At 37.4% G+C, this 72,089-nt stretch overlaps 2 protein-coding genes across 3 annotated transcripts; both read right to left on the reverse strand.

Annotated features, from left to right (window-relative positions):
- Window positions 1-1,813: 1,813 nt before the first annotated feature.
- On the reverse strand, window positions 1,814-3,111 carry LOC131029411 (uncharacterized). Its single transcript, XM_057959886.2, has 4 exons — window positions 2,972-3,111; window positions 2,680-2,797; window positions 2,399-2,551; window positions 1,814-2,239 (listed from the first exon to the last, which is right to left on the reverse strand). Exons 1-4 carry the CDS (start codon window positions 2,977-2,979, stop codon window positions 2,042-2,044), a joined length of 477 nt encoding a protein of 158 aa, XP_057815869.2. The 5' UTR covers window positions 2,980-3,111; the 3' UTR covers window positions 1,814-2,041.
- LOC131077529 (hydroxymethylglutaryl-CoA synthase) lies at window positions 3,008-39,302 on the reverse strand. 2 transcript variants are annotated; one of them, XM_059207084.1, is made up of 12 exons: window positions 38,920-39,302; window positions 35,889-35,995; window positions 34,957-35,089; window positions 34,195-34,338; window positions 33,462-33,620; window positions 31,985-32,058; window positions 31,794-31,869; window positions 31,603-31,658; window positions 24,225-24,312; window positions 23,939-24,079; window positions 23,678-23,827; window positions 3,008-3,130 (listed from the first exon to the last, which is right to left on the reverse strand). In XM_059207084.1, the coding sequence occupies exons 1-12, from the start codon at window positions 38,989-38,991 to the stop codon at window positions 3,089-3,091; spliced, it is 1,242 nt and encodes a 413-aa protein (XP_059063067.1). In that variant the 5' UTR covers window positions 38,992-39,302; the 3' UTR covers window positions 3,008-3,088. The 2 variants fall into 2 exon arrangements, with proteins under 2 accessions (XP_059063067.1, XP_057871021.2); XM_058015038.2 differs by lacking the exon at window positions 3,008-3,130 and adding an exon at window positions 21,587-22,274.
- Window positions 39,303-72,089: the final 32,787 nt, after the last annotated feature.

The following is a 72,089-nucleotide window of genomic DNA, read 5'->3' on the forward strand; positions in this document are numbered from 1 at the left end:
ATCCCATCCTAGTTTTTTGTTAAAATTTAGGACATTTCAAGGATGTCAAAAGAATTGCAAGGTATGTTAGGTGATCACAATTTAAGTTACTTCAAAAATTTACTAAAAAAAACAACTGTGCCATGAAGATCTACGTGGTTTTGAAGGTGTTAATTTGGGAAGGGGGAAGGGTGGTGAGGGATTACCCCTCGAACTCGCCCTATATCACATAGAAAATGTCAAGGATGTTGCCCCTAAACCCCATCAGGGTTATTGCCCCTAAACTCCATAGACGGTGTTACCCACAAACCCCTATAAGTCTACCAAAATTATAGACTCATGATGAATCATGATCACAAAATATACAAAATATACATCCCCTATCACAAATCTCCATGTCTTCAAAATATACAATGTTGGCATGCTATAATTATTATACCGTTGAATACGAGTTAAGTCATCTTTAGTAGGAAATGTCATTTTCAAAATGTAAAAATATATTAATCATGCCTCCATAGATAACTCATAGGGCAATCCTATCTATTAGTATCCCAACTAATGTCAAAATGAAACATAACCAAATATCTTTTTACTTAACCATTCCAATTTGTTAATGAGTTTGACTACAAAACATGTAGTCTTAAAGGCTTCGAGAAAAATTATAAATAAATCCCTCACTACAATGTACACACTAGTCAAGCATGTCTTTATTAACTCATGTTCATATGTATAATGAACATCATAATTCCTATTCAATTACCCATGCTCACAAAAGTTCTATAATGTCTATGATCGATGCTTCTTCAATGTTATAATGGGTATATCCTCTAAAAAGATGGCCAACAAATCCCCATACCATAAACATGTCCCCTATCATCCCCATCTCAAAAGCTTGGGGGAGCATAGGAAGAAACAAAGTTAGCAATAGACACAATGGTCTTTGAGACGTGTCTTTTTTTTTTTCCGGGGTGGGGGGGCATCTCTGGGTTACTATTGCTAGTATTCAACATTTTAGGAAATCTTTTGTTAGATTTAACACGAGACAAGTGCCTCATGAATGATAAATGACCGCTCATGACAATTTCTTTCCCAGATAATTCAATATGGCATATTTCAAAACCCCTAGAGACTTCGTGAATTCAAATGCTATGACATTCACCAATATCATCCCTGATCCTTATATGAGAATACTATTGCTAGTATTCACTTGGAAGAAGAGGAAGTCTCACCCAAACTACGACCATGTTAGGGGAGTCTTTTGTTGGACTTATAGAGAATTGGACCTTGGAATGGATTATCAGCTGGAGATAACAGTCATTCTCCTTTTTCAAAGGGAATAATAGTCCTTCGACAATGATGATGAATTAAACAATGTAATTCAACCTTGGAGATGTGACTGGTTTCAGGGGTGATTTTCATTCCCAAGTTTGGATTCTCTAGGAGAAAGAATGATGGCATGAGGTGGCAACTATGGACCACTCAGCCAAGGAATATATGGTAACAGTCTAAAATTTATCAGCTGGAGATAGCAGTCATTCTCCTTTTTCAAAGGTTTTCAAAGGGAAAAAAATCCTTTGAAAATGATGATAAATAAAACATATCCGATTGGTGCCATGGGCGACCTTCATTCCTAAGTTTGGATTCTAGGAAAGAGGATGATGGTAAGAGGTGGCAGCTATGAACCACTGAGCCAAGGCATATATGTATAACAGTCTAAAGTTTAAAATGTAACATGATGAAGAGGAAATTATTGGTGTAGGATGGTGCATCAACGGGGAGGAAAGAGAAGAAAGATCTTAATTTGGAACTATCTCAGCAGAATGCATATGCTTAGTGCTTGAAAAGGCTTGCATCTCTACCACTTCATTAATAAATTGCATTGAATGGTATCATTCAAAGAACATCTTCACTTATGAGATGTCTCTTGACCCCATTTTATATTAACTAGCCTTCTTTTTGAAGTACATTATATTACACCACCTTTTCTGATGTAAAAGATTATAATATTATCATATTACAAATTACAATATGCAATCACTTGATGGTTGACAACATAGGCACTTTATTCCACTTCTTCCTCGGCATCCATTTCTCCATCATTTTCCTCATCTGCTTCATCATTTTCCTCATCTGCTTCATCATTTTCCTCTTCATCTTCTACCTGAGGTTTCATTGGCGGGGGTGGTAAAGTACTCTTGACCATTTCAAGGAATTCATCAACAGTTGAACTTGACATTCTCTCCTCACAGTCTTCTATTATCTGTTTGCCCATGATGCAGAATAAAATCATAGATAAGAAAATCCTAGTTTACTCATAAAGTAGCCAAAAGTTCAAAAGCATAGTACAGTGGCTCTGAAATATCCAAAGCTAGTTATAAAATGAAAATAATAAATATAGACCAACGAATAGGAGATCTACCATATGGACTTCAACTGCTGTGGAAGGCCTAAGATTTAGAACTTGAAGTCGTTCTGCTTTTGTAAGTGAAAACTTTTCTGCCTTCAACAAGAACTCCCGTACAATCTCCCGAGTCAGGGTTCCCGCTGGAGACTGCACCAAGTAATCAAAAACCTGTTTGAAAGAAAAAGTCACTGCTGCCTATTAGATGCCATAGTATGCCCTTACAAACAAATAAATTCATAGTCCTTACCATGGACATTTATGCTACTAATGAGAACCAAGGTTGCAAAAACATTTACCTGGCATTCAGATCGAGTTGCAGAGCCAGATGAACCCAAAGGATCTTGAGTGGCTCCTCTGGATCGCAACAGATCCATCACTTCAAAGTTGGAGAGTAGACCAGCATTAGCATCCAGTCTACATAAATAAAGCATGTTAGGCACAACTTGCATGCAATCGGAATCCAGGACAACAGCTCATGTTATTACTTTGGAGTTATAAAACAGTTTTTAAAAAAAAATAGAAAAAATCTTTAGCATCTTTCAATCTTCAAAACGATTTCATAAGAGAATTCAATCCAAAAAATCTTACACTTTCATGATGAATGGAAATGGAATCCCATGCAATATCAATTCTGACCAGACCTTGAAAACCTCGTAATATGAATAAATTTATAATATTTTCAAAGACAAGATGTTTGAGGCATCCTCAATACCAATGAAACATCCATCTGCTACACATGTTCTCTACCTGAATGAGCAAAACAGCATTACAAAATCATAAATGGTATTGTTGAAATTCATAATCCTTAAAAGAAAGGTATGTCAAATTCATTGAATATAACTTTAAAGGTTGCAATCATACATATAAACCTCAATACCTTGCATGATTATGATTATATGCCTACTGATAATTTGCATACCATACTTTGTTTGTCTGCGAATTGATCACAGATAATTTTTATAATTGAACAGATACTAGTAATACACATGTTTGTCTAATCTGCTCATCAAATCTTTGTGGGTCACTTCCAAGGAAAGAGCGTCCAATTTAAATTATATATAATAAGTAAATCATCTATTATTCTTCAACATCTTTTGAACAGATATGGATTGGGATACAGCTGGATACACATTTTATATAAAAACATGTGCATGTTGTGTACCTGTGTGCATACATGTGTGTGTATTTGTGTGCATGGATATGTGTGGTCGTGCACATAAGCATGTACATGCAAGTATATTTCATTATAGAAATGAGAAAGTATTGACTGAAATCCATCTGACTAAATGAAGGGTCGAGTTTGCAGAGGTATGAAGAGTTACCACAGTGAAAAAATGTTTATTAAAGGTCAAATCCCCGCTAAATAGTGAATGAAGTCTTTGATAGGCCATAGGACAGTTAGGGGTTCTGTTACTGACCATTGTATTTTTGTCTAATCAGCTGCTCTGTAGCATCAGATAGTGGATAGGACTGTCTTGATAGATGTCACTCCTAGCAAGGGTTTGGGTAGTTGATCCTTTCTATATGAACACCAGAAACTATAAACAGTGAAGAAGACCTCATCGCTTTCAAACCCTAAAGCCATAAAAAAACCTGTGCCATCAACAAGTCAAGCAAGCCATTGTTGCCTTGAGGGTTTACAGTCATGCTTCGTAAACAGAATAATTATGATTATTGAAGTCTGTGTGCAATGAGTAGTGTGTGAGCTGTTTCCTTAAATTGGTCCTTGTTATATAATGATGTGAGGTTAAGGCTTGACAGGTGTTATTATCTCTGTCAAGGGATGCATAAGATGTTCTCCCAAACCATATATAGTAGTAAAGGCCTTCACAGGCATGAATGCAAAGGAGCAGGAAAACAGTAGAAGAATGCAGCACAAGGCCAAAGTATGGGAGTTGACAGGTTGAATATAAAAGTTTCAAGCACCACAGTTTTGCAGAGCTATCAAAGGTTTATGGCATAGTGAGAGGAGATCACACAGTTCTAAAACACAGTTTGAAACAACAGTTGTATGCAGAGTCAATGGAACAGTTTAAGGACCCAATTTTGAAGTCTATAAAAAGGTGTGTAAGACCCTAAATTGCTTTTGAAAATCATGCTCCAAGCCATTCAGATGGATAGTAGTATGGGATAGTCTAAGAGCGGTATGATGCTACTTAAGACAATCATCAAGGTCTACAAGAACATTGTAGAGTTGGAAGTATCCTTGAAGGGAGTCTAAGGCTGTCAAACAAGCATGGAGCCAGCTAGTATGCAAGGATGTTGAAGAGCTGTGAATACCATACTCTTTGATACATTATCCAAGAACTGCATAGTGGGTTAGATGACAAGGTGTGTGCCAGTGAAGATAGCATCTCTAAAGGGGAGTTTTAAAGGGCAAGTGGAGGTTCCATAGAGAGGTCCAGACTACTATCAAGCACAGAACAGCATGCAGAAGATGAAACTTATGCAATGACACACTAATGATCACCTAAGGGACAGAGATTAAATCAGAATAATAATGAACACTAATGATCACTTAAGGGACATGTTGTGACCTAATCACACATCACCCCATTCACAATGGGGACCCCCTACTTTTTAGGTCTTCTCAGTCTTTTGGTTTTCGTTTTTGGGGTCTTTTGCGGCAGTCTCGTTGGTCTCTCTGAGTTTGCAAGCAGGGTCAATTTGATCAGGCCTGCAGCTCATTCGAGCAAGTTTGGTTAAGTCTAGGGCTGGTTTTGTCAGTTTAGGGTTTCAAATTCAGTCCTAGATTTTAGGGGTTTCCTTTTAGGGTTTTCGAAAACTGAAAGTTGCAATAAAGTCGGGACCCTCTAACGACCCAACACGTGCAATTTGAACGAATTCTGAGCAACTTTCTATTTTTAGAAAGTTCCTATTTTTTAAGGATTTCACTGCCTCCCAGAATGTCTTCATTTCGCCGAAAATCAAACTATTTTTAGTAAGTTTCTATTTATAGTAAGCCACCTTGCGTCCTATTTTGGCCCTAACATTGACATTTTGGAAACACTTTCTATCTTTGAAAAGTTCATTTGTGGCAGGTCCTCGCAAGCAAACACTGAAGATTGAGCATTCACGATCATTTCTAAATCCAAGGAATTTAAAAAGCAGGTAGAGTGATCAAAATTCACATCAGTCTAGGAATGGAAAGCTCAAAAAATCATCTTGTCTGGAAATTCACATCAATTCTTAAAATGGCATTCTAATCTGGAAGCATCCAATTTGACTAAGTCTGGAAAGTGAAGAAGTCAAAATCCTTCATCCAGTGAAATCCACTACCAAATGGGGCACTAAATTGGAGGTATCATGGAAAATCCAAAAATTGCAAAATTCCATCACCAATGGAAATTAGCGCCCAAGAAGTGGATAGGACACCAAATTGACTTGAGCATGGAAAATGAAAAAATGCCAAATTCCATCACCAATGGAAATTAGTGCTCAAGGTGGAGATAGGGCACCAAATAGAGCCAAGCAAGGAAAAATGAAAACAATGAGAATCCTTGACCAAGTAGAAAATGCGCTCTAGTTAGAGTCAGGGTGCCAAAACTAAGGTGTCTTGGAAAGTGAAGCAAACCATGAAATTCCACCACCAGGGCAAATTATCGCCCAAGGAGGTTAATAAGCGCTAAACCCTCCAAGTCATGGAAAAACAAGAAGTTGCAAAATTCCTCCATTAAATGAATTTGGCGCCCAAGGAAGGTGAAGGGTGCCAAAACCGGGGTGGCATGGAAAACTCCAAATGCACAAAATTCCATAGCGTAGGTAAAGCAGCACCCATGTCAAGAGAGGGGGCTAATGACTAAGGCAAGAAAAATGAGAATTCTTTCATCAGCTCGATTCCACGCCCAAGTCAAGGAAGGTGAATATTTTCCAAGGCAAAAAGCAAATTGAGGGTCAGGAATAGAAAGAAAAAGTAGGAAATCCCCTCGGGAAATTTTTAGAAAAATCCATTTTTAGACACAATCTTATCAGAATTTCAATTATAGATTTGGACTCGTGAGAGAATTCTCTCTCCTGGACCTGATTCCTAAATTTTACGAAAGTTCCTAAAAATAGGAGATGGTCGAAAAGTGTTGAAAATCCCCTCCAAAGCCGAAAAAGCTAAAAAAACTTCAAGAAAGGTCTTCCCAAGTCGAAAATTCTCTTTCCTAAGATTTTTGCACCAAGTGGATGGATGAATAAGATCAAGTCAAACTTTCAAAAAATCCCTCCAAAATTCGAAGAATGGAAGTTGGTGAGTTGGCGAGGGAATATTCTAAATCATGACACAACTCAATGCAATAAAAAAAGTTTCCAATTTTGAACTCAACTGCGGAGGTGGAGCCCATTTGCATGGTGTCTTGGAGAGGAAAGTATGATGCACAATTAAAACAATTGCCAAATTTGATTCCTCTCAATGTAGCAACACGTCAGAGAAACTCTATATAAGCATGCAAGTACAATTCATTTCTCACATGCAAATTTGGAGAAAGAAGAGTTGGAGAGAAAGTGAGTAAATTCAGACTTAGAGAATTTTTTCATCCTTTCCAAGAAATTTTCTTCGCAGGAAGTGCTGATTTATTTCTGAAATGGCTAAATCAAGCAAGGTGGTAATTGTTACCCAACAGACGCAGATAAAGGTAAAGATGAAGGGCTTTCTTCCGGATTCCAAGATTGTTTCTAGGTGGAAGGAGATCAATGATACAAATTTAGGAACGTTCAACATGGCTGCCTTCAAAATCATGATGTTTGGAGCAGCAGGACATAACCCATCTCCTACCGCTGCCAAGATAGTCAGAAGTGGAATTGTTGCAACAGCCAGGTTTCCCCCTTCTATTCAATGTCCAAACTTGATATTGGAATGTGCAAAACATTACAATCCGAAAAGGAGAACAATGTCAACATCAGGTGGCAAGTTGTTGGCCACCTCGACTTCGAAAGCTATCTGGGAAGCCTTCGGAAATCCTTCACATCATTCCATGACCTACAAGACCATGAATGGAGCAAAGGCAGTATACGAGGCAGGTCTTGACAAATATCATTAACAAGACTTGGTTGCAAAAGCCTAGACCGCACATCTCTAAAATGCCTAAGACACTCACCATTTTCAAATTCAAGCAGGAGTGTGGACCTGATAATGATGTTGAGCAAGATAATGGGGTGTTCACATAACCGTAAATTTTGAGCCATGGATGTTTTTCTACATTGGTGAAATCATGAATGCCAATGAATTAATGGACTAGGCCAAGTTAATCAGCCACTACGTGCATGAGCAGCTGAAAGATTTGAAAGAAAAGAGGTCCCAATCCTTCTACATGAACTCCTATGTAATTTATATGCTTGCAAGGATGGGTGGTTTTAATGGTCTGTTGAGAAAAGGAGTCATGGGTTGCGGACCAGCACGGCTTAAAGTTCACGAATGTTATCCTCAACTACATCTCTACAATACTAATTCTTTCAAGTTGGCAAATGACACTTTCACCATGTACCTGACTAGGCTCATGCAGAATGAGCTCCATAAAAGGGTGTCCCCATAGGCCAGGGCTTTAGAGCAAAAATTTGGGGCCACATTCTTGTAGTTTCCAAAGTTTACTTATATCAGGACGCAAGGATTCATGTACTAGCCATATAAATTGCCTAGGTATCCATCTGACAACTTGGTGCTGCTAGAACTCATGAGACAACTGATAGCATACGATCAAATTCAGAAGAAGTTGTCTATTGAATTTCCCATTGTCCTAGATGACTATGAGGAGGTGTGCCTAAATTTGGCAATGGTTGAGAAAGCGACAGAGGAGATGGCAATCTACCGCTTTGCATTTTACAAATCCAGAGCTCATTACAATATGTTGTGACGTCTTCAAACATCGCCCTATTGCAAATGGGGACCCCCACTTTTCGCTTTTTAGAGTAGAAGTTTTGCCTAGTTTCCTAGTGTTTGCCTTTGCCAATGAGAAGGTTTTTGAATTTTGAATAGGATCATGTGTTTAAAATGTCAAAATGTTAGAGTGATCCTGAGTTTTGCCTAAGTCTAGGGGTTGCCTTAGGGTTTTGAATTTATTCTTGCTAAGTGTTGACCTTCTTGAGCGTTAACGTGTTTCTAAACACGCGCATCAGTGATTTTAAAGTGCCAAGGTATTCCCACACTTTTTGGAGTTGTTTTCTCGCTCCTAACGTATTATTTAAGTTGATTTCGCACTTAATCTCGACAAATTTCCTAGTGTTTCGCTCAATTTTTTGGAAAATTTGCCTAAGTCCAGCCTAATTTTGAAGTTTCTAAGCGATTTTGAGTGGTTAAAATGCGAAATTCCTAAGGGAAATCCATATTTCAAGGGTTAGAAGGTCAAATTCCATGCTAGAGGTGCTTTTCCCCTCATATTCCAGACTACCCACCCTTTTCCCCCACTCAAAATCCACACTACACATGGGTTTCCCCTGAAATCCATACTAGCTATGGTTTTCCACCACTATTTATCCATGCCTGAGTCGTTTTTCCCCTGGAAGCATTAAAATTTGGCTAAGTGTCAGGATTTTTCCAGACTGCCTTCGTTTTTCCACCGAGAGTGCGAACTATAGTGCGGATGAAGTTGAGGATGATTCCATGCCTGGGTCGATTTTCCACCAAGTTGTTTTGTGACAAGTTAGTGCGCATTTTTGTGCAGACTCTCAGTCCATGCCCAAGTTGATTTTCCACCAAGCTGTTTTGTGACAAGTTAGTGCGCATTTTTGTGCAGACTCTCAATCCATGCCCAAGTCGATTTTCCATTGAGAATGCATTTCATGATTTTGAGTCCAGATAACTGTCCAGACAGGGGTCGATTTTCCCCTAGAGGCAAATTTGTGCAAGTTTGATGAAATTTTGTCGAGATTTTTATCCCAACATGGGGCGATTTTCCCCCATGGGTTAATTTTGATCTAAATTTTGGAATATTTTAAATAAATTGACCCCAAATTTAATTGTTTTTACAAGTGTTGACGATCATTTAAAAATTAAAAACAATTATTTAATGACTTGCAATGTTTTAAAAAAATAAAAAAATATTATTTCCCAAGCAAGTTGATTTTTCCAACACAAGTGTAAAAGTGCAAATGTTTTATCCCACATTGCTTGTGTGATGAAAACTCAAGGTGAGAACATGTTTAAAGAGAGGTGACTGGCATTAAAATATCATTATATTTGCTGAGTGTGATTGCTAAGTTGTTGATTTGGGTGATTTTCTCCAGCTGTGCGATTTTGGTGAAGTGTCTACTTGACACATTTGGAGCTGAAAGTTAGTTTTGTTGTTCATTTTCTGCCTATTCGCAGCTGGGCAATATTTCTTGGCAGCCATTGGAGCAAGTTTTTTAGAGTAATTTTCAGATTTGGGAGGTGGCGCCATGGCTGAAGTTGGGCGATTTTATTTGGGAGGCTGATTCCTCCATATCTTGATGAATTTTGGTGATATTTTTTAGTGTTAAGGGGCTGCCATTATTTTCAGACCTTGTTGGGTGCCATTGCTAGGAGTGATTTGACCTCCATTGTTGGTTGGGAACACATTTTCAGAATTATTCTTCATTGCCCAACTCATCCATACTAAGGCGATTTTGGTTAAGGGTTGTTTGGAGGAGTTTTCAGTGCATTTTCAAGGGCTGCCATTGTTGTTACAGTCTGAAACTCCATAGTTGCAGGTTGTCTTCAGACTGATTTTCATTTCCAGCCACTTGCCAACTTGAAAAATTTTACTTGGACGTCATTTCTTATGAGTTTTTTGGACATATGGTGGAGCTTCCATTGCTGATCTAAGTCTGAAACTTCACTTTCAGATTTGTCTTCAGACTTTGATATTTTTTACCAGCCCTTTGTTTGTGCCCAGATTTGACAAACTTCACTTTGGGAAGGTGAAATTCATCAAATACAGGTGTTTCCTATGACTGCGACAAGTTTAAATGACTGATTTATTGAAGTTACAGGTTGTCTTCAGACACTGGGCAGTCATTGTTGGACCTTGGAAGGGTGACTTCAAACTTTAAGAACTAAAAATCAGACTTTTCCACTGTTGGCATTTTGATGATGTTTTGATTGTCATTGATGGACACACACTTTCTTTATGATGGACACACACTTTCTTGATGTATGAGTTATGCTCAACCGGTAATTGTTCCATCCAGTATTATGTATTATAGTCTTTAGACTATCGGTGTTTTGCAGAAGATGTTTACCGGTCACAAATTGACTTAAGACCCAAGCGGTATGAAGACCTCAAGCGGTATGGAGAACTCAAGCGGTTCGAGGATCTCAAGCGGTACGAAGGAAGAAATCGGTAGTTAACATTTTCTAGTCTTCATTTTTGACAACCGGTAATCGGTATATTGTATGAACCGGTATTACTCTGTGATGAGTTACCAACCGGTATTTTTGTGATGAGTTATCATCCACTGACACTTTGGCAGTGATTTTGTGTCGTGTTACCAGATGTGTCTAGATGCACTGAACCTAGGAACTTGTAGTTTAATCCTATTGGACTGACATGAAATTAGTTTCCTTTATAAGGACATCATGTCTAAGGTTTGCATGTAAGAGAGATGTATGATGTATGAGAAGGTTATGTGCGATCTTTGCATAGAAGATTAGGTCTATGTGAAGAGTTAGAGTGTGGAGATATTGAAGACTGAAGTAATGCTGAAATGCATTCACAATGAGCTATCAAAGATCTAACCAAGCATACTGTGCTAGTATCTAGATCACTCACTTGTTGATTACTCACATCTTCGACAAGTCTGAAACTCTTAACGAGGTAGGCCCAGCAAAGCCTTTGTAAATCCTCTAACAAGGTGGTTCACAACTGTGGATCTGAAATCCTTTAACAAGGTAGTCTTTAACAGGACTTATCTCCTAACAGAGATCTAGATTCCTAACAAGATCTGTTCTGGTGAAGAACATTGTATGACCTTAACCGGTTTGGTTTCTATTATGCAGATAGTTACTTGTGAGTTTCTGCTCACTGTGGTTTTTCCCATTTGGGTTTCCATGTCAAATATCTTGTGTTATGGTGATTGTGCTTTTGTAGGTGAATGCTTTGTTAGCTATTTGGTTTGCATTTGTCTTAACCAGTTTATTAGTAAATCTGTTGTACCGGTTATCTGCTAAATTGTTTAAGAGTTTGTTTACAGTATTTTTTGGTATCTAAGTCTGAAACTTCACTTTCAGATTTGTCTTCAGACTTTGATATTTTTTACCAGCCCTTTGTTTGTGCCCAGATTTGACAAACTTCACTTTGGGAAGGTGAAATTCATCAAATACAGGTGTTTCCTATGACTGCGACAAGTTTAAATGACTGATTTATTGAAGTTACAGGTTGTCTTCAGACACTGGGCAGTCATTGTTGGACCTTGGAAGGGTGACTTCAAACTTTAAGAACTAAAAATCAGACTTTTCCACTGTTGGCATTTTGATGATGTTTTGATTGTCATTGATGGACACACACTTTCTTTATGATGGACACACACTTTCTTGATGTATGAGTTATGCTCAACCGGTAATTGTTCCATCCAGTATTATGTATTATAGTCTTTAGACTATCGGTGTTTTGCAGAAGATGTTTACCGGTCACAAATTGACTTAAGACCCAAGCGGTATGAAGACCTCAAGCGGTATGGAGAACTCAAGCGGTTCGAGGATCTCAAGCGGTACGAAGGAAGAAATCGGTAGTTAACATTTTCTAGTCTTCATTTTTGACAACCGGTAATCGGTATATTGTATGAACCGGTATTACTCTGTGATGAGTTACCAACCGGTATTTTTGTGATGAGTTATCATCCACTGACACTTTGGCAGTGATTTTGTGTCGTGTTACCAGATGTGTCTAGATGCACTGAACCTAGGAACTTGTAGTTTAATCCTATTGGACCGACATGAAATTAGTTTCCTTTATAAGGACATCATGTCTAAGGTTTGCATGTAAGAGAGATGTATGATGTATGAGAAGGTTATGTGCGATCTTTGCATAGAAGATTAGGTCTATGTGAAGAGTTAGAGTGTGGAGATATTGAAGACTGAAGTAATGCTGAAATGCATTCACAATGAGCTATCAAAGATCTAACCAAGCATACTGTGCTAGTATCTAGATCACTCACTTGTTGATTACTCACATCTTCGACAAGTCTGAAACTCTTAACGAGGTAGGCCCAGCAAAGCCTTTGTAAATCCTCTAACAAGGTGGTTCACAACTGTGGATCTGAAATCCTTTAACAAGGTAGTCTTTAACAGGACTTATCTCCTAACAGAAATCTAGATTCCTAACAAGATCTGTTCTGGTGAAGAACATTGTATGACCTTAACCGGTTTGGTTTCTATTATGCAGATAGTTACTTGTGAGTTTCTGCTCACTATGGTTTTTCCCATTTGGGTTTCCATGTCAAATATCTTGTGTTATGGTGATTGTGCTTTTGTAGGTGAATGCTTTGTTAGCTATTTGGTTTGCATTTGTCTTAACCAGTTTATTAGTAAATCTGTTGTACCGGTTATCTGCTAAATTGTTTAAGAGTTTGTTTACAGTATTTTTTGGTATACTAATTCATCATCCACACCCTTTTCCAAGCATTTTCAGAATTGTGGTATACTTATTGGCACTAATTGTGATATTTTTCTGAGTATACCAGGTTGTCTTCAGACTGAAACTTCATTTCCAGCCACATAGTTGTGCCCAGATGTGACCATTTCTGAGTTTTGAAGGTCAAAATAATTCAAATGCAAGCATGTGACATGGCTGTGACCACTTCCAGCCATTGATATTCATCATTTTCAGAGTGTCTTTAGACTTTTTGGAGCCATTTTCAGACTTTCAGAGGGTGTATCCAGATTTGAGAATCAGAAAATCAGACTTCAATACACCATTTTGAGTATTTTCAGGCATTGGAGGGCGTATTCAGACTTTGTCCTCAGAAAATCAGACTTCTATCACAACTTTGATATAAAAAACCAGTCACTTTCTGGGTGTTTTCAAACCTCCAAGTGATATTTTCAGACCTGGACATTCATTTTTGGGCTCCAAGTACTCAATTTTCTGAGTTTACATGGGTGTCTTCAGACTTAGCAATTGTGATCAGACTTATCCCAAGTCTGAAAATCAGGTTTTCTTGAGGAGAATTTTCCAGATTTCAATCCGGACCTTCATATTTTCCAAAGTTGGTGTTACAATTTTCTAAGACTACCTATCACATGTTGGGACAATTGTCAGGAACAAAGTCCTGATGGTGTCCGGATTTCCACTCCATGGAATGGTGATCCAGTCAACACAAGATTTTCAAGGACAATGAGTCTGGATGAGAGTCGGATTTCCACTGCAAGGCGGAATTACAAAGGAAGGAAGTTGTCCAAATAGGCATCAAATTTCCACCAAGGGAAGAATGGACAAGGATAAAGTGGATGGTTTTGAGGAATGATCAATCCATATGTGGATGGATTTCCCACCAAGGTTGAAATCAAGTTTATCACATGGGTGTTTGATTCAATGCTTGTCTGTTTTGCAAGACTGTTATGAGGAAAGGAAGCACAATGATCAAGGCTTGAGGTGAAGGAGGATGCACGCAATGCGGATAAGGAAGATGAATACTTCAAAGATTGGATGAGGAGTTTAGGATAGAGATTCCATAAGGTGAAGATGAGGACTAGATCAATCATGAAGAAGACTTCACTTTGATGGTGAACAAATGAAGGAAAGCAAGTTTAAGAAATGAACACAAAGGATTTTACATCAAGAAAACCAGAACTAGATCAAGGAATTTCAATATCAAAGAGCGCCAAGGAAGGAAATATTTCAGGATTCCAAGATTGGGAAATTTTCCAAAACATAAGGAGGGAATAGTTCATGGAATTCCTTCACATAAGGATGGAATGTAAAGTATCATAAGGGATTCCAAACATTGTGAAGATGAAGAGTGTACAAGGCAAGATGAGGTGGCATCCTAGTCACCATTCGTTCAATCAAAGGGTGCCAAGTCAACATTCATTCAAGGAGGGAATAGGTGACACATGGTGCTACATCAAATATTATTTATCTTACCTACCCTCGTTTCTTATTGGCCGATATAATGGTGGTTGTACAAACCCTAATTAGGGTTTTATCTTGTAATCTTGGCCGTTGATCTTGAATCAATCTGAGCCATTCATTTCTTTTGAGGCTCTATATAAACCTCATTGTCTCTCATTTGTAAGAGAGTTTTTGTAGAATTGTTGGTATATGTTGCAGCTATTTGAATCATAATCATTGTTCAATTGTTGGTGATTTTGCTCTTCAAGTGTTGAGTTTGCATTCATGGTTCTCAATTCCTCCAAGTTAGATTAGAATTTTAGATTACAATTTATTTTCATGTATGTTAGATTGAGTGAAAGATTTGTTGAATATATTTGTGTGGAATCCTTAATCCATACCACTAGCCTCTTGCCGCTGGTAAGTGCGCCTTGTGTGGTCAACTGGAAATTTGAGTAAGCTTAACTTCAACTATTACGTGTCCCTTGACAAGCATCAACTTGGATGGTGTCAACGTATGATGGTGATAGTCTGAAAATCCTTAAGTATACCTTAGACGATTGCACTAAGCTTGTGTCAATACCTGTTTGTGAGACCTCGCCTAGTTTGATTCCACTAGATCTGTTCATCATTTCCTACATTCCTAAGCTTAAAATAGATTTCCTGAACCCAATTCCTTTTGCCCATTTTTTAGTAAGAATTAAGTCCGGAGCTTCATTGCCAACTCCTAAGTTATTGGCATACCTATCCTGATCCATGATAAGATTGAGCATTCATATACAATGTAAGTCCCCTTGTCATTCGAGCATTATCACATCAAACCACTGAACTTATCCACAAGTCAAGACCTGACATTTTGTAACCTTGGAGTTGTCTCATTTGATCGCGAAGCATAGCATATGAGAGACTTTTTTCAAGAGAGGATAAGATACCTTGGTATTTTATTCTGTGTTCGCATGTGCATAAAAACACATCAACACGATCCTTATCGTAAAATCAGGAAAGTTGCCAGATTAAAATTTGTACATAAGTTCCACCTAGAAGACTACTGGGCATGTGCCAAGGATGACCTTGAGGTCAGGAAGAAGATATATTCCAAGTTGCCCCTTGACACCATCAGAATAGGTGAAATAATCCAAGTATCGGATCAAGTGAAGGAGGATTCGGAGTTAACCCAGCCGAAATTTGAAAAGGTGAAAGATCAACCCATTTAGCTCCCAGACTGGTTGGAACTTGAAATTGACGATCTGGACATTTTGGCCAGACCTATTTTGAAATTCACCAAACATTGGGTTGATCGACATATCAAAAAATTCAAGGAAGTGTTCGCTTGAGCTACCAGTTAATGGGAAACTTGGATTCCCATAGTGAAGCTACCAAAGGATCTTCACAGGCTCAGGCTAAAGAAGGAGAAGTTCGACAGAAAGGAGTTGAGCTTGATAAAGGAAAGAGTGCTCCGAAGAGGCCAAGGACAACAAGGAAGAAGGAAGCCCAACCTGAGATTCAACAAGAAGCCCAGCATGAGATCCAACAGGAAGTTTAACAGGAGGAACCACCACAGAAAAGAGAAAGGGTGGAAAGAATGCAATCGCCAGCTAGCTCTTCCAGCGTGCAAGAGGTTGAAATGTTTGCACAAGAAATTCTAGCCAATCCACCTCAATGTAATGTTCCTGGCAGTGCCCCAGCGCAAGATGTTGGCCTAATCAACCAAGAGTTCAAAGTCACAACTTCCTCTCCATCCAGAAGAGCCACGCCAAGATAGCTTCGTAGAGGCCATCCTAGGGGAGATGGAAGAAGTTTCACAGGAGCACAAGCAGATGGAGATTTATAATCATCCATTCCCGCTCCTGATTGGCTAAAGGATGTGTTAAGGAAGGAGCCAGAAAAAGAAATTGATCCAGCACGAGAATTAGAAGAGCTTTTGAAAAGAATGGATCAGCCAGTAGAGAAGAAGGCTCCCTGAAAATTGTCCAAGGTGATAACAGATGAATCTGGATCTCGAACTTTACAAATAGCTAAGCCTCCAGCAAACAAAGATAGGAATGAGATCATGTCGAAAGAGTACCAAATCAAACAAATTGATCTAGGGCATGCTTCCACAAGGCAGGTGATAGAAGACTTTGAAGGATATTCCCTGGTTATGAAAGAAAAGATGCAGAAAACAAAGGCAAAGTGTAAAAGGTTGAAATAAGAAAACAAGGCCTTGTACGAATATATCACGAGGCTCAAGCAACCGCTTAGAGAAGCAGATCCATCCTTTGTTCCTCCTTCCTCACTCTCTAAGGAAGTCGTTGATGACACGAAGACAATCAATGCAATGGCCCAATGTTCCAGGGAATGGGTGGAAGACGTCTTTGCTACAGCTGGAAAGTTCATTGAAAACTTGGCTCGTCTTCATTCCAGATTTGTTGCCCTTCTGAATAGATTAGAGGTAGCAGAAGGTCTATGGGAGGATGTTCACATCTATCAAGACTTAACCATTATGCGGCTCAGAGCTCTAATGAAAATTCCGAAGCAAGCGCTAATTGATGGGAAATTGATTCAGGAGAATGCGATCTATGATTTCCCTCGATGGTTTTGCGTTGTTTGCATCGGAAAGAATACCTTTGAAAAGTTTAACATGAAGTCTTTGACTTTAAAAGACTCAATTAGAAGGGTGCAAGAAGAGATTATCAGTGTGATCGAAGCATTGTTCGCAAAGAAGTTGAACGAGGATGGAGTAACAGTCAACTTCCTGAGAACTCAGCTGCACGAGTTCTTCTTCGTAGGTTCATTCTCCAAGGAACATTTTGAGAATGTTTCTTCATTTTCTAGCATAATGAAGAAGACACAGGAAACAATGGTGGAATGAGAGAACTTCTCCAAGAGCGAAGAAGAAATCATCTTGATGGAGTTCGACATTGAAAGTGTGCCAAGTGTCTCCGTAGGAGAACTAGAAGCTATCATCGCCAAATTCATCACTTATGCAATTAATGAGCGAGACAATGGTCGTCCATTCTTGGACGAGAATCTTTTGACTAAGTAGTGGTGGCACACTTATTGCTGGAATATCTTGACTAAGCGGCAGCCCAGTCAATGCATGTTGAATTCATGAAGAATCTTTTGCATGCAACCGCCATATTTATGATTTTACGACAAATTCCTTCCGCATGTCGTCATTGCATGGAGTGATGGGCAGTTATGTCTACATGAACATTTCTGCATGGGGAATGTTCATGGTGTGTTGGGCGAACTTGATGTAAATGGTGCATTTAATGTACAAGTGGATGCCATTTTGGGCATGTTTGAATTAATTGTATATGGGTTTCATGGGCGTTCGTACTGTACGGACTGCTGATTGTGCAGTATGAATGATGACGTGGCACTGTGCGGACGGACTGCGTGGCGCGTTGGCTGTGCTGCCGTATGATCAACGTGGCGTACGGAGGGTTGTTTGAGAGCCACGTAACGGGGTTGGTATGCTGACTGGGTGTCAATGTGGCGATCGCCGGAGGTGACTAGACGGTCGCTGGAGGCGGTGGCTAGTCTGGTGCCGTCGGCGGCCGGAGGTGTCTGGGCGGTCGCCGGAGGTCTCTGGCCGGCGGCGGCGCTGGGTAGACGGGCGCGGCGGGCGGGGGCGTTCTGCGGTGGCGACGCGGCGTTCGAAGCGGCCGGCGGGAGGGAGCACGGCGGCGGTGGCGGGACCTGCAAAAAGGGTACGAGCGACGCCTACAACACCTGCACAACATGCAGGTACAGTGTACGGGGGGGTCTGCAAACCCCCAAACAAAAAAACTTTTCTTTTTTGATTTTTCGAATTTTTTTTTTGAAAAATAAATTTTTTTTTTTTTTTTTAAATTTCGAAATCCGTACAATAATAGCCAAAATGGAGAAAAAAAAATTTCTCACCAAAATAGGTCGACTTTATGGTCGAAATTTATGGAAACGGCCTTCCGAATTCAACGGTGATGTCCAAATCGCTGTATGACGCCCCCAAAAAATGAAAATCCCCAAATCCGAAAGTAGAAGCCTTCCACGATGTCTCCAAAAACTGATCAATGAAGCCCCAATAGCTCTGATACCATGTAGGATTTTGCCAAGATCAAGGGCACAATGAAAAGCATAAAAGGGACAATAGAATGACAAGAACAAACTGTATTCTCATCAATATGCAAAATGATCAACTGGATTAACCAATACAATGAATAGAGGCCTGCTTATATAGGCAAGGCCATATGGATGTATGAGCACACAAATATGACATGTGGCTCAATGAGAAACAAAGGTAGGTAAGAAATACTAAGGGTAGGTAGGAGAAATAATATAATATTCCACAAGAGGTGGATGACCCACCGAATGTGGAGTGTAACAGCAAAATAAGACCACAAAAGGTGGAATTTCTCCTACAAGCTCTATCCCTAAGTGCACACTTCCCTAAGTGTCTCAAATCCAAACTACGAAGAGATGCATTATCCTAAGTTAACTTAAGTAAGTGTAATAATATCCAAAATGAATATTTATTTACACCAACAGGGTCCAAGTAAATCTACTTCTTGTTTCTCCATGACACAAGATGCTAATAGTATGCTAAACAGAGTATGTTGGTAATGTTGTCTTCTTTCATTCACACAAGTCTGGCTTCAGGGTGATGTTACTCCAAGCATTGCACAGTCGGCTGATACTGTTCATTGAGTCCCATTAAATTGCAGTCATGTGTTATGGGATTATAGGATCTTCACCTAAGAACATACCCTAGTCAATCCATATATAAATTTAGTTCTTCATTGTTATGATTAAACACCCATTTAAAAAACAATTTACTTACTATAATCGATTGAATAAAATTAGCTAATAAAATTTTAGGCAGCTTCCTCAACAACATTACTTCTGAGCTTGCATTTAAAGAGTTTGAGAAAAACAAAAAACAAAAAAGAAATGCAAATAAATGTGTAGATGCTTTGTTTTGGGTTTTGAAATCAACAACAGATTTGAATTATGTGACTTAAGAAGACTAAAATAGAAGAAAAATTGATCACAAATAACTTGATAAATGCTTTGCTATGTGTGGTCTATTGAATGCAACTGACAAAATCTTCAGAGCGAAAAATAGTTATTCAAAATATCAGACCTTTTCAATAAAAGGTCTCTCCTACCATGGCAACAAATTCCATGAGAGAGAAAATTACAATACAGAAATTTGGTCATTCTGAATTCCATGTGATAGACAAAATCAAAAGATACAAAAAATTACAGTATAGAAAGTTGGTCGAGAGTTGGAAGGATGGTCAAGAAATCACCAAAAGTCAAGTTGAACACAATTAATTAGTCATTATAGTATCTCATTACCCTTGAATGAAGTTCTTTTTTTCACTTTCTTGTGTGCTCACCTTATAATACTCAAGAGGATAATCATTATTCATCTTGAATACAGTTCCTTATTCTTGTGTCTCTTATAAATTAGTTTCGTACTGTAGAAATTGTGTAGGAAGATTGTTACCACTAATAGAGAGTGTAACGGAAGGTTGATTCTAGAGAGGATGCTGACATTGAATGGGGCTTTTAAGGACAGAATGTTTTCATCCTTCAGTTGGCACCTAAAGGCTTGGGGACAAGCACAAAAACTCATCAGCACACTGAAAAAATTACTACATAATTTGGCATGGAAGACACAAACAATTCTGTAAACACGAAGCATATTGAAATTAACAGAGAAACTAAACCACATTCCAAACTCTAACCCCCACCCATTAATGGGTTACATTTGAAAATGGGTTTAAATCAAAGGATGTGGCCCTAACGCCACTCAAATTTTTTAAAGATTAAACACAGAGCATATGATAAAAAGTTTTCAAACCTTCTTTTAGATAGCTGTATCAAATGTCAAAACCCATACAAAAAAATGCAAAACTCGATCACAGCATTTGTGTTTACCATTAGAACCCTTTGCCGCTTAATCAACAAAATTTTAAAACCCACAACCCGCCACATTCAAACATATTTTAAAATCCAACTAAATTTTTACACCCACAAGTTTTCGGGGAAGAACTGCTTACTTGCAGAACAAACCGACGCATATAAGCAACGAACGATTCACCACAAACGCTTTCAACACCCTTTGCTTAACCGACGCATGCGAGCAACGAAACCCTCAAACATTACAAATGTTATCCCTGTCGAACCCCAAGAATGTTTAACGAGAACCAAGAAAAAAAAACCGTGTCCAGAAACATTAATGAACAAGCGAAACGAATTAATTTCGTTCAGTACTCGTCCCACCTCATGCTGCATACCCACGGCCACAAGCAAAACAAATAAACTTCGTTCATGCTACATACCCACGGCCACAAAACAATAACTTTTTAATAATTTAATTAATAAAAAAATACATCCCTGACAGTTAAAATCTCGGCGTCCAAAAACATGACCGGAATTTCCTTTTCTAGGAGGGCTGACAATTTTCCGGGCATAAATGCCCACACTGAAGCCTATCGGCTTAATTATCATACATACTTTATATTAATTATATCAATGACTATACCGATATTACAAAATAGCTTAAAATAAGTTTTTAAGGCTTGTCAAATAATATCGCCAACTATAACCATGTTTTTTTGGCTAAACAAGAAAAAAAATATTTGAGAATGGGTTATATATTCCCAGTGGACAAGACATAAAGTCTCATCTTCTCGCTTTCAAAGTCTAAGTGATAGAAAATGAGATGAAAATATAGATATCTGAAATTGAACCTATACGTTGAATGCGGAAGCAACAACAAATTACAAACCATTAATATGAAGTAAACATGATTTACATTATCTTCATTCAGTAACAGGTGAAAGATTTTACATCAGATTTTTTCTTAATTACAATTTAATATTGATGTCAGCTGAACCCACATCACATAACAACTTCTAATTTATCATACATCCTCTAAGTTTATATTAATTATATCAATGACTATATCCATATTACAAAATACTTTAAAATAAATTTTAAGGCTTGTCAAAAAATATTGCCAAAAATTTTATGGGCTTCAAAATTTATAGAGAAATAAAACTCTAGAGCCAAACTGAAAAGTACGTTTTTGTTCATTACAGCTGCCAACTGTAACCACTTTTTTGGCTAAACGATATAAGATATATTTGAGATTGGGTTATATATTCATCATGTTTCATTTATTTTTAACATATTAAAATTTAATGGGCAACATGCCACTATCTTTAAGAACAGGCAAAAGTTAACCAGGGCAATGGCCAAGCCTTTTTTATATTGAATTAAAGTAGAATTACAAAGAACGACAGCTACAACAGATAGCTGAAAGAAAAATACCAGGGCAATGGTCAAGCCTTTTTTATATTGAATTGAAGTAGAAAACAGATAGCCGAAAGAAAAATACATTGAACTAGATCAACCGAGTACCCATACAAACCTACAATGGACTACTCACTGTTGTAATTTGGCAATGGCCAAGCTTGATACAGCATTTTCTCTTAATGCTCCTTCCATTCTTAAAATTTAAAACCAGGAAGGTGAATATTATTCAAAAATATTTTTTCTAACAGCATTGCCATGTTTATTTTTCAAATAAATAATAGACAGAGGGAAAGGCTCAGGAACGATGCTTTACAATGGAAAACGTTGGCCAGCATCTCTTCTATATTTTATGTAAGCCCAACAAGACTACCTCAGCCTTAAATGTATTACAATTAACCGTGGAAAGTACCATTCGCAATCTTTTCCTTCTCACAGTTGTCGTTGGTGTTAATTAACTTTTGAGCATAGAATCTCCGGTACATTAAATCCACTTTGGTTAAATAAAAGGTCCCGGGCCTTAAAAATTTATGTTGAGAATGAGAAACGAAGTCCTTCGCTCCGTATCGAGTCTCCATCAGCTTCAGGTTGTCCACAAAATCTTCGGGGGAAAACTAGATAAACCATCCAAGGAACACACACATTTAGTAAACACTACATACCTAACTAATCTCATCCAGATTAAATTAATTAATAAAAATTATATATTCAATCCAAAAAAATATATATATATATTAAAAACTAATCTCATGAAAACTATATTAATAAAAACAATATACTAAATACAAAAACTAACAATAAAAACTGCTTGCCTCGAATGCTAAAGAAATTTTAGTGCATAAAGATAAGCGCTCAAACCATGTAGTAGTAACTGTTCCATCTTCCACAACGATATGCATGTGACTAGATGAATATTAAAAATAGAGGAATATTGATTATTGTATAAGAGGTAGATGAAAATAGAGGAATATTTCTTGTACAAAACATTTGTATTAATAATAATATTGTAAGTGTTCTGAATCTTTCCTTCGTGTCTTTTCTGAATGTTTTTCTATAAAACCAGATTGCGGTATTTGGTATGAACTACAGCATTTCTATCATCTATGGCCTATCCTGTCAGAGTTCAAACTTCAAACTGTATTCTTAATTTTCAAAGGGAATATAGTGTCTCTATATTATCACTCATCCTAGATAATTATTAGCATAATCCGGTCCATTATTATTTTGTTTGACTCAATTTTCTTTCTTTCCACATCTTTCTATGTCTGAAACTGTATCATATTTCTAAATTTTTCATGTATATTTTAAAAATTAAAGGATACTTCAGTGCCTAGAAGCAGGGTTATATAGTTGACATTACTTCAAGATATCACTTTCATCTTTTGTGTTTACATGTATTTCCGAATTGGAGAATTCTCTATACCGTGCTTCTCTGAAAACAGTTTGCTGTACTTTAGTATGACCTACAACACTTCTATCAATTCAAATTTTCCAACTAAATTCCTAATTTTTAAAGGGCTTTGCCAGGAAATATAGTGTCTATATTATCACTCATCCTAGATAATTATTAGCATAATCTGGTCCATTGTTATTTCATTTATAGTATTTGACTCCAATTTTCTTTTTGTCGTGTCTTTCTTTGTCTGAAACTGTATCATAATTTTAAAATTATCTATGCATATTATAATTATTCATGTGATTTCTTGTGACATTACCATTGATGGCCCAGAAAGACATGAAACAACAATCCATCGTGATGTTTCATTTTTCTATTTCCTTATATGAAATAGCTGTAACATTAAAATGGTTTTCCTTGTAGGTTCTTAAGTATGCAGTTGCCAGATATGAGAAAGGTAAATACCACCAAATAATAGAAGTTCAATGAATCTGTAAGTGAACTTATTAATTTTATTGATATATAATGGCCTAAAAGCATCCCTATCTTCAATGGCTTCCAGTTAGGCTAATTAACATTATAGTCATTTGAAAGATGTCTAGGAAAGATGAAAAAACATACCTCATGTCGGGAATCAAGCTTGCTTTGGAGATCCATAACTTTTGCAATGTTTGCAATAGTAAAAGGGTGCTGACCTTCCCGAATTTTAAGAGAGAACATTGTTGAAGCAAGACCACTTCCATAAGAGAACATTAACACCCTTTGACCTTCCTGCAACAGTAAAAAACTGTCATTATGCTTCAGAGGATACAAAGGTAAGATCCTTTTGATTATTAACAAGTGTGATTTGATAGGAAATTTTTTTAAAATGAATCAGATTACCAGTGACTTATGCTTGTTATGTATAATGGAGGCAAATGCTGCATAAAGAGATGCCGTATACATGTTGCCCACCAGCTTTGGTAAGAAGGTTGATGGTTGGACTTTTGCATCATACAGTGGCTTTGCAACCTGCTGAGAAACCTGAAAATACTCCAGAAGATCAAGCCAACTGAAGAGAGCAGGAAACTTGCAGAAGATTTCAAAGATAAATTCTTAAAAATTAGAAAAAACCATATAATTCTTCCACATAGAAAACAACCATAGAGAAAATGTGCCAGAAACAAACCTTTTCAAGTTCACGGCTATTGTAGCTCTCTTCTTCAGACAAGCTAGCATAGGGTTCTAGTTTCTCTTGTACATCCCTCCCAACAGAACTGAAAATAGATAAAACAAATTAATTTAGTTTGTTGGTTTCCACAAAATAGAGATCATAAACCCTCACCAAACATCTTTGTTACAACCCAACCGATAGATACCACACTAGACAACTTTGTTCTATTGGATATTGTCCCCAATTTACTGCAATCCAGAAAGACAACCGAGATGGAAATGTACAATGGATGTATCATGTTGATATAAAACAAACCTTGTTGCTCAAATAAAGAGGAGCAGTTTTTCATATCTCAAAATAGACCCATTAGAGCTACAGCATATACTCTGCAAAAAAAATCCAAGCGTACAGGATTGTGCTGGAGACAGCCCAGAAGAAAGATTTAACAATAAAACACCCTAAATTGTTTCACCGTGCTTTCTTACTTTCCTAAGTTGTTGATATGGAACTGCTTATAGCTACAAGCCTACAAGCACGTTGGTTGCATCTCTCAATTGATGGAACAGACCACGAAAATCAGCCCAGTAAAATAATTCATGGGATGATGATTAGCTTTTAACGCACAAGTTTGATTTAAGGTGTCTACATCCATGACACGTGCAGAAAGCACAAAATGAACTTCCGAGCAACTATTAATAAATATTGAATGAAGTGATCACCTTACAACACCTGTTTGGAGTGTATAAACTCGCTTATTGCTTAGACGCCTGCTCTTTTAAGGTAAATTTTCAAAAAACTAGAAACAGGGAGCCACAAAATGACACTCGGACTTATGCATGTTGATCCAGTAATTGACCAGATACTCGGACCTTATGATCCTTTCATGCCAGAGCACTTATGCATGTCTGTGTCCGTATGCATGCCTACGTACCATGGATGTGTAAGGTTAGGCTATAATGTATGCCTATACGTACACATGTGCAACTGCACATCCATACACATTACATTTCACCCAACTTTTGGTATATTCATATTTTGCTACTTTTCCATATTCATATTTTGCTACTTTTCCATCTTTATTTGTTTTATACTTTGTTTCAGAATTGTTATACCCTAATTCCAAAAATGGGCCTAGAAAACAAGGGAACCTTTGGAATTTCCTTGATTCAGTTTTGCACTCAAAATGTGGAAGAACACCGAAGAAAAAGAAACCATAGAACTTCAGAAGCCACACAATCAAAGCGAAAGCAGAAAAACGGATTTATAGCAACACTTTCTTAAATTGGTTCAAGCAACACAAAAAATGTATGGAAAAGTATAGCACAATAAATCCATTGTTCCATGGGGACGTGGTCCCCCCCCCCAAAAAAAAATCCCCACATTTTCAAGATGGGAGTGTCTCTGGGACGTGGGGACTTGGAGAAGACATCCCCCCACCATCCCACCACCATTGCTCAAGGAGCAGACATTTTTAGGACACCTCCTAGTTTGGGGACGGCTTGGGGACTCCAAGACATCAAAGGGACTCCAAGGAGTCTCCCATCTGTCCTAGGGATTTCCAAGCACACCCCATGGCAATAAAATAAAAATTCAATATTTTTTTAAAATTAAAAAGTGTTTTCGATTTAAATATCGTAAACCCTAACCCTAATGGTCTATGGACTCCACCCAAACCTGAAGCGCTCACAATATACTTATAAATAGGCATCTAACTTCTAAGACTCATTTTAAATCGCTCATTAGTGTTAGAAATTTAGAATAGTAAGGACATGGTGTTGCAAAAAATAAGTGATAGAATTGTGAAAATGACATCCACCATGAAGGCTTGTGAGGTTTAGAAGGCCTTAAATTGTGCTTGGTGGTGGGAGCTTTCCCCCTCAACCCTGCAAGGGGTGCTGCCCCTCAACCCCTCTAGGGTCTTTGCCCCCAAACCCTTGTGAGGGGTACTACTTACTAGGGGATTTGCTCCCAAACCTCTCTGCCCACCACTATTAATGTTTAATGTAATTATTGTTAACTTTTACTTAGTATGCCAAAGTTTCATTTGTAATTCTTTTACTTATCCCTTACAAATCTTTTTATAACTAAATTTTCAAGTTCTATGTGTGTTTGCACCACCAGCCTACCACTCTGGTGCTGCCATCCTGTTGTGACATATTTACACATCGCCCCATTGCAAATGGGGACCCCTACTTTTTGCTTTTTGGGGTTTGTTTTCTAGGTCTTTTAGGGTTTTGTCTGTTAGCCTTTAACTTTTGAGTGTCGCCAAGGGGATCACCTGGATAGCAGGTTCTGCTTGAGCTAGGTCAAGTTGGTGAGTACTGATGTCTGGAATGTCTTGATCCTGAAATTTGACTAAGTCTGGAATGTCCTGATCCTGAAATTTGACTAAGTCTGGAAAACTGAAAATCCTCCAAAAACTAGATTTTGCAATATAGCTCCCAGAGGTCTGAAACCACTCTCAAACATCCTGAAAGTATATATGGAATATAACTTAAAGTATAAGAAATTCTTTCTTATACTTAAATGTTATATTCCATAAAATAGTCCTGACGGAGAGTTTAAAATTGTCAAATTTTGCTCCTGACCCTTCCAGAGGGTCCAAAGCGAATTTCGCTCCTAACCCTTCCAAAGGGTCCAAAGCGAAAATCTCCATAAGACATTCTAGTTTGGCCCAAACTTAGAACCAACTCGTTCCCAGGCATCTTTGAGGGAAAAACACTTGTTTGGATGAAAAATGAGTAAATGAGGAATTTTGGCCAAGATTAGGAATTTCACTCCTGACCCTTCTAGAGGGTCCAGAGCGAAATTCATCATAAACTTCATTTGCCATCTTGTTTGAGCTTGAAACTTTGTTCCTGGCCTTGAAAATGATCTAACCTTGCCCTGTGAAATGGTTTGAAACTAAAAAATTGAGCAATTTGGCCTAGAATGAAGATTTCGCTCCTGACCCTTCCAGAGGGTCCAGAGCGAAAATCTTATTTGAGCTTATTTTTCACTGACTTTGGCTAAATTGTGATATGCAGGGTCTCTTGGAGTGAAGATTGGACATCATTCAAAGACTTGGAAGCATACAAGATGATGAATTTTGGACAAAGAAGGCAAATTCGCTCCTGACCCTTCCAGAGGGTCCAGGGCGAAAATCTCTATAGGGGACATTTCTTGCTCAGTTTGGGCGAATTGGAGTATCAAAGGCGTGATGAAAGGTAAAATGAACATGAGGAAGCCCCTAAGCCTGTTTGGAGATGAAAGAATGAAGGAGTTTTGTCCAGGAAAGGCAATTTCACTCCTGACCCTTCTAGAGGGTCCAAAGCGAAATTCCTTCTAACCACATTTTTGGCCTTCCTTGGACATGAGACTTTATTCCTAGCATGATGAAAGATGAAAACCCACCTTGCAAAGAAGTTTCAAGTTGGAAAAATGATGATTTTTGGTCAAGAATGAAAATTTCGCTCCTGACCCTTCCAAAGGGTCCAGAGCGAATTTTCTCAAAATCACTCTTTGCTATCAAGTTTTGCTAAGGCAAGTATGGGACAAGGTGAAAATAGGAGGAATTGAGCCCAAATGAGAAAATTCGCTCCTAACCCTTCCAGAGGGTCCAGGGCGAAAATTCTTCAAACACCTATTTTCCCTAGCGAAATCAAGTGAAACTTGGGTTGAACATGCAAGGAGAAGTGTGTTTTTAGCCTTGAAGGTGAATTGAAGTTGAAAGGATAGAGGAACATGCTCAAAACTTGAAAATCGCTCCTGACCCTTCCAAAGGGTCCAGGGCGAAAATCCTAAAACCTATCTTTTCCTCCAAAGTTTGAGCAAGGCCAAGCTTAGACATGGGTGTAAAATGACATTTGAATTGCCTTGAAGTTGGGTTGGATTGCTAAAGATGCAAATTTTGATGCCCAAAGGGAAATTCGCTCCTGACCCTTCTAGAGGGTCCAGGGCGAAATTTCCAAATCCTCCTATTTTCCTTGCATTTCAAGATGAGATTTTGGTTTTTATGACTTGAAGGGGAGTAAGGCAAGATGTTTTATGCCATGGAAGTGATTTGAGGATGAAAGGATTGGAAAATTAGCCTAAAACCTAAAAATCGCTCCTGACCCTTCCAGAGGGTCCAAGGCGAAAATTTGAAAATCCCCTATTTTGCCTTGCAGGAACGAACCAAGCTTGGATTGGGTGAATGAAGAGGACTATTTCCTAGGTTTGTAAAGTTGATTGGAGTTAAAATGATGAAAGAGTACGCCTAAGGAGGAAAAATCGCTCCTGACCCTTCCAGAGGGTCGAGGGCGAAAAGTCCTAAATCCACCTTTTTCTCCAAGTTTTGAATGAGACTAAGCCTGGACTACAGTTGAAAAGCCTATTTGGGATGCCTTGAAGGGGGTGTGAACTTTGAAAAATGAGAATTTTGAGCTCAGGAGAGAATTTCGCCCCTGACCCTTCCAAAAGGTCCAGAGCGAAATTCCCAAAAATGCAATGTTTCCTTCAAATTTTTGATGAGCTAACCCAGTGATGGAGGTGAATGAACCCTGGAGATCGCCTTGAAGGAGTTTAATGATCAAACTAAGGTGAAATTTTGGCCTAAAATTGAAAATCGCTCCTGGCCCTTCCAGAGGGTCCAGGGCGAAATCTTGAAGAAACTTCACTAAGCCTCAAACAAACCTTGATATTCCCAAATTTTGCCAAATTTGCCAAATTCAAGACATTTGGGAGGTTGAATTAAATGCGCATTAATTGAGGCATTGGAAATTTAATAAATTAATTTTTAGGCCTTGAAATAATTAAAAAATCCACCTTTGGGCCTTGTAATTAATTTTGAAATTTTAAAAAAATAAAAGGTGAGCGCTCAAGAGCATTTATTTGCTTTTACAAGCAAGTCGGCCTCCTTTTAGGTGGGATTTTATCTTATTTTATTATTAAAAAACTAGGTCAGCCTCATGGTTGAATAGGGTGAGCGCTCTATATAATGGGGGAGTATTGCTTCAAGTTTCAAATCATTCATTCATCCTTCTAAGTGCGAAATTGAAGAGCAATTTGAGGAGTGAAATCCAGCAGAGTGGAGGCGAAATTTTGCTAAGTGTTGGAGGCTAAAGAAGGAGAAGCTCTTTTGGAGGCTAATGGAGGCGTAATTCATCCAAAGGGAAGACCACAATTCAACCCTTGTCCAGCAAAATCCGGTCTTCTTTCATCATTTTCCAAGGTTGTATAGTTAGGCTTTCAAAGGAGGAGGTATGAAGAATTTTTTGAAGTTCTTATTCAAGACTTATTGTGATTTCATAGCAATTTTGTAAAGTCTAAGTCTTGAAAATCCAATTTCCATTCATAATTAGTTTGAAAATGTATAATTCTTGATTTATCATAACTTTTTCAAATTAATATCTTAGGTTATACCCTTGAAAGGTCTTAAATTTCATGCTTTAAGGTTTGATGCTCAAAGACTAACTTTAAATCTTTTGTGTAGGCATCAAATGGCAGCCCCGAAGTCGGAAGATCAACTACTTGGAGGACCCTCATCAAAGAAGATCAAGTCAGGACAAGGGCGACTTCCTCCAGTCTAACATCGACAAGGACGGCCTTCTTCGGTCAAGCATCATCAGAAATAACCTCTTCCGATCCATCATTCCAAGGCGAGGTACATTATCATCCTGCACATCAAAGACAAAAGATGTCAGAGCAAGGGTTCGTTGAAGAAGCAGATAGTTTCAAATGAATTAATTAAAGCTAGCTTCTCAGCATCATCGAATTGGATATCTACCAAGTTGCAAGTGTTAGACAAGGTGGCATCCCAGTCATCACTCCTCCAGTCAGATTGGTCCACCTCAGCATGTCCAAATTCAATGAACCTGACTCATTAGAGTGGCACAAACTTCGATGTACCTACCCCCTCCATTCATTGGTCGAATATTCCAGAGAAGACATGTGTCCAATTAATACAATTATTTCATTGGTCAAAATTGAGTTTGTTGTAACAAACCCTAATTAGGGTTTTCATTGTAGAATCTTGGCCATTGATCTCAAATTGATCTTAGCCATTGAATTGTATTAAGGGCACTATATAAGCCCCGGCTCTTCATTTGTAAAGGAGAATAGAAAATAGTTAGTCAATAGTTAGAAGGTGAGTAGTCAGTTGATAGAATAGCAATTAGAGTAGAATAGGAGGGCAAGGCACGAAATTGTTGCCATTGATTGTAAATAAACTCCATTTTCGTTGAAGTAATGGTGAAGTGTGTCGTTTCTTGCAATATGCATGGTTTCTTGTTGAATCTTCAATTCTAGATGGTAGATGATTAGATCGAATGAAGGAAATTGTTGAATGCACCTGTGTGGAATCCGTCTAATCCAAACCACTAGCCTCTTGCTGATGGTAAGTGCGCCTTGCGTGGTCAACTGGAATAAAATGAGCTTAATCTTAAGTCGTTACACGTCTATTGTTTCATGCATTATCTTGAATGGTGATCAGTGTCATATGGTGTACGATTTGAACATATTGGAAGCATCCCTTAGAAGATCGCACTGAGTTGGTGTTGAATTGTTCAGCCTGATAGTGAGACCCAGCCCAGTAGGACTCCACCTAGTCATTCATCCATCTTCTCGCATTCTAGGTAGTAGAGTAGACTTCCTTAACCTTGCATCTTTTGCCATTTGTTTGTCTTCCAGTTAGTAAATAGGACTCATGATTCCAGCAAATCAGACGTTCAGTTATCAAGTGTAAGTCCCCTTGTGATTCCAGCAAATCACATCATACCACTGGTGCTTATCCACACGTAGAGATCCTACAGCAAAGAACCTTGAAGTCATCCCGATTGATCCTTTTCGCAACATCTTTAGCATTCGGAGACTTTAATCAAGAGAGGATAAGGTACCTTTAGGTATTTTATTCTGTGTTTGGTCGTGTACAAAATACACATCAACACATCCCCCTGCTGTCCTCAAACTTAGACCGTTGGTCTCCCCGTCCCATTGTCAGGAGACTCTATGGAAATAAGAATAACTCACAACGATGTTTGTCACTTTGCCAAGAAAACTAGTGAAATTCTGCCCTAAATTTTCAAACAAACTTTAGCACTATTTGCTGTATTCAACCTCTTCAAATTTCAGTTTGACATAATTAAGATAAAGCTGACATGGGAACAAATGTTAATGACGATATTCTGCACATTAAAATTTTCTATAAATGCTTTGAAATTTCACATAAAATGTGGATAATTATAGGACCATAAATCACAACTCTAGCAAAAAATGAAACTGCAAGAGTATGTCAAGAGATCAAAGATTCGCCAAAATAACTAGTGAAATTTTAACCCTCATTTAAGAACAAGCTTTACAGCCATCCACTATATTCAACCATTATATGGGAACTCACTAATGACCATATTCAAATCTTATCATTTTAAGCACATACCTGGCATGTCTGGAAAAATCATTGAACAATAGTCGAGCAAAGCTCTTTTGCACAAGCTGCACCAAATCAAATCAATCTAATACAGTAAACATTTGGTGATTGCATTACAATATAATAATATATAAGAAATAAAACACTTGAATGGGTTCTGGTATGGTTGGAAGGGCAAGATCTTCTCTTAACACAAATACCTTATTGTATGGAGAGTGAAATGCAACATAATCTGCATCTAAAAGAGAAAACTGTCTTTTTTCCTCCTTTTCAAACCTGGAAAACAACGAATAGTACATTTAGCTTCCACGTATGTACTTCCAGATCATGTCCTTAATTTGAAAATAAACATGTAACTTCAGCATGTGTAACTGAGAATCCAGAAACTCACTTGTTACAAAGTCGTTTGTAGCAGGAGTCAAGTGCCATTAGATAGCAATTTTGCGAAAGCTTTCCATCTACAACCTGGCTCATCAAAAAATTTTACATGAATGTAAATCGTCAAAATGATATAGGATGCAATGTATTTGATGTATTCATCATATCTATCTCAAAAACAGTATATTTAATGTCAGGAGGTATCAAGCATAAAGGATACACCTGAATCAAACAAAGTCCTACAATCAGGTTGACTTTACAAGACGATATAGAAATAGCAATAGTGTCAACCAACTGAATGCTTAGGAGCTGATCTGATCCTACCGTCAATTAAACCTTGCTCATCTATCTCACTCAATTTTTCAAGTTTAATGTGATAGCTTGTAGGTTTAACTAGATAATGCAAATTATGGTTCTTAAAAGTAAAACTTTGGGAAATTATGGCAAATCAAACAGAAGATTACTCTTTGAATCAGACTGTCTCGATTGATCACCTTAAAAAACAATGAGACCCCACCTTTTCCTCAAGGAAGACATTTATAAGCATATATGTCTACGACAACTTTCAAGATATCTAGGTTGCTAGCTATATCAGGGCTATCATCTCAGTAAAGCATAATGATAATATGAATAAGCAACCTCATCTCCATGATCATTCTTAGGACAAAAGTTGTCTGAGGGTGATGTCATTGCCCAAGATTACCAAATGGAAACAAAAGCCATGTGGCCAAGAGTTAGAACAAACAAGACACTTTTGATTTTTAATAAACAAAAAAATGAACTAATATGCATATCTATAATCGACTGTTCACCTATTGAATGAAGTTTTGAAATAGCATATAATTATGCTTTGGATTCTGCTATATGGATTGTGTGCCAACTTTTCATGATCAACTAACAAGTGCATTCTGGAATTTACTTCAGTTGCCATAAACAGAAAAGAAAGGAATATACATGTTAAAGTTTGTATTTCAAAATAAGATCCCTCATACAACTTTGCTCTATGCAAATCTGCATTTTCCCAGTATGAACATATCCATTTTTCTTCACATTAAAGCAGTTAATTCATGCAATCTAATTTAGTTTCCTTTTTAAAAATTTAAATCTAGTGCTTACAATGGCCCTGAAGAGGTTTTGCTTTTATCTTTCACTCAAACTTGACAAAGAGACAAAGTTCTCTCTATCACCGAGACTTCAAATGAATCAACATCATTTTTATCTTACCAGATTCTGTAACTATATGATAGTCTGAAAATGGACTAAAAATATGAAATGGAAACAGGAGTTCTAAAAAAATGCCTATAGCTAATGCCCCAGACAATGTAGTGATATCCTTGTTGAGAAAAACAAAAACAGAGCAGGATGTAATTTCAGATTGAAGCTCTAATGCTGCATCCCAGCCAGGGAATAAATGCAATGATGAATAGTATAAAATTTACAAATGCACGGACAATTATAGGCTCAAAACTGCAGGGAAAGGAGGAACTAACCGGATACTCGCTAGCAAGATTGGGCTTATAGAAGTCATATGCATGACCCATGTGGGTTCCCCTGTATTTGCTCTCAAATGCCATTGGAGAATTGGGTCCTATCAACATAGCAATAGCAGCTGCTCCTCCTGTAGGCCGAGCCGATCCCTCAGCATAGACCTTGAACAAGAGAATAATGTCAGTCCACGCATGTAAAAATCAATTTTGACAAAACAATCGCAGCAATGCATATCCATATTGCATTTAAAAACTTTTCTTTAAAAAGACGTTGCTGGATAATGAACGGTCCTGAAATGAATGCAAATATTGATTATATTGAAAGTTTAATAGTCATAAAATTTTAAATTTTAAATTTTAAACCCATCCACTAAACAAGATAAATCAACAAAACTAGCTCCTACAATGGCACAGACTTTTCATTACAAGGTTTACTCCTACACAGTTCTCTCTGATGAGCATTAAAAGCGTATAGAACCATATTACACAAACAAGACTGTACTAAGACTGGGTTGAGAAGAACAAGGGTGGCAATACTCGATTTGAAAACCCCTAAATTGTCTGAAATGTAAGGATTCAACATTCTAAATGCATTTTACAGGCTGCATAATAAATATGACATTTTTTGGGGTTGCTAAATTATGCCTTAAATAATAAAGTGCATTGCACAAAAGCTCTCCACTGAGAAAACCAATTTTTCCCCCCAAGAAAATCCAGAATAGAGAAAAGAGCATACTGCGCTATCTGTAGCTACAACAACACCATATCGCCCATCCCAAGAACTACTTTCAACCCAGTTAACACAGTTCAATAGAGCAGCAGTTCCACCATAGCATGCATTAGTTGAGTCCACACCTTCAATTTCAGTATTGCCACACTTCTGTCCAATTACAAAGAACAACGTACATTAGCACTATAACATATGTTTTAAGGGGAAAAGACACTAAATGCAACTTCAAGTAAATTGGAATTTCTTTAATGAAAGGAAACTTAAGGGAGATGTAGAAAGTCTTGCAAGTTAAATATAATTTCAACAAAGTGAGACAGAAGATAGGGTAAGTAGAACCTACATAGGTAAATAAGAAGATCTTAAAACATTTGGAACATAAATAATCTTTGCCCAAAACAGACAATCCGTAATTCACCAAGATACAAAGTTGATATATCAACATACTAGATAGTTCTATATAGCAATGTAGCATTGAGAAATGGTTTTCCTACCCTTGATCAACCCACATTGTACAATCTAATATCATGTCTTAAAATAATCAGAATATTCAAAAGCTACAGAAATAAACAGAACTGATGATTAAGTAATATGTCAATATGTCATATTTTACTTCTTTCAAATTACTGAAATATAGTAGTTAAAAATAAACCCTTCTATTGAGTAGAATCATAAATAAAAAAGCGGAAATTAAATGTTCTTAAAGTTGTTCAAATCTCAAGCTTAGAACTGTGTGCAATTCTTTTTTTAAAATAACTGAACAGAACAAACCTCAAAAATTGACATCAACCAAGTCTTTATCGACTTGCTCTTATCGATAACAGTTTCACTGCCGACTTCTAGGCGACCAATTTGTTTAGGATCAATAGCATATTTTTCCAAAAGAGATGTTAAAACTGTCAAGCTGCAAGGCATTCAGATGAAGAATTAGCACATGAAATTCTATATGATGACTAATTGCAATATAAAACAACTTCCATGAAATTCTAAAGATAACTAATTGCAATGTTAAACAACTTCCATGAAATTCATTTCTGTAACCAAAGTTTGATTTGACTAACATAAACAAGAAGCAGTAGCACTGAACCAATTGGCAGTTCAACAAGGCCTCTTTGGTACATATTCACGCCAACAAGGACATTTATCTGTTCTCTCGTTCCCCTCACAAGGTAAAGGGGAACGTTTTCTTGCATGTTTATTCAATTTATTCTCTACCATATTTCTTACAGAGAAAGATAAGACTTGTAAATATCAGTTCAATATATCTTTGTTTTTACTGTTCTTTGAACACAAAAAGCTAAAAATGTTTGGAGTCAAAAGGATACTCTAGTTTTCTATTTGTGGGAAACACTCATTTGTTTTAGTGTTCTTATCGTAGAATACTTAACCAATTATAGATCACTTTATATGCCTGGTTTATGACAAAAGAAAAACTCTCAACCAACAGTAAAGAGCTGAAGCGAAAATGGTTTCATTTATCCGTGGCATGAAACAATAAGGGTGGCAAAACTCTGAACTGTCAAGAGTGCATGCATGCTAAGGCAATAATACTACAAAAAGATCAGGGAAATGGAATCATGTAAGTACAAAGCATGCGTTAAAAAGTCACATTTCCTTAGAATTCTAAAATTTCATTATAATAATATAGATTTGTTTGTAAACTAGTTGAATGAATTTGAAGGATACGAAAGACAGAGACAAACCTCATAGAAATCACATCTTCCAAATCTGTGCAGAAAGTCATGCAGTCTTGTCCAAGGCCAATTGTATATTTTCCTTTACTTACTCCATCAAAAGTTTCCATGGCATCCTGCAATTAAGGAAAAAATATGTAAATAGAATACATTGACTATGAAAGTAACAGTTCAACAGACAAAGAAAAATCCATATCCACTGTGCTCAGAATCAATGCCTACAGGTAGAGAAGAATGAACCAAACGATCTCAGTTTTGAGTCTCAGGGTATGGGTTCACCTGTGCTCTTTGACAATGAGTTGAGAAAGAAGTTAACCCTGTTTGGAAATAGGTTGTTTTGGCTAAATATAATAGAAACATTGGTTGCCCCTTATAAGAAGCACTTTACTTGGAGATTGAGCCATATTCATGATTTCAAAAATTGTGCTCATCTGATTAATTATCCAAATTTTAGTTGGACTCCTTGCATTGGTTGATGTTTTCCTAATTATAGGGTTTAAATATCACAACAGAAGGAAATCAATACTATAATTAAATTTTGGCATGTAGGATCTGCATTGCCTACATAGATTTGTGACCAATGATATAGACTGATCTACAGTGCCTCCAAAGCTTCTACTCAAAAGAATCTTCTAACTAGTCAAAGACCACGCCAGCTTTAGTTCTCACTGTAGCTTTAAATTCTTTACCTTCCACTCAAATGATGAAGATGGCACAATGTTGAAGAATATTTAGAATGAGTTAGAATACAACAAAAATATTACTGCAATGCACGTAGCAAAGACATACAAAAGAATCTTCTCTCCACTCAAAGACCATGCAAGCTTTGATTCTCCCAGTAGCTTTAAATTCTGTATCTTCCACTTAAATAATGAAGATAGCACAATTTTGAAGAAACTCTATTGAGAGTTTAGAAAATAACAACAATAGTACTGCAATGCACGTAGCAAAGGCATTCTATTAGTTTTGGCAGGAGTTCTAGGCTGAAATATTGTTCAATTTGGATAGAAGCTTTGAAGAATTTGCAATAGCTACAACATGAAAAGAATGACTGCATTCGAACTTATTCCATATTAGGTTTGCCATGTAACGAGATTATGAATTCAAGATTAGTGGTATGTAATGTCCCCTTTTTAGCGCAACATGATATGGGGTGTCGTTAGCCTATTCTGACACGATCCCGAAGGCTAACAAGGACATTGGTGGGATCCTGAGGTATTTTGGCCTAGGTGTTTTCAGTTTCAGGCCAATCGGTGCTGCTTTGACAAGGTTTCTAGACACTTACTATTTATAGTAAGTTAGTCTCCAAGCAGTGACTTGGAATTTTTAGTGTTTCCCTGGTTGGCATAATTATCAGTAGAAAATATTTGAAGGCGACAATGATTTAAAGGGATTATCAACAAGGTTTTAATATTTAACGATAAAGTGTAAAGTTAAATTAAATATTTAACTTTATCGTTATATTATAAGGTTGGGAATATAAAGTAATGTTTAAAATATTAAAAGTTCCCTTTAATATGTATATTGTGGGAAATAATATTTTATTCTAAAATGTATTATCCCACATTGAGAAAATGAAGTGTTTGCATCCAGGAAGAAGATATAAATGGAGGTTGAGAGCTCTCTTTTGGGATATGCTGGGATGAATTAATGTGATGCTGTTGGATTTCGTAGAAATCTGATTATTGGGCTTGGAGGACGGAATCCCTCTTTGCTAGCATTCTCTTCGCTGTTGAAAGACACAGTCAGGAGGATTAATGGTGTTTTCATTCAGGAAACACATTGGGCTTCATTTGGTGCTCTCGCATGATGTTTTTACAGGGGTTTGAAAGTGCAGATTTGAAAATAGTGTTTTTGCTATAGTACCGCGTGAATAGTGTTTTTGCTACAGTACCGCGTGAATAGTGTTTTTGCTACAGTACCGCGTGAATAGTGATTTGCTACAGTACCGCGTGAACAGTGTTTTTGCTACAGTACCGCGTGAACAGTGTTTTGCTACAGTGCTGCGTGAATAGTAAAAATGCTACAGTGCCGTGAATAGTGCAGCTACAGTGCGTGAACAGTGTTTTCAGCAGGTTCTATACTTGTGGAGTCCAGGTTTGAATTTGTTTATTATCATATGGTCTGTAATATTCTTCAAATCTGATTTGTATGCTTGGAGTTGGAATTAAATAAATATCATCAGCATTAATCCTCTTGCTTTTGGCATTTGATATGTCTGGTTATTTTTATATTGAATAAACTTGAAAGCTTTACAATAAATACCAGTTTACCAAATTTATCCTCTAGCAAATCAAGAACCAAAAAAAATCCAGTAGTCAGCTTGCACGCCAACTGTTTGACAAAATTACACTAAGTAGAAAGGACATAAATTTAGTACCGAACAGGGGGTGTTCATTACACTTTAAATTCTGTATCTTCCACTTAAATAATGAAGATAGCACAATTTTGAAGAAACTCTATTGAGAGTTTAGAAAATAACAACAATAGTACTGCAATGCACGTAGCAAAGGCATTCTATTAGTTTTGGCAGGAGTTCTAGGCTGAAATATTGTTCAATTTGGATAGAAGCTTTGAAGAATTTGCAATAGCTACAACATGAAAAGAATGACTGCATTCGAACTTATTCCATATTAGGTTTGCCATGTAACGAGATTATGAATTCAAGATTAGTGGTATTAAATTAACAGGATTCCAAAAATTAACTCTAAGTGCTGCTAAAATCTGCTGCGATTTGCAACAGAACCACTGCGGACATTTCATATCCTCTCTCAACACCTTCCATAAGTATTCTAATGCATTTGATCACAATCTCACCATGACTCCTAGTCCACAATGATCTAATATGCTAAAATTTCACTCCAATCGCCATCCTCATCCCTGTCCCCTTTGTTACATCCCGTACCTACGGTTCAGACAGCAATATGCCGCTGAACTAAGCACTTTGTGGGAATCGAACCAGCGACCAGTGGGTAGGGAAAAAGCACTTTGGGCCCATAAACCCAGTTCAAATACGATAAAAATGCAGGAACAGACTTACCTGTTGAACACACGTAGTGGGAAAGTAGACCTCCATGGCTAAAATCCCAACATTCTTTGGATGAGAATCCATTTTCTTCTAGCACAGAAATTTTACGGCAAGGAAAGAAGCGTCAGACGTCAGATTTTATTGCTCCTCCGCTTGCAATTGCTTTGCTTTTCTTCTACATTCGACATGCTTAAATAGGAGCTCCCGCACGTGTGTGCAGACTATTGACGATTTTGAGTTTGAATGCCTACCTACTTCTTGTGATGGAAAAACAAGGGAAATCAAGTATTTGTCCTCAATCGAAGACGTAATCGACTCTCATCCGATTTTCCAAGGAAATCGAAATCAAGTATTTGTCCTCAATCGAAGACAGAACTTTTTCCTTACACTGGATTTCTATTTGAAAAGAAAAAAGAAAAAAGAAAAAAGAAAAAATAAAAAATCTTCAATTGGTTAAACAAATAACACCTATGTTTCTATATATGTTTTTACCTAAATTATTTTAGCAAATTTGAAAATAATGAATATGATTAGATTTAAATAAAAAGAAAATGCACCTATTTAACTATAGGCTTAATGCAGAATATGATTTTAATTAGTGTTACTATTAAAAAAATATATGATTAGTCAAATAAATTATTCAAAATTTATAAAATATTTGTTCTTTTAGCAAATTAATTTTTATTTTTACAACTTGAAAAAAAAATTCTCAATTGCAAATTTAAATCAAACCTTCGAATCTAATATCTACATGTAAATTCAATATCTGCTAATTTTAAAATTTTGTTTTTCACTTGTCTCAAATTATTACATTTGTCCTTGCATAAAATATTTATTTTTGCCTCCTATTTTACATGTGGGAATAACTATTCCCTTGTTTCAAACCATATGAGATGTGTCACGTACATAGTTTTTAAATATAATTGAGGACAACAAGAAGTCATGTGCGTGCCATAGGATGTTGTATTGTAAATAATACAGATAATTCTTTATCATGTATGTGCTCAAATCATGTTTGCTATATTTCTAAATGAATTTGAGTTGTCCATTATATATAACACTCTAAGATGTAATTCAATTATTTTACACTCCAAGTTGACCCATAATGGTCAATTGAAGGGACAATAAGCTAGGCCCAAATTTGTATTTTATTTTCAAAAACAAAGGGATCATTTTCATGACTACGAATATAATCTAAATTACTTCTATGAGTACAATCTAATCCAAGATAGTAAATGGATCAATTCCAAACAAGGTAAGTTTGAATATTACACTAGAGAGACAAATGGATCAATGTGATCCCAAAATGAAAGAGAAAAGTGCAAGGTATACAATTTTCACCACTAGCAAAATTAACGTAAGATAATAAATGCAAGAAGCAAATATAATCAAACTACTTTAACACAATTATCTGAGTCTTGAAACGCTACACAAGCATGCTATTCAAAATTGATAAAGAAGGTGCAAGTACTTAGCTTTGTTTGTGATATGGTGATATTATGATGAAAAATATGGCCAATGTCCCAACTCTATTATGTGAGCTCTCAAATCATAAATTGTGAAATATTGAGAAATTAATAAATAGCACACACTCTATTTAGGTTTAATCATGTAGCTAAAGAACTAATTCTCGCGCCTATAGTTCTAATCTAGTAAAGTGTCAAACCTTTTGTTGTGGCATTTTTAAATTCTATATCTTTACGAACTTGTTCATCTCGATTGTCTAGACTTTGTGGTGTTGATAATCACTAGTAGATTTCATTATATTGGGTATGCAAGGTGACTTATTTTCCTCCTCTTGCCTTACTCAAACCATTGGACCAATTCAACAATTATGGAAAAAATTTGAAGACACTTCAAGAAATCATGCAAATTCCTATGTTATCAGTATTATCTAAATTTCTAATTTAACACTATTCATTTCTCTAGTGCTCAAATGATATGACATGATGGATAAATCAAATATGCATTAAATAAAATAGGATTTCTCCTTTTATATTAACACTTTATTTCAAAGTTTTTAATAGTTCATTCATGAGATTACAAGGAATGACTAGTGAGCCATGAGTCAACTTAGGCCCATGAGTAGCTATGAAATTGAAGGCTTGGGGGGTTCAATCCCACATTTATGCTCCTTGACTGGGTTGGGGCTACAATTATGATTTTGAACTAAGAAGAAAAATAATAGAAGTAAGTCGGTCAAGTTTGGACCGCTAAGGGATCAAGATTCATAACAATGAAAGTTACATGTTATAAGTCGTATTTGCATAAAATATGTCAATTAGAAACTAGCCATAATATTGGGACAAAGGGATCAAAGTAAGTCAAAAATGAAGGGGGAAAGTGCAAGGTATTTGTAGTATCAAAATTCGCCTACTTCACCATTTCCACTCTATTGAAGTGCACTCATTTTAGTGTCCATTCTCCTTAGCATGTTTTGGATTGTGTTTATATAAATCCTAAGCCATTTACCCTTTCAATGTTTGTGTACGCATGGTATATTACCTAACTTGTTTCATATCAAGTTATTTTTTCACTTGCATACTTAATCTTACTTAGGTCATTTACTTTTTGTGCATCATATAATAAGATTAAGACACTTTCTATGATCTTAGTATGTCCTATAGTTTCATCCTTATCTTTATAACAATTTTTTCATCATTGTACATGTACAAGTTTCATTTTTTGCATTTGATAAATTCTATGGCTTCATATAATTTCCATTACTTATCTTGTGTGGAAGGTTGTTTCAATTGTAGGTTATCATGGGTTCGTGTGGGATTGATTAAACTCTTATATGGCATCAAAGCTCTACATCTATAATTCCTCACTTTTTTTAGAGATGTTTCACCAAAGAAATTTTATATGGTGAATCATAATGCAAAATAGATCTTGTAATTGAGCTCAAAAGGACCAAAACTATATAAATTGATATAAAAATTGTTAGGATTTGACACTTAAAAATAATGAGCATTTTCTAAGGTTTATAAAACGTATTGTCAAAAACTTACATGACTATATGGATCTATATTGACATGTATTTGTGTAGGTCTAACAAGCATGGTCTTCATTGCTACATAGAAAATTGGCATATCAATCAAAATATGTTCCCTGCATAGATGTTATGTCATCATTAATAGGTATAGGTTATAACTATGATGTTAGAGGTATGGAATTTATTTTGTAGGACTAACATCATCAATGGGAAAGTTGTATTAGCAACTGGGGGCTATAGGCAAGCACACGCAAGGAAAGGCCTCTAGTTACTCTCAAGGTAGGGAGCTAGTCCCTATACGCAATGACCCCCTAATTTGTCCATCTCTTTATTCATCAAAATAATGACATAAAATATATCTTTATGTTGTTTCTAAATTTTATTGTGTCTCTTATTTGTAAATAAACACACAATCAAATCCAAAAATAACATAAAGATATATTATGATCGTGGAAAGCGGATATCGCTAATGACATAAAAACTAAGATTTTAACCTCCTTATCTTCATCTTCCACATTTTTATAACCCACCACCTCTTCTTGAACAAGCTCAACTTTTAGTTTTTCAATTGAAAAATCTAAAATATGTTTAAATGCTTTTAATTTTAAGTTCCAAATAAAAAGGATTACACTTGTAATTAAGAACAGATTATGTTATATTTTCGTATGTGTGTTTGGTCTAGGATGAACCGTTTGAAATGTTTGGACGGGCATTTCAAAGAGAACAGATTATGTTATATTTTCATATGTGTGTTTGGTCTAGGATGAACCGTTTGAAATGTTTGGACGGGCATTTCAAAGAAGCCTCTTGTTATGTGTGTTTGGTCTAGGATGAACCGTTTGAAATGTTTGGACGGGCATTTCAAAGAGAACAGATTATGTTATATTTTCATATGTGTGTTTGGTCTAGGATGAACCGTTTGAAATGTTTGGACGGGCATTTCAAAGAAGCCTCTTGTTATGTGTGTTTGGTCTAGGATGAACCGTTTGAAATGTTTGGACGGGCATTTCAAAGAAGCCTCTTGTTTTACGAACGATCAATGATTCGTCCAGTGAATAAAATTTAAAGAAGATGAGTCCGAATTGCATAAACTATTTTGAATGAATGTACGTTTTGATTTCAATACAAAATTCCTCCGCACGTTATACGGACATATGTTGGTGAGAAAAGTTTCCACAGCGTTGAGTCAAAATAATTCTATTCAACAATTTCCACGCACTTGGGAAACAAATTTCAAGGCACGTGATAAATAAACTTTAAAGCATATTGGTAAACACACTTAAAACTTCAAAGCACGTGATATTGACAGAGTGAGAAAAATGTGTGTTAGAGCATGCGCTGGGTCTTTTATTAGAAATATAAATTTGCCATTTCTTGTATTTAATTTGGTAATTAAATTGTACCATCAATATCAAACCACATAGAGATCATCTTTCATCCTAGTGAATTACATTAACACTAGCAATTGCACCTTGGTGTGCAATGGGTATACCGAATAGGTGTGGAAGGTTAATTAAGGAATTTTTTGGTCTATTTTTTGTATATATTTGTGTAGTATATAAGGTCATTTGGTAGGGTATTTAGCAAATGATGTTGTTTGTATAACAAAGGTCTTCATAAGGAAGTGGTAGCTTTAAATCAACTATGCATCCACTTTCAGATATCCAAACATGACTTAAACAAAACCTTTAAATTAGGAAGATAATCAACCTCCATTATCGATAAGCTCATGTTATGTTTATAATAGGGAGAGGGAAAGAGAGGGAGTTATAGGGATAGAAAGAGCGAGAGATAGAGGGGTAAGGAGATATACATAGAGAGGAAGATAGAGATGGAGATGGAGATGGAGATGGAGAAGAAGAGGGATGTGGAGAGAAGGGATAGATAAAGAGATGAAGGAGAAAGGGATAGATAGAGATGGAAGAGAGAGAGAGAGAGAGAGAGAGAGAGAGAGAGAGAGAGAGAGATGGATGGGAAAATAAAAATGGAAAGATATAGATATAAATAGGGAGAAGTAGAGATAGAGAGAGACAAAAAGGAATAGGAAGAGACCGCAACCATGGTTTGTCAAGCAAAAGGCTCTACCTGTACCACAGTTGTTACTCTAGGAGAATTCTTTGTCTGGATAGCGACAAGCGTTTGTTCAGGTTGCAAATCATGATTAGCTTTTGTCATGAACTTATCAAAACTCATGGTAGAAGTATCAACCTCAGGAAAAGTTACACTGGACAAGACATCACATGAGGGATTCACATTAAAAACAGTATCCAAGCCACCATGAGAAGTCTCAACAAGTATTTCTATGCTAGCACAAACAAACATACTCGGTTCCACATGATCTACATGAGTGGAGAAAGAGTCCACATCTGTTTCAATTGGAGACATGGATACATCCAATGACAATTGAGGAACATTTGTATGAGGAGAATCTGAGACTATTGAAGGGGGTGATCCTGCTATATTCTCCTCATGAGTGTCATTTTTAGCATCAATAACATGAATTTGTACCAGGGGTTTCTCCTTCTCTTTCAATGACACTTCCGGTGGAGGAATAACCAAAGCCTTGCTAACCCTTAGCTTGATTCTAGTACCAGAAGAGGAAGCACCTTCTTTGGACTTGATTCTGACCTCATATCTTCACCTAATTAGTCCAGCTAAATCACTTTCTACTCCACCTTTAATCTTGATGGTCTTGACATTATTATTTTTGAGCCAAGCGTTAATGTTAGCAAGGATGGGCTAAAATCTATCAAAAATAGAATCACACTCCTTCTTTGACCATTGAGGAGAGGGAAGAGGAGCTTCTGCAAATCTTTGTTCTGTGTATTTTGGGTCAAGGATTTTCCCGTCATCCACCATTCCTTCTAGGATCTTGGTTAGATCCACATCTACAATTTGCTCCAAGATGAGTCTGATATAATCCATTCTCTTGATGTCTTCTTCGGTTCGGAGATCAACTGACACATCCTCAAGGCAATGAACATGAGTGAAGGCCCTCTTGATTTTGTCCTTCATCCCTTGTTAATCAAAATCCTTCCTCTCCTTGAACTTCTTCAACTTGATTTCTTGAAGTTTTGTTTTCATCGCCTTGCCTCTTGCTAAGGTGGTCAAAGAATACCGACCAATCTGTAATGGATTGTGAGAAGAAATATTGATACCTAGTTTGTGATTGGCTAGTTGTATTGCATGAACTGCCATCAGTTGTTTAGATAACTCCATTAGATGGATGATCTTGTTGGTAGGATACCTATAAGGTAGCATGTATGGTTCTCCTTCAAAACATCCAACTCTGATATAAATAAAAGTTGAGAACTGCAGAAACAAACATCCATATTCATTCACCTTTCTCCATGTTGCCTTAGAGACTCTTTTGTTATTGAACAAGAATCTACAACACTGTGATGACAACTCAAAAGAGTAAGAACATCTTCAATAGCTATCGGGGATTCCATGAGGTTAAAAGCTTTGAAAACCATTGCTCACATCAAGACTTCCATAGGTATTTATCATGAACCAACTTGGACCAACACAAAGATGCTTTGTGAACAAACTTTGGACGGTGATATAAGTGAAAATCGGATCTCGGAGAGTTGATTGCAAGTAAGGGAACCTTCATAACTCCCACTTGTAATTGTGTCTTCAAGGCCTGACTGCAAGTGTGAGTGTGAAGCTTGAAATACGAGTGATAATGAATGCTTGTAACCGGGTCCTAGAGATTCGATTGCATATGAAAAATATTCAATGTAACTCTTTGGAGTAATTTGTGTTGGAATCAATGAACACTTAGAGGGGGGGGTGAATTAGTGTTCCGATATTTACAAATTTGTTAATCTAATTCTTTATCCACCAGATGCACAAGTAAGAAACCGAGATGCAGAAACACAAAGGAAACAAGCACATAACCATAACACCAATATTTTTACGTGGAAACTTGGAAAGGGAAAAACTACAGTGGGATTGAGTATCCACAATATCATTATACTATGTCCAGTAGTAAAACAATATTACATGAGGGGAATGCACATGCATTCAGGCACGCTGCCTAGAGCTCACTACTCAATTACAAAAGGGCTACAACCCGGAGGAAGGCTCACTACCTTACAGGCTAATGCAAAATGATTACAATGAGTAATAAACTGAAGAAAAGTATTTGATTATGCTAAATAACAGTTCCAGTTAGGCACAAAGTGATCCGTTGTACTGTTCTGATAAACTGCTCTATTTTGCTCTACTACTGATAACCAGATCAACAAAACTCAAGGTGTGCATGTGAAACTGCACTCAATCGCTCCCAAAATAATCTCACATGTCATATCAACTCACAAAAGCATTAACCTAGTCTAGCATATATATCCACACTAACAAAATTGATCTCCCACAAGTCGGCTTCTCAAAATAATAGAATATGAAATGTGTAGCTTAAAGTTGGCTCAAATCTTCACAAAACCATATTCCGGATCCAAAACATATGATCACACCCTTTCCATAAGACGGTCCAATTACCTCGAACTTACCAACAATCACCGAAATCACCTCAAAGAATCTGGTCCACATGTTACACCATCAATAATGAAGATAACTCTCTTTTATTGTTCTACCAGATACCAGACCTTCTAACATGCATAAGAGACATCACTAGATGATAGTATTGCATGATAATCTGCTTCACATACTCTATCAACTTAACTCAAATGAATGGAACCAAAAAACACATCACTGGATAAGAGAATTTTTCACCAACATTGTACATTGATTATCACCAACAAACATGTCAAAACTTACTCAAGACATCCGGATATCCCAAAATCCATACCGGATAGGATCAATATGCTAAGTTGCCATCAATGAAAACTCCTAAGAAATATCATGCACCAGACATCATCAATCTTTACTGAAGCATCACCAGAATAGTATCTTATGCCAACAATCTCCCAGTTTGGTATTGATGGCAATCACTGTGAAAAATGATAAGTGTTCCAAAACACCAAAATCTGCAAGCAATCCGACAATCTAAAATTTGTACACTCAAATGACTCCCCCTAAGAATGATAATCATTTTTCACTGCTCTTTCCCAACTCTCTCCCCCTTTGACATTAATGGAAAAGGGTAGGAATCCACCAAAACTTATGTACAAATGAATGCAATAATTTACATGAATTTAAAAATGTCTGCATAAGTGACCTTCAAGGATTTCAAGTAGTCATTCCATCCTCTCAGGAAACAATCTAAAACATTAATCAGAGCACTAAACATGTATGCATGAACTTCAATGCCTTTTAGATCTAAGGGCACCGATTTACCTAAAGCACATACTGCATCCTGTTGTGCTACAAGTAAGGTGTCCATCCAGGGAGTGATCGGACTTCTCAATTCTCCCACTCTTCTTAACATTTGCTCTTTTTCCTTATTCAAGCCCTTTATTTTGTCAGTAAAATCTATTATTTGAGCTTCAAGGGAACTTGAAAAAATTGAATGAGGGGCAAATGAATGACCAATACTTGCTAGTTTCCCTTCAAGATCTCTAATTTTCTTATCAATATCCACAATATACTTGGGCAAAAATAGACATGATTTGAATATTTTTTCACCTTTATCTAATGCATCTTGTACACTTTTTACTACAGACTTCAAAACTTCCCTACTAACTTCAATTGTTTTCAAATAGGTTTGAAGCCTCATCTCATTGAACTTACTCAAAACCTTTATATCTATAGATTTCTCGAATGATACAAAATTAGATTCTACTTTATTTAACATATCTTTAAGCTTACCGGAGGGTGAGTCGTTGCTAATCTGCTTAAGGTTAGGCAAAACTTTCTCCAAAACTACAGTTGTCAAAGATATTACCTCTTTCTCTTTTGAAGAGAACTTGAGTAAGTCCTCGCTGGCCTTGATTTGCGCAAGGGTGGCCAATTTTAGTTGTTGAAGAGGGGACATGGTGCTTAGATCTATTGGACCATGAGAAAGATCATCCTCAACTGCAATCTGCTTTCCTTTATCAAAAATAGTGGCTTTTGTCATGGTGGACGGAGCTTTGTCTGATTGCTCTTCACCCTTCTCCTTCCCAACTACTTCATTCTTATCCTTTTCACCCTCTTGGCCATCATCTTTAGTATTTCCCGCTTCACCTAACTCCTTAGCTATCATCTCTACAATGATCTCAATCTCTGGGGGATCCTGAGTAGCATTACCGAAGTTGTCCACTGCTTGATTATTAGAGGTATCAACTGGAGTTTCCTGTCCAACCGGATCTACAGATGACTGATCTTGTTGTTCACCGAGAACATCTGCAGGCACATCTAGGATAGATAGAGTATCCTTAGACTCGGAGACTGCTGCTTGTTCTTCCAGAACATATTTTTCTTGAGAAGAGTCTACCGGATTCACATCAACTCTCTGATCAATCAAAAGTTGTCTTAAAATTGTTTCAGTTTCCTTTATCATTTCATCTTTCTTTCCTATCATAAGTTTATTTACCCTTCTCTTTCTTCAAAATCTATCCTTGGCAAGTTTCAGTAACCGAGTGACTTCATCTCTAGAAATAACAAGATATATTTACTAGCACATATTCTTTTATTCTCTCATCCTCAAGTGAAGTTGTATGTCTCCTTGCATACAAAATGTCATACAAGCTCTTGGGGATCATAGATGATAATTCTAACAAAACACTAAATTTATCCATATATGCTACAATTGCTTCTTCAACTGCTCGCTAGTCTTTTCCTCAAAATTCTCAGAATATACATCTAAACATTTTTCAAATTTCCATCTTTCAAAATCTCATCAATTAACTATTGCAAAGTCAATGGAGGCACAATATCAAATGCACCTTCTATCTTACAGGATTTAAGAGCTTGATCTATCTCAAATTTCTTCTTCTTGCTGGCTCTAGCCTTTCTGAATGGCTTTCCTTGTGACTTAGCTTTCTTGGTAGGAGGAGCATCACCGGATGTGGGCTTCCAGACTACCCTTGCATAGGTGGCAGTCTTCTTTACTTCCCTCACCTCTTCATCCGACTCAGTTTCCTCTTCTGCTGGAGCATATTTCCTTGAAGATTTCTCCTTCTTCCTCTTCTCGGTGCCACCAGTAGATACTGTTGGTTTAGGCTTGGGTGGAAGCACCAACTTTTGCACACTAGAGATAGGTGCAGATTTGCTAGGCTTGGCCTTGGACTACTTGGGAGGGGTCAGTTTAGCTTGTGGATTCACCACATCTTCCTCCTTCAGAATGTTTTTCTCCCTTGATTTCTGCACAGCTTCTATGGTGATACCCATTTGCTCAGCAAGTTCCTCGACCTCCTTCCTCGTCTTCCTTTACCTTGCGGGCCCAGTGAACTTTTTATGCAAGTCTAGGTCTTTCTCTTGGAAAGTTCCAAATCTTTCTTCCTCCTAATCGACTGGTTGGCTCAATATGTGTTGAGCATACGCATCAAGCATGACAACATCAATCTCATACCCCATGGGCATGATCCAGACTGTTCTAGGATCAACAACCTCCATATGGCACTGATCCTTATCAACTATAAAATAAATGGTCTTCTCATATTTATGTACTTTCTTTGGGAATTCTCTCTCTGGCTTTCATAGTACCTTGGAAGTTCTTGAAATAGCCCCATAAGGCAGATATTCTCATCACATTGTCACCAATACCCAACAACCCTTCCTTAATTTGAACAGCCACCGATTTGTCATAAGCCCATTGGACTTTTCCTATATCGGGGATCTCATTCATGAATTATCATGCTAAGCAAACAAGAAGGGATCCAAAATTGAAGGTATGCTTCTTATCTTTCTTTAATTTCTTCAAGTTTCTCAACAATTCACTTAGGAGTACTGAACAAAGATCACACCTTTTATCCTCCTTGAGCATCTGATATGCAGTGAATATTGTAGTACCCAAGACTGAGTTCTGCCCACTTGATTGATACACCTTGCACACCACCACCATTGAGGCAAATCTTACATCATGCTCAACAATATCGTTGATTGTCATCAACCAGTTGTCATATTGAGAACTAGTAACAATTGCCATAGTGATGTTCTGAATTTTCCTCAAACTCTCACCGGTTGCACTCAAGCATGTGACTGCCTGAATGGCCTATTTCGTAATCTTATATGGTATGTCTAGTGAGATGAACTCATCATGAACCTTGATTAGAATGTACTGGATCCATTCCGCTTCATCAAATACCGGGAAATGGATAAACTGTGCAAAACCTTTGTCATGAAGAATCTTATATTCTGGCTTCAGATTTCCAAGACTGTCTGCCATGTGCTTATTACAGAGGGTAAGTATGTCTGCATTGCCAAGTTCTTCAATATCACAGTGAATGTATGCCCTGATATCTTCATTATAAAGAACGTCATATGGAACTGAAGAAAACATTCCTTCTGGATCATCTTCAACCAATTTGAAGGGATGCCTTTTGAAAACGGGCCTTGCCCTCTCAGAAATCTCAACTACCAGAGGGGTAGCAATACCAGATGCAAATGCTATGGCGAATTTAGGGTTTAAAAGATAGCTCATGAATGAATAAATACCTCTTGATTCACAATTGGATGCAATGAATCGCTGAATGATCGCTTCAAGCTTGGTTTATATTGTTGAATATCTTTCACTCTTTTGCACTTCTCTTTTCTCTTGATTGCATTGTGAGGAATAATCTTTCTGAAATGCCTTTTTAACCTAATTTGGAGTTGTAATAAATGCTCAACCTTAAAGCTTCCAATTATCTTACTTTTCATGAAATCTTCCGGATATCACTTGCATGATTGATCTAGATCTTCTACAACCTTTCAGAATGGTTATTGATCTCTGAAGAGGGGGTTCTACCGATCTGCATGAGAAACCCCCTAAGCCCAAAAAGCCCTAGTTACTGGATGAGGTTCCATCACCAGATTTAGGTGTGGAGCCATTCTACGCATTTTGATCTTCTTTTTTTAACCACATTTTCTTATGTTGATCTCTAATTTCCTCTACCTTTGCTTTTCCTTTTTCATCAAATTTGTTCTTGTTCACCGGATCATTGATCCTGCTTCTGCAATATGACCTAGTTTGTTGCATGCATGACAGACAACATTCCTCTGCATAGGCCTAAAGTTCATTTGATTTTATCTCATCTTGCATTGGTTAGATATATATCCAAACATCCCACATGCAAAACATCTCTTATTCTAGAAATTGAGCATCATTTTGCACATATTTGACTTATGTCCAAAATTGTTGCATTTGAAACATTGACCGGTAAAGGTAGGACCATTATTCATCATACTATTCATCATCCCATTATTCATCCTACTTCTGCATTGGTTTGCCATATGACCGAATTTATTGCAAGTAAAACATCTACCATTGAATTTATAGGCATTAGGCTATCTTATCAAAGGTTTCTTGCTTTGCTAATAATTAGATTTTGCATTGCTCTATCTAGAACCGAAGGACTCTCTTTTCTCATATCCAAGTCCTCGTATGTCTTTTCCATGTCTCTAACTTTCCAGCATCTCATCCAACTAGGCTGAACTAGCTTTTAACTTCTCTTTGTATTCATCAGCAGTAGTCAACTCATCTCTCAAAATTATGATATGTCTTTCAAGTTCTTGCCCATCATTCTTTGTTTGCATCAACTCAAGATTCAACTAGTCATTCTCATAGGTTTGTCTGCTACATTTATCTGATCTTTCCTTCAAATATTGAGTCAAGCTTTCTTCATTCTTCTTTCGGTCTTCAATTTCCTTAGTCAGCTTCATCACAATAGATTACATCTCATTCTTCAAAACTGCATTCTCCTTGGCTAGCTTCTCACATTTATCTGTCTTATCTTGTTGAATTTGATTGTCAACGCTTTGTTCTTCTTTCTCCTTCACCTTGTCCATCAGCTCCTTTCTCTTTTCCCAAGAAGTGTTCAATTGATCTTTCAAGGTTTTAATGAAGTCTTCAACAACATTCAGATTTCTTTTCAAGTTGCTCTTTTCCTTCATTGTTGCATCAAGATCTTCAAGTGCCACACTAAGTTTTCTCTACAAACCGAAGTCCATTGATTCAATCTTTTGGATCTTCCTCGAGCTGTTAGGCTTCCTCCAAGGAACAAGGCTCTGATACCAATTGTTGTAATCAATGAACATTGAGAGGGTTGGGGGATGAATCAATGTTCCAGTATTTACAAATTTGTTAATCCGATTCTTTATCCACTAGATGCACAAGTAAAAAACTGAAATGCAGAAACACAAAGCAAACAAGCACATAACCATAACACTAATACTTTTACGTGGAAAATTGGAAAGGGAAAAACCACAGTGGGATTGAGTACCCACAATATTATTATACTATGGCTAGTAGTAAAACAATATTACATGAGGGGAATGCACATGCATTCAGGCACACTGCCTAGAGCTCATTGCTCAATTACAAAAGGGCTACAACCTGGAGGAAAGATCACTGCCTTATAGGATAATACAAAATGATTACAATGAGTAATGAACTTAAGAAAAGCATCTGATTATGTTAAATAACAGTTTTTGTTAGGCACAAAATGATCCATTGTATTGTTATGATAAACTGCTCTGTTCTACTCTGCTATTGATTACCAGATCAACAAAACTTAAGGTGCACACGTGAAATTGCACTCAATCACTCCCAAAATCATATCACATGTCATATCAACTCACAAAATCATTAACTAAGTCAATCTTATATATTCACACTAACAAAATTGATCTCCCACAAGTCAGCTTCTCAAAATATCAAAATATGAAACGTGTAGCTTAAAGTCAACTCAAATATTCACAAAACCATATTCTGGACCCAAAACATATGATCAAACGCTTTCCATAAGACAATCCAATTACCTTGAACTTACCAACAATCACCAGAATTACCTCAAAGAATCCCGTCCACACGTTACACCATCAACAATGAAGATAGCCATGTTTTACTGCTCTACTAGATACCAGACCTTCTAACATGCATAAGAGACAACACCAAATGATAGTATTGCATGATAATCTCCTTCACATACTCAATCAACTTAACTCAGATGACTGGAACCAAAAAAGATCCCCAGATAAGAGAATTTCTCACCAACACTATACACAAATTATCACCGACAGACTTAGGCCAAAACTTACTCAAGACATTCGGATATCCCAAACTCCATACCGGATAGGATCAATAAGTTGAGTTGCCATCAATGACAACTCATAAGAAATCCCATGCACTATACATCATCAATCTTTATCAAAGCATCACCAGAATAGTTCGCACTTGAAACCGGACCATGAATGCATCCTTAAATGCATATCATAAGATATGAGCTTACTTGTAGTCAGGTCACAAAGACCCGATTGCAAGTGATATGTAGATGAAATGCAATGTGAATGATAATGCGCAGTTGGAAAGAACACGAAAATCTCCAAACCAGGTTAACTCTTGAAGAATGATGACAAGAGGGCAAGACATAAATTTAAGAACTACTTGCAGTCGAGTCTTGAAGACCCGATTGCAAGTAGATTTTAGATTACAAAGGAGAGTGAACTTGAATCGAAACACACAAAACTCGCCAGTGCATCTTCAAAGGCATAATGCGAACCTTTATCACTTGTAATCAGGTCCATAAGAACTGACTGCAAGTACCCAATACGTATGCACTTACAAATAATGAAATGCATACAAAAGAAACGTGAAATTTGACTAGAGGAAATCATGATGGAAAAGACCAAAATGGAGCAAGGAATGCATAGAAGGATAAGCGAAGAAGAAAAAAAGCGACTAGCATAAAAAAATGCGAAAAACTAGAATGTCAAAAACCTTACACAAAATAACAAAGAATTTGCAAAATAGCAAGAACATACCCGAAAAAGATAAATCCGCTTAGCCAAAAAACACAACTAGAAAGAGAAATGAAATTTTGAAATGAACTTCTCAAGGGCTCTTATAGTCAATATGGAAGAAAGACTCCTCCTAAAATACAATATCTTCATACATAAATGCTACTCCTCCAAGGAAATTGGGCTCAAAGATATCGATTCAATAACTCTAAACTTCCTACACAAGAACTTGTAGTCGGGTCCCAAACCCACGACTACAAGTAGATAAATACTAATTTAATTGTAAAGGAAATCACTTGTAATCGGGCTTTTGACACACGACTACAAGTAATAGTGAAATAAAAAAAATCGGGTTTCTAACTTGCAATTACAAGTGGAAAAAAGGATATAATTTTAGATAACAATCAATCCACTTGCAATTGAGCCTTAGATATCCAATTGCAAGTTGGAGTCTAACTTGTAATTGCAACAAAAAGACCCCCTACTTGCAATCCAAGACCCCAAACCCTAAATTACACAAAAGAGGACAAAAAACACAACTAAAAACAACCAAAATTTGAACACAAAAATTTTCACAATGAGCTAGACATTATTCAAGATAAATTTGTCATCGAAAAGTGTTCCTATATATGAGGACAACACAAACGAAAAAATTTATGCCTAGCTCGCCTCATATCAAAACATAACATAACAAGTAGAGCATTTAGTGCAACTATTAGTTCCTCGCGTCACATTTGAAAACAAATTTGAAGGCATTTTGTACAAATATATTAAATATTTTTGAGTGGATAGGTTAAAACGCCACTACAAAACAAAATTAAATGCACTGTCTCTAATGGTATTAGATATATGGAGAAACATGACTTTCAAAGTAATAGACAAGATTCAGGATTCGAGAGGTTTTCACGAAAGTCAATTAGGGGAGAGGAGCTAGTACGTGTGTGGGGTCCAAAACGTGTTATAGTAGCTGTGTTGTCTAGGGCCCACAATTGAGCGCCTAACCTGCCAAAACGTGTCATAAGCATCCCCCAAATATAGACATATTCAAAGCAATAAGTTTCCCACTAAAAACTCAACACATTTTAGGAACGAAGTTTAAAATTTATATATTTAAATAGAAAACAGAGTGAGTAATGTAATCAGTCAAAAAAAATAGATTGCCAATAACATGACCTCAACTTCCCACGTGCACAATCCAACATGCCAAAAAGTGGGCCGAATTATAAAAAATAAAGTGTCTTTCTAAAAGCATAACCATGGAAAATATGTCACATTTACAGACCCTGACACCAACTAAAAGAACAAAAATAATAAGTTCATATTGCCACCGACGCACACATGGACCCAAAAGTGGCCCGTCAAATATCACCTAAACAAATGTTTAGGTCCATGTGTGTGTCATTAAACGTGACAACATTAACACAGTTGCCAACCCTCTGTCCCATTTGTCCAGCTCGAACCACCACATACTAGTCAATTCTCGCATGCATATTGCTCATGTCACGACCACTCCCACTTGCATCCATAACAAGAAACATTTAAGGCCACCATATTCCATACAAAAATAATCAAGTCAAACTTAAATGAATTGTGTTTGCAAACTTAATGGAGATTCAAATTTCAAATTCAAAACGGTACAAAAAGACACAACATGTTTGTATAATAAAGACAAGGTCTCATCTCATTGCTCTATTGAGAAAGACACAACAAGCATCAAAGAGGAGAAAACAAACACACCAAGTAGAGGACCTTGACCAAAAAGACACAACACATTGAAGAGGACCAACAATACATACGAGTAAGCAGACCTGAAGAGTTTTCCAGGTATTAATCTTGTTACTGACCTACATGTTCACAGTCCTCCTTTACCGACTCAATGAAAAAAAAAATTGTCCCTTCACTTTCACACTCGACTTAATTTGTTCAAATGAATTGTTACATTTATGTTTAAAAAATATACTATTACAAAGCTTACCAAAAAAATATGGAAAAAATCATCGTCATATGCCCGCACACCTTCAATTCTTTGGGACCCCTAGGGGACCATTCACCTAGAAGTCTCGCAAACTGTATTTTGGCTAGGGTGGCCACTACTCTTCACCATCTTGCCCACTTGGACCTCCCTCTGCCTCTGTTACATTCCCATCAGGGCCCGACTCTTTCTCACGCAGAAATTGTTCCAACAATATCCACCCCACTACCACTTATGCCCTCCTTGTCTCCCGGTCGTTCCCAACTCTCCATCTAATAAAGGGGAAGAGGGTAGTAACCCCACCATCCTTGTGCCCATTCATGAGATCAAAACCAATTCTTGGGATTTTCGTGAGGAGCAAACCATGGAGGCCATCAAGCCATTCTTCCCCCACACATGCCTTCATCAACCACTCTACCTTGTCCGACCTCTTCCCAATCACCAACCCCCATGCAACCACCATGCTAACGATATCCACATTTGTGCGATACCCATGACGTGTTTGCATGAAGCAATCTGCAAGAAACACCTTCAAAGCAGTCATGAATTCCTCCTCATGGTACTTGAATATGGATTTCAAGCTTTTGTCAGATATGTTGCCGACAAAAGCCAATTGTTGCTTCACTAGTAAAGGGTGAACATGGCTTCCATTTTTCCTGCAACTTCCCAATAGCCAGTCGTCCACTATAGAGAAGAAGAAACCTACCAAAACTATCCATGAAATTCCTTCTTTGCCCCTTTAAACTTTGCTAACTTCTAAATTAAATGGCGACTGAAATGCTTTCGTGGACATGGTGGCGACCAAAATATATCGTATCTCTTCCGACTCAATGCACACTTCCCATTTTGATTTTCCAAACTCCACCTCATCCTACTAGCGCATGGAATTAATTGTCATACACATCGTAATTCACAAAAGGACTTTGTATTTATTATGTTTAATGGGATTATTATTCCCTCACTCGATATCAGTCATTTATGAAGCAATTAATAATGTCCCTTTGTAATTCCCATGCATACACACTTACTTGGCTGCTTCTTGTAGGGGAGAGGAGCCAGAACATGCGCACACTATCTTCGGGGGTCCACGTGGCTACCACCTTTGACTATTGGCCAGGTAGACAACTGAGTTGGCTACCCCAAAACAAAAAATACACAAACTTATTTACATACATGTATGTACATACATAATTACATACTTGTCTTTACATTTAACTATATACACATATATGTAAATATACATATATGAAAAATTACATATATGTATGTATACATACATATATGTATATTTACATATACGTATGTATACATTCATATATGTATGTATACATACATATATATATATATATATATGTATGTATACATACATGTATGTATGTATACATTCATATATGTATATTTACATATACGTATATTTACACTTATGTATGTCTTCAACTCTATCCTTCAAACACTATCATACAAATAGTGCATGAAACTGTGATTCAAAACACACCTACATTTATATACACATCCATATATACACAAATGTATGCATATACAAGTTCACATATAATGTATAGTGCCTTAAAATCAGTAATTCGCGATCCCTCTAACACTGATTCTTAAACCATTCACCAAGGAAATTGAAACATTTAATCAAACACCAAATCAATCTTGCAATTCAAACTCTCAAGCTCTTTAATTGACTCCAAGAAATAGTGACAATGAAACCCTCAACCAAAGAATCCCTTAAAGTGGTTTACAATGAGACCCTCCAGGTTATTTTAGACAGTGAAACAAATAGTAAACCAAAACACAATTTGCTTTGTACTATACATATATGGAAATGAATATGTATGAATTTTGGAAATACAAGTGTATATAAAATCATGTCCATAAATGAATTTGGAAACATCTATATATGTGTGTGTGTGTGTGTGTGTGTGTGTGTGTGTGTGTGTACATATATGCATATAAATACACAATTTCATATAATATATTTCTTTTTCTTTTTCTGATTGTATACCTTCACTCTTTGAATTACTCAAAATATTTCATCCTCATTATCCTTCCACTGTCACGCTCATGCTCACTGTCATGTCCCTGTTTGTAAATGACCACTCAGTGTTGTACTGTAAATACATGTTTTGAGGTCACATGATATATATTTTTTTTATCTAAACCATGATGCAAATGACTATGGACAAGTCAGAATGATACATTTTGGACAACACACATGGATACAATAGAGCGTGGAAATGTCAAACATAGATCAACACTATCAGATTGTAAAAAATTATGAAAACGATAGGCTAAACTATTAGAAGGCCCATCACACACTAACAAGTCAAGGTCTTATTGCAACCCTCCCTCAAAATGATGTAGGTGATGAAATCCTGAAATATCTCTGTGAATCTATCGCCTCGTTCCATTCCACAATTCTACCCACAAAATGAGCAGTTCACATCCCATTTCCATGCATTCGAGCACAACAAGAGTGGATTGCAAAGCATGCTCATATTGTTCACCAACTCTTTGTCTGTCCATACCCCTGTGATGATCTTGTCTTCCCCACAAGATCTTGTTTCTATTCAAAATCATTCAAGCTCAGGCTTGAATCATGGCAAACCAACTATATCAATAATTTTTTCTTTGAAAACTTTGGTCCTGAAGTTGGACAATGCTCTGAAAAATTGCCATGGCAACAAATGCTTGGTACAGTAGTGAATGAACAAATCCCATCATGAATTTTTACCAAAGTATACATTCAACCTAATTGTAAGCCTAATACCCCTTCCTGACTATACAATAAAGTAATTATTTGGAAAGAACCCATTCCAGGCACACCACCACATCTAGTTGACCCCAAAGGTTTCGACCTTGAATCCCTACCAGAATAAGTGTTGCATTATTTATACAGTTACTATTTTAAACCCATACTGTAGAAGTGTCGAGTACAATAAACAAATAAACAGTTGTAGGCCTAACTCTAGACAAAATATTACATTTCGTAAAGGGAACCATAGTCCTACTGTTCAAGCATCATTGTCATCTTGCACTTTGTTGTCATTCAGTCTGAAAATGCACCTCACTTCCATAACAAGCATCACTGTTAGTATTGATCAGCAGGCATTGGTCTACAACATCACATGGTTAGTTGGTTCCATCTCACTCTACCAAATTTCAAATTGTATACCAGTTCTCTTGTGACATATAAAATTAAACATATTATTCATATTAGTGTATACTTGCTATTAATCTGCATAATATAAATGATTCTACAGTCACCATACGTGTTCTTATTGTTGTGTGTAGATGAGGAAGGCAAACAAGAAGGCCCCTCCTGGTGCAAAGAGAACAACATGCACGAGGGTGCGTTCACATAAAAGAGGATGTGGGTTCCTTGTGGAGCTAGAAACCCCCCCTCCTCTTGAGACCAATCCAAACCCTATACCACCGATAGTGGAGGATCGTGATCAACAACCTATCTTGCCCACGGTGGAGGATCGTAGTCCACCTTCAACTACAACAAAAGTAATGATGCAACAAAAGTTGTGGTCAGCAAGTGACATGGAAGGTTCCCTCCATGATGTTGAGGAGAATGACATGTCCATAAGGAGTGCATCAAAGAAATGGGGCATCCCAACTGCAAAACTATCAAAATGGTTGGGTGATCTAACAACCATATCAAGGAAAGGTCCACCAACAATCCTCACCACTGAAGAAGAAGAACATATTGTTCAATGGTGCCAAGAGATGGCTGCAGTTGGTAGTGGCCTCGAGATCGTCAACTTGAAGGCAGCTGTGTCTCAGATTTGTGAGAGTAGAGCAACCCCTTTCAAGTATGACATGTTTGGGAAGTCATGGTGGTCAAGTTTCAAGGCCCGACATCCGAAACTCAGCTTGTAGACAGCTAAAGGCCTTGACAAAGATAGGGCACTGAGTACGAGACTAGCAAATGTGTCTACGTTTTATGAAACGTTGTCAAAAGCCTATGTTGCTAATCCATATGGTCCTGCTCATATATGGAACTATGACGAAACTAGTGTTATGGCTGACGAAAATGGGGCAATGAGGGTGCTTGCGAGGAGAGGAAGCCGCACTGTGTCTTGTATACTTTCGAAGAGTCGTGAATGGATAACCATCCTTTGTTGCATTGATGCTTTTGGGCAAAGCATTCCAAGCTTCTATTTGTTCAAAGACAAGAAGCACTTACAAAATTACATCTCAAAATGTGAGTTGGGTGCTTGCATGTCAGCACAAAAACATGCGTGGATGACCAAGGAACTATTCCTTAATTCATTGCACCATTTCAAGTGCTCTATTCCAGGGCTGTATACCCAACCGATAGGCACTTGTTGATATTTGATGGTCATGGCAACCATGTTGCACTGTCAACATCCAGGAGGCAAGGATGCTAGGTATAGACTTGCTCACATTGTCGTCTCACACCTCTCACAAGCTGCAACCACTCTATGTGAGTGTGTTCTCTCCATTCAAGACCTACTTCAAATCAGAAAGAGATGCGTGGATAGAAAGGTTTCCAAATTTAGAAATCAAGAGGGCAGAACTAGCAAAAATAGGCAGCAAGTCTTTGGCCAAGGCATTGACTATTTCTAACATTGTAGCAGGATTCAGAAGGATCGAGGTATGGCCCCTCAATCCCGATGCCATCATGGACAACATGCAGCCCAACAAAACATTTGACATTAACGATGGCGAAGATGCTTCTGCACTGCAGAACATGCTCAGCCTATCGGGTGTTGATGTGTCACCAGAAGTGGTTGCAGAAAACATTGCTCTTATCCATCAATTAGATTCAAATGCACAAGTGGATAGTGAACAACCAACCGAAAACATTGTTGTAGTTGCAGTTGACAATGTGGATGATAGTCTTGGTCTTCCATCCAAGCGAATTGCACCATCGTGGGTGGTGGAGGGGGAAATGGATCTAGGTGTTGACTTGCAAGGGCAATAAGAATAGGGAACATTCACCTTCCCTTCACCACCAACAGTTGTCATGTCGGAGGTGGTCCACTACTATGCACATTCTGGCCAATCTGACAACAAAATGGATGCAGGATTGGCACAAGATACATTAGAAGCCGATAATGTGGAAGACGAAATCCTGTTGTCACAAGTAAGTGAGATGGCTGCCTCCTATTAGGAGCCATCACTTACATGATTCTTAAAGCTCTCAATTCACATTGTCAACAAGAAACATGGCAGGGGGCTGGTAATGGCAACCGCTTGAGCTGGGAAGCGTAGTTGTTGACTTCTGAAGAGTACATGGATGCTTTCATGGTGCAAGATACGAGGAAGAAAAAATTAGAGGACATAAATGAAAGAAAGAAAGAGTAGATCAAAACGAACAAGACATCAAGTTTATTGGCGAAGCAAAAGAAGGAACAAGATAAAAAGGAGAAGGTGGTTCTGCGTAAGGAAATGGAGAGGCTAAAAGAACTAGAGAAGAAGGAAAAGGATGAAAGACAACAGCAAGAGAAGGCAAGGATGGAAGACGAGGCTTAGGTTAGGGTAATCGAGGAGAAGAGAATTATTTTGGCAAGAAAGAGGATGTTAAATAGTGAATCCAGTCCATCCATGCCTTTGCCTGAACGACATCCCATAATGCAGGATCTGATGAACACAATCATGCTAAACTTTCCAACAAGGTTAAATTGTCCATCTACTTCCCCATCCCCTACATTTTCTAGCCCTTCAAAATATATTACAGGGGTGTAGCCCCAAATATTGTAGCCCAATGCCAAATGAATTGAGGACTAGTGAAGCAACAAAAGGTGACGAGAACATGGTACCCATTGCGGCATTGAGGGCATTAGCTATAGGGTCAAGAACTTATTTACCTCATTTTTTTAATTTTCTAAAAAGACATATCTGATTCTATTTTTTGGCTATTTGATTTACAGTTACACATAAGAAATGCAAATATATGTAATGAAGACATTTATTCGACATGGATTCAGGTATCTTTTTGTAAGTCGATGCAATATAGGACACATAATGGGATGATTGAGCAAGTTGTGAACAAATGCATGGTTTTTGTTTCTAATTATGTACATGTCAACACATGACTAATTCGTGTTTCCAATTTTCAGCATGTCAACAAATGATTTTTTGTTTCCAATGTTGTGCATTTTGTATGTTTTACTTGTTGATACAATTCACAACATGTAATGGGATGATTGAGCAAAGTTGTCAACAACTACATGCTTCGTTTTGCCTCAATTAGAAGGATTCAAGTTTTCATTACTTTGAAGTCATCAATTTTCCACAATTGAGGTGGCTACAACAAATCAAAATTGTGGATGTTGAGTTGGTGTTTCGACCACGTGTCCCATGAGGAGTCCTCCCACTTGTCAAAATTATTCTATTTTGATGCTTCGATTGGAACATGGCCGCGTCCAGACATGAAACCTGCTACGATTTACGTCTGTATGGAACATGGTGACTGCGAGGCAATTAACCACATGCACACCCAAATGGCCACCTTGTCCACCAAAATATCTCTTTGCCACCTTCAAACTTGCAGTGCAATGACATTAACTACGCGTCACCTCACCTTACATGCACTTGAAAGGCTCACATTTATTGAGCCTTGCAACATCCAATACACCTGACTTGAAGACATGCTTTTCATCTTATGAGTATTGATGTCCATGATCTACTACAATGAGAACACACAACCATTTGAAGACCTTTAAACTTGTGAATTGTGTTGCATAGACCATTCAATTTGAATGTTTTGGTGCAACATAATTCATGAGTAGAAAGGTTTCAAGTGATTGCATGTCCTCATTGTAAAGGATTGTGATAATTGCAATCAAAATACGATGGAGATTTTCTGACCAATGCAACACGTGGTTGATTACAATAGTGTGAGGAAAAGTGGCATTCATCCGTGCTATACACAATCCATGTAAAGCTTGTAATTGTGCATATTGTAATGTATTGTTCAATCTCTGTGGGTTCTTGTTCGAATTGTTGAAGCTTTGTGGGTTCTTGTTCCAATTATTGACACCTTGGCCCAATCATCACATTACATGTGAGGGGATTGGAAAGTAAACAAGAGTCTTGTCAGAGATTAGTTTGTGGGTGTGTGAGGTCAAATTGCGCTCAAATATGGGAGATTGAAATACATGCGATGACAAACAAGCAAACACAACTAGCTCAAACACCTTGAGATAGGGATGTTAAAAGACATGAATAAAGCATAAAAGACATTAAAAACCAAATAATATGCAAACTCTATTAAAAAATCTTTGATTTGATTATCCCATGTTTGGATGTGTGCTCATTGATGCGGCGAATGCTCGATTGTGCTTCATGATGCGGGGTGTGAGGATTGGATTCAAGATATGAGGATGAGATGGGATTGATGCATTATGGGAGGATGATTTCAATGGCATGGATTAAATTTGGCATGATGGAGTTATAAATGCATAAAAGTGGATTAAAAATGCAACATTATAACATTGTGATTGCATGAAGGTGGAGGATTTGCTCTAAAATTAGGGGGGATTAAATATGAGAAGGGAGGCGAGGAAAGGATTGAGAAAATGCAACACTTGTCCTCAAGGAGGACAAGTGGCAATCCTAGGAATGACAAGTGGGCTCAAGAGGGAAAGACAAGTGTCCAAAAGAGGGACACATGTCTTAGGGAAGGATGGCATGTGTCCTCAAGGACACATGTATCTTTTGGGACGAAGCCACCCAAAATAGGCTTTAATTTCCGAAAATTAAGGAAATTAGGGAATATGTGTGTGCACACACATGTGAGGGGAGGTTTGGATAAGATTGGTTAGGAGGGCGAGATTGGTTAGGATAAGGTTGGTTTGGGAGGATAGGGTTGGTTAGAACCCAAGGTTTAGATTGGAGGTTAGGTTAAGTAGTTAGAAGTTAGGAGACGTGATCAAAAGGGAATATTTGAATTTTATAAATTCAAGTAAAAGGGATGAAACAGGAAATTGATTAATTTGATTAATTAATTCATGGATTGGAAAGGGTGGAATTAATAATTCAATTAATTAATTCAAGGCATTGGAAAGGGGGGAGTTAATTAATTAGATTAATTAATTAAAGAGATTGGAAGGGGACGCTTAATTAATTCAAGGGAAATGCTTAATTAATTTAGATATTTAATTAATTAAATGGCTAAAGGAAATAAATTTGACTAAATTGATTAGCCAAATTTAAGTGTCTACAGTGGACCTTTCAACTTCTGGCCCCTGCCCCTAAAAGTATTTTTGATTTCTACTAGTTTTTCCCTCCTGATATATATCATGCACATACATAATTTTGATTTGGTGTAGGCAACTCAATGGTCATCTTGGCCAATGGTCAAAGTTGGTGTGTGGGTCCATGTGGCTTGCCTCATAAACCCCTAAAGTTAGGGTGTGCACATTCTGGCTCCTCTCCCCTATATACATACATGAACGCACATACAAATATGTACATGCAGTCATGTAGATACATACATGTACATGTCTAAATGTACATACATATAGTGAAAAACATGTACATACGTATATGAAAATACATGTACATGCATAAATGTGTATACATGTACATACATATATGTATAAACATGTACTTACATACATATTATACATGTACATATATTGAAATGTATATGCAGTAGAGAAATGTCAAACTTAGGTTTAAGGGTTTCATGTTCAACACTAAGTTATGTATAGACATGTACATACAAACTTGTATACACACACATGTAGATACATATATGCATATACATGTACATACATTTATGCATAGACATGTTGATGAGAGCCATCCTTGTTCCATTTTATGCTCCATTTTCACCTATTTTATGCACCCTCATATCCATTTCCACATTCCATTTTCCTATCAAATCATACCATTTATGTTGCTTATGATTAAAATATATAAGATTGATTTAATATAGTTTTATGATAAAATTATGAAAAATAATAATTATATTGTTTTTACTAATGAGCATTTGGAACTAAATTAGCCAGCATGTTATGTTGGGCTCTTGTTGTTACTGCTGCAGGATCTACATATTATGTTAAGTTGAGATGAGCATCATAAGACTCAACACTCAAATGTGGGTACAAATGGAGCTACTATAGATACAATTTCTTCTTACCATATCACTATGCTCAACTCAAAATGATCCTATATCTGCATGCCAATGGTCAATACACTTCAACTACCAACCGTACATTACTATATTTTCTTCCCATAATATTGCATATCGTCTCTTGCAGTCATGAATGGAGGAAAAAGGATCCACACAAATATTTCTGTGACATTTGGATACATTTCATTACTCCTCCAAACCATGTTTTTCCATAACATGAATCCTTCATTATAATATAGTGGTTTTATGTTATGCTATTTTGATGCCAACAAAGAATAAATAGTCTATTTGTTACACAGTATTAGCCACGAGCCACCTACATTTGGCGCTGTTATATGGTTTATTTGCCTCAAGAAAGTACGGTCATGGGCCAACCCATCCAATTATGGAAGGAAGCTTTACCACGTAGTGGGACAATTGTGATGGAGATACATTATCAAAATCGTTAGTTTGTCTATTTCCTATATATATGTATATATGCTATTGTAACAATGTGGTATCTTTACCTGTGATTGACAATCAAGGCTTCACGTAAGCCTCTAAGTTATAATTTGTTGGTCATAGGCCACAACAAACTAACTATTTTATATCATGTGGCTATTGTTGGCTATACACATGACCTCTATTTATCTGGTCGACTTTAACAACAACAAGCATGTATGTTTGAAATTGAAATTATTCTCTGAATATCAATATTGTCTGATTTGAATTCAAAGGTCCTTTGAGCATTCTCTTCAATCGACTTGTTGGGAGGAAGGGCACCCCCTCTACAGCTGTCGATTGAGTGTAAATACTCTATTTTTCTGCAGGTGTGTTATTTGGTTATACATTCTTGTCGATTGGTATTTATGCTACTCTAATTATGTAATTGATATATGTGTAAGTTATCTATTAATTCAGATTGAACTAAATGATATAATTTTTGTGTAAATTAAGTACATTATTGATTTGAGTTATATTCGCATGTTTTCAATTTTATAAACTCAACAATTTGTGTTGAGTTTCTGCTTCAGAGTTTGCTGTAATTTCTACATAGTTCTTGTCGCTTAAATAAAATAGAACAACTTCTGTCGCCAGGAAGTGACAGTTCCTATCGCCAGCTTTATTTTGATTTGCAAGAGGTTTTCTTTTCATAGCTACATTCATCCCCACTCATCTCCTAACTTTCACCCCTTGATGGCATATTGCCCGAACACCTTTCACAAGTTTACGCCCCCGGATTGACATGTATAGACCAAACTGAAATTCATTATAAAGTGTTAAATCTTCTCAGTATTGGCCTATCACATGTCCATACATATATGCATGGTATGTCAAACTTGGCTTTTAATTTCACTATTAATGTTTAAGGGTTTAAGGATTGTATGCGGGAAAAGCGGGTCAATAGAACTCAATATGTGAAAAATGTTCTAAAAGACTTGTCCCCACACACACACAGAACTTCTTGATGCAAGCTATGGAGACATGGAGTATAACTCAGCTTCCCAAGGTGGGTCCCATGGTTCTCTATCTCACAATGTCCCTCAAACCAATGTTTTTGCTCTCAGATCACTGAGCAAAATGGTTTAGGGATGGCAAATGCAAGAACGAGGGATGCTTTGATAGATTTTAGAATGAAATGCATCCTAAACTATGCATGATTCTAGAAATGTAATAAACTAGATGATAAGATGACAAGGTTAGTATGAATACTATCCTAACATGATATATTTAGTCTATGATTGAGCTAAATGATCAAGAAAGTATTCTAAACATGCATATTTAGACTAATTCCTATTTAAAAGAGAGGCTAAAATGATGAACATATATGAAAGCTTGAATGTATTTGAGCATAAGTGTGATACTACAAATTTGGAGGATGATCAAAATGGAGGAATGGGAGCTCTATTTATAGCAAAAATAGGGCAATGGATGGTCAGGATTAAATGGTTTAATCAAGGGTTGAGTTTGAAAGTTGGGGATCCATGTTTGCAATTGGCACCAATGAAATGGTGATAAGTGTCAACATAGGGTTGGGTTGAGAGAAGGGGTTGGAGACATTAAATGCCTGAGAAGACCTTATGGTTATCTAGAGGGTAAGGGTTAAGCTTAAGTTAGGTTTACCCATTGGATTAAGAGTTAATCCAAGGATAAACCTTTGTGCAAATGATTAAGAGATAATCATGGTCAAAGCATTAAAGGCTTGATGAGACCCTTGGGTTGGGTGAAGGTTGAGTTAAAATAAATTCTTTAACCATGTAAGAAGGTTTGAGTTAACCATTAATGGTTATGAAGACTTTGGGGAATTAAGTGGTTGAAGACTTGAAGCCTTTAATGGTTATCAAAGACTTTGAGGTTTTGAGAAGTGACCTCCCTTTGCTTAAGGATGTGATAAAGTTTAGAAGATGGGTTAGGCTAATTAGAAGCGATTAGAAGGGTCTAGAAGAATTTAGGAAGGGTTTTAGTATGCAAGTGGGAGATGTAGGAAAATGCAAGTGGATGGAGGGATAATAGGATTTAATTGAAATAAAGTTAATTTAATTCAATTTGGTTGCAATTTGGGGAAATTAAATAAATTAGATTTATTCAATTTAGGATAACTATTTAATTAAATTTGAATTTAATTAAAAGTGGATAGGGGGGATTTAATTGAATAAAATGATTTATTCATTAAATGGGTATAGTGAATTTAATTGAGTAATTTACTTAATTAAATAGAGGAATATGGGTAATTTAATTAAATAGAGAAATGAACATAAAATATTCATTTAGGAATATGGTCATTTTTATACGTCTACATTTTGCCCCTCTTTGAAGTGACGTGTGTGCACATGTTATTTCAAAGAAAATGATGAGTTATTGTGATTTATGATTTAATGCAATTTTTGTGTCGCTCTTATGATTTGCAAATCATGCCCCAGATTTGATTTGATGTGTGATGCCCCCTCGGGAGATGAATCAATATTTTGAAAATTTTGATTTAATTTGATGAGTTGTGTGTGATGTGTATGATTTTGTCCATGTGAAATGTGTGTAAATTGATTCATCTCCCGATAATTTACAAATGTTAGGGTATAGGGGAGACCACGACCACATTACAGGTCCGTTTGGCTAACCCTAATTTCATTTTTCTCTTATAAAAGGGGAAAAGGGCTTTGATTTGATTCATTTGTGCATTGTTGACTTTGGAAAAAGAGAATTTGGTCTGAAGTTAAAATGCCTATTCCGTATCATAGACACCATTTTGAGCGCGTTCAGAGGTACCGAAGACCTGCAGCATATGGACCACTAGTAAGTCAACATATTTGACCCTTTTTTTGATTTTTTGATTTGGTCATTTTTGGTCGTTTTTTGATTTTTAAAATTCGGTTTTAGCATTTTAGCGCGTCCAAGTCATAGATTAGCGCATACGAAATTTTAAGTAACGCATCAAGTTTATTTGTAGGGCTCCGTCTGAAAAAAATAGGGTAGCGCATAGGAAATATAGGTTAGCGCAGGGGGTTAAAGTAGCGCATGCCGTGCGTAGGGTAGCACGTCAGGTCAACAGGTTAGCGCGTAGGGTAGACCTAGTGCATAGGGGCCGTAGGGGTTCGCATAGGTAAGGGGTTTTAGTGCGTAGGATAGACCTAGCGCATAGGGTCTCACAGGTAGTGCCCGCGAGGTGTAGGTTAGCGCGTGGATAGGTTCTAGTGCATAGGGTAGGTTAGGTGGCGCATGAGGGGGAAAAGATTAGCGCGTAGAGTCAGTCTAGCGCATAAGGTGAATATATTAGCGCGTAGAAAAAACAACCTAGTGCGTGGGGGGATTTTAGCGCAGCAGGTGTTTGTTTTAGCGCATCTGGAAAAAAATTTCAAGATGAGGTGATGTGTGAATTTGTTGTGTCGTGCTGTCATGATTTTATGGGTTTGTCCAATATGAGTGTCGATATAACTTCTTTTGATTTGCGATATTTCAAGTTATGTATAGATATCAATGTGGTGTTTTGATCAAAATATGATTTATTTGCGTACTCTGTTTCAAGTTCAATGTGTGAATCCTGATTTGTGTTACAAGCTGATATGGGTTGGAAACTTGATTTGTTTTACAAGCTGTTATGGGTGGGAAACTTGAGTTGTTTTACAAGTTTATGTGATTGTGGAGACTTCAGTTGTGTTACAAGTTTTGATATAGTTTTTTTGAGAACTTGAGTTGTTTTACAAGTTGATATGAAATGATAGGATTTTGAATTTGATGTAGATGAGCAAATTGTTTCATGTCATTGATGTGAGTTTGATTTTGATATCTTTGTTTGGACGTGGAAACTGATATTGGATTTGTTTTGCTTGTTGAAAGGAGCGATTGGGTGTGGTGCAGTCGTGGGAGAGATTTCCGAGACCATGGACATTGATACCGCGGTTGTCTCAGGCCAACCTCGATATCATTGAGAGATGTGGTTTGACTTCCCTTTTGGATATGCCTCGGTTCACTATGAACCAGGGGCTACTGATAGCACTTGCAAAGAGGTGGCATAGCGACACGAACACCTTTCATTTTGCTACTGGAGAGATGACAGTCACACCAGAGGACTATTGCAGGATCCTGCGCATTCCTGTAGTAGGTGCACTACTACCGTATGAGTAGTCGGAGGAGGGTGGTACAGAGGCACTGCGCCGCATTTTCCATGATGATACAGTCTGCGGCTATGAGATTCTGTGGCAGGAGTTCTTAGACCTGGATTACGCACCACTGCCATCCGTACTAGCAGGGTTCATTAGTGGATTTCTTTGTCCTGATCGCAGGTCAAAGGGATTTTCTGTGGGATGGGGGTTGGTTTTAGAGGAGATGGTCACACAGGGCCGGAGGTTTTCATAGGGATCAGCTATGCTGGCCCATTTATACAAGGGTCTTTATGAGGTGGTATACCTTGGTTACGGCAGTTTGTCAGTTGACGTGACATTGTTACAAGTATGGTGCTGGGAGCACATTCCAGCTGCGAGGCCATTAGCAGATAGAGACAGGCCCGTTGGAGTGGCATATGCTTATGGATATGGGGGTCTAGTTGTCCAGCGGAAGCTGGGCAAACTAGAGCATTGGAGGAGAGTACTAGATGATATTGATACGGTCACATGGCGACCGTATACAAGATGCGAGGTGTGGGTGGAGGACGGGCTGGAGATGCCCTTTGTATTTATGACTAGATACCTGATCGAGAGGACCCCTTTTGTCATTGAGAGGTTTGTGGTTACCCAAGTTTTGAGAAAGTTTGGATGCCAGTAGGGTATTCCTCAGGGAGCTTGCCTATATGCACGACGGAGGCAAAATGTAGCTGATTGGGGCCCGACCATTGATAGCGCAGTGGCGGTGCAGGAGTTTGTCAGGTTGGCAGGGCAGATATGGGATTATGCCCCAGAGATTTTGGATGCGGGCATGACTGATGAGTTTGCCAGATTGTTTGTTGCGCGGGTGGTGGCTAGGATATCGGATCCAGAGGAGATGAGGCCAGCCTTTGATGATGATGAGGAGGAGGGAGACGAGGGAGACGATGGAGATGATGGAGGAGGAGGACGAGGGAGAGGAGCCAGAGGGAGGTGGGGGGATAGAGGGAGGAGAGGGGATAGAGGTGTGGAGAGAGTGGTGAGACAGGTGGCGATAAACAGGGGAAAAGGTGGATTGGCTATTGGAGCCAGTGGAGAGGGGAGAGTGGGGGAGGTATTAGCTACAATGAGTGGCACAGATGAGGCTAGGCGACCAACATAGAGGAGGAGGACGGATGTACTCCCACCTCCAGCACCGAAGACAAGCAGAGTGGGAGGGGTTGCCCCAACACAGGTGCCGCTACGGGTTTGGGTCCCTAGTCATATTGAGGATGCTCAGATTCGGACCCTACAGGTGACTGTACAGCAGCTGCAGGCACAGGTGTTGACATATCAGCGACAGATTGCGCAATTGACTACTAAGCGAGATACGGAGATAGAGCGGAGGGGGCGAGCGGAGGAGTTGGTATCCAATATGCAGAGAGTAGCGACGGGTGCTCCGATGAGAGACACCATAAGAGAGCTGGCATTGAGAGCTCAGGAGGCGGAGTACTACCGGCGGCACTATGAGGCGGCAGTACCCAGGGATCATCGAGTACAGAACTTTGCACAATCGAGATCTAGTCGATCTCGAGATACTGGGTCGCGGTCTGAGAGTCGAGGTGTCACAGAGCCACCGAGATAGGACCCTCCTGGAGATCCAGGGGCGGGGACATCTGGAGCCAAACCATCTCCGTCAGGGGATAGTCATACTTGAGAGACGTGATCTCTATTGTATTTTTGATTATTGTATTCTTTGTACTGGACACAGTGTTGATACATTTTGTACATTTTGATCATTTTTTGAGATATATATACGACACCATTTTCTTTGATTATGTGATGTGTTTATATGGATGCATGTTATGTGGGTTATTTCTTTACTTTATGATGATGCAATGCTTAAATGTATGATGCAGGATGTATGCTTTTCTATGATGTGAGATTTATCTTGAAAATGAGATGCATGATTTGATATGCTGTGAGATGTATCTTGAAAATGAGATGTATGATAATGATATGCTGTGAGATGTATCTTGAAAATGAGATGTATGATAATGATATGCAATTATGTTAAAATGATATGCAATTAATTGTAAAAATGATATGCAACTATGTTAAAATGATATGCAACTAATTGTAAAATGATATGCAGCTAATTGTAAAATGATATGCAACTATGTTTTTGGAGCATCCTCATTCTGCATTTGCCATCCTGATACAACCATATGTTATTTGTTTTCTTTGTAGGTTTCATCATTGAGCATTGATTTGTTTAGAATATGTGGAAAATATATACAAGCATAATGGTATAATTGAACTATGATGACCAGAGAAAAATTTACATGATGTTTGATTTTGCAAGATAGCACAAGCGTCAAGGTATAATTGAACCAGGATGACCTGAGTGCGTATTGCGTAAACAGACAAGATTAAATCATTTGTATGCGTGAAGTGGAATCAGGCCTTCAGTGATATTCAATGTATCACGTCCCGAGACAAGTATTCACACAGTACAAGTGATCGCTTCCCAGACAGAAGACTAAGAAAACATTGGAATTTTCTCATGATCTCTAGCTTTGAAGCATTTAGTGAGAAAAGGAAGAGAATCCAATAATTTAAAAAGTTCAAAATGCAAAAATAGTCAAGATTTTTTATGCGATAATGCAACATTTAGTACTTCAGAAAATCATCCATCCTTGGTATTTCTGTTTTGTTTTGTTTTGCGATGAAGCGTAG

Source organism: Cryptomeria japonica, chromosome 6 (genome assembly GCF_030272615.1).
Source record: "Cryptomeria japonica chromosome 6, Sugi_1.0, whole genome shotgun sequence".
NCBI classification, from domain to species: domain Eukaryota; kingdom Viridiplantae; phylum Streptophyta; class Pinopsida; order Cupressales; family Cupressaceae; genus Cryptomeria; species Cryptomeria japonica.

What these genes read in the sequence shown, in the direction of transcription:
- LOC131029411 (XM_057959886.2), bottom strand. An exon ending in CAACTCGATCTGAATGCCAG is followed by an intron (nt 2,552 to 2,679) that starts GTAAATGTTTTT and finishes TCTTTCAAACAG; the next exon opens with GTTTTTGATTACTTGGTGCA. An exon ending in CAGCAGTTGAAGTCCATATG is followed by an intron (nt 2,240 to 2,398) that starts GTAGATCTCCTA and finishes ATGGGCAAACAG; the next exon opens with ATAATAGAAGACTGTGAGGA.
- LOC131077529 (XM_058015038.2), bottom strand. Translation starts at nt 38,991, where the DNA reads ATGGATTCTCATCCAAAGAATGTTGGGATTTTAGCCATGGAGGTCTAC. An exon ending in TTCACTCTCCATACAATAAG is followed by an intron (nt 31,659 to 31,793) that starts GTATTTGTGTTA and finishes GATTTGGTGCAG; the next exon opens with CTTGTGCAAAAGAGCTTTGC. An exon ending in AGCTTGATTCCCGACATGAG is followed by an intron (nt 22,275 to 23,677) that starts GTATGTTTTTTC and finishes TGGTTTATCTAG; the next exon opens with TTTTCCCCCGAAGATTTTGT.